Source organism: Tachypleus tridentatus, chromosome 8 (assembly GCF_004210375.1).
Source record: "Tachypleus tridentatus isolate NWPU-2018 chromosome 8, ASM421037v1, whole genome shotgun sequence".
Taxonomy (NCBI): Eukaryota; Metazoa; Arthropoda; class Merostomata; order Xiphosura; family Limulidae; genus Tachypleus; species Tachypleus tridentatus.
Window position 1 is genome coordinate 141,073,870 of NC_134832.1, and position 60,948 is coordinate 141,134,817.

The 60,948-nt window shown below is 34.6% G+C and overlaps 1 protein-coding gene across 6 annotated transcripts; it reads right to left on the reverse strand.

Annotated features, from left to right (window-relative positions):
* Positions 1-8,883: 8,883 nt before the first annotated feature.
* Positions 8,884-60,155, reverse strand: LOC143223624 (PCNA-interacting partner-like). 6 transcript variants are annotated; one of them, XM_076451795.1, is made up of 13 exons: positions 59,697-59,823; positions 51,479-51,569; positions 50,884-51,092; positions 50,419-50,682; positions 49,265-49,384; positions 40,816-41,025; positions 36,176-36,340; positions 33,883-34,037; positions 32,495-32,654; positions 31,233-31,402; positions 25,825-25,912; positions 13,558-13,670; positions 8,884-10,362 (listed from the first exon to the last, which is right to left on the reverse strand). In XM_076451795.1, exons 1-13 carry the CDS (start codon positions 59,697-59,699, stop codon positions 10,020-10,022), a joined length of 2,091 nt encoding a protein of 696 aa, XP_076307910.1. In that variant the 5' UTR covers positions 59,700-59,823; the 3' UTR covers positions 8,884-10,019. The 6 variants fall into 6 exon arrangements, with proteins under 6 accessions (XP_076307910.1, XP_076307914.1, XP_076307909.1 ...); XM_076451799.1 differs by lacking the exon at positions 51,479-51,569 and having other exon boundaries at positions 59,752-60,154; XM_076451794.1 differs by lacking the exon at positions 51,479-51,569 and having other exon boundaries at positions 59,697-60,154.
* Positions 60,156-60,948: the final 793 nt, after the last annotated feature.

Below are 60,948 nucleotides of genomic sequence, written 5' to 3' on the forward strand. Positions count from 1 at the left end.
GTTTCACCAAAATAACTTTGACTCCTATTCTAACACCTTTCAAATTTTAACTAATGTGGTTATGAAACAGAGTGAGTTAATATAATGTAAGTTACTCTCACATCTTAAAACCACAGATATTTAAATTCTATAAATAGACGTGCATCAGGGTAGTGTCACTTTTAGCGTAAATTTTCTATTAACCGAGGTCTTAAAGTAAAACGAAAGCTTGTCGCTGCAGCTTCCAAAAAGTTATTACACTTAACTGGCATTTCTTTATATAATTTCGACAGTACTTTAACTTTTATTTCAATTAGTATTTATTTTCTAAATTCAGTGGTGATGTTTGTGACTAGGTAAAGGAAGTGCAGCTGTTATATAGTGCAGTATTATTCGTAGGGCCTGGCATGGCCAAGCGCGTAAGACGTGCGACTCGTAATCCGAGGGTCGCGGGTTCGCGCCCGCGTCGCGCTAAACATGCTCGCCCTCCCAGCCGTGGGGGTGTATAATGTTACGGTCAATCCCACTATTCGTTGGTAAAAGAGTAGCCCAAGAGTTGGCGGTGGGTGGTGATGAAGCTGCCTTCCCTCTAGTCTTACACTGCAAAATTAGGGACAGCTAGCACAGATAGCCCTCGAGTAGCTTTGTGCGAAATTCCAAAACAAACAAACAAACAAACAATTATTCGTAGACTACACTGTAAATAAGGTTCTCCTTTCCATTTATGAATTTGTTTGTTTCGAATTTCGCGCAAAGCTACACGAGGACTATCTGGACTAGTCGTCCCTAATTTTACCACCGAATAGTGAAATTAACCGTCACATTATAACGCCCCCATGGCTGAAAGGACGAGCATGTTTGGAATGACGGGGACTCGAACCAGCGACTCTTAGATTACAGGCCGGGTCCTCTCTATGTATCCAGGCTTTTATGGTAGGCATATTCAGATGATTTGTTTGGCAATCTCGAAAACCTAAACAAGCTTCTTAATAACAGCATTTAATCTATTTAAAACATTCAAAAGTCACAAACGAAATACATTTTATTAAGGCTTAGTGACAAATAAAAGTGTTAGATCACTGTTTAACGAACCATCCCTGTCTCCATTAACCTAGGTTGGTCCTAAGGTGGATCGTTAGATTTATGAGTTGCAATATCGGATTCGAATCCTTGCAATCCCACAAGCTGTGACAACCAATCCCGGAGAGTTGGTGGGTGGTAGGGTTTTGTTGACTGTCTGCTCACCGTGGGTATCGAAACCCGGTTTTTACCACTATAAGTTCGCAGATATACCGCTGTGCCACTGACGGGCAATTTAACAATGAAAGGCTAGAGTGACGGCAGCTAGTCACAACTACCCACCGTCAACATTTTGGCTACTCTTTTACCAACGAATAGTGGGATTAACCATTACATTATAATGCCACCGTGGCTGACAAGATGAGCATGTTTGGTGGGATGAGAATTTGAACCCGAGTTCTTCAGATTGCGAATAAAGCGCTTTTACCATCTGGTCATGTCGGGCCTTACAGAAATGGTTTTGAATTAAACAATGATTTTAGCTACAATTATAACAGCCTTTGATAAAGGCGAGGTTTGAAATCAATAATGATACTAAATACAACAATATTGTGTAGTACAAGGATAAATGGATACCAAATTCTGCATAACAACCAAAGGTTATTTTAACTGTTCAAATCCATATAATAGTTTTATAACATAACAAAACAATTGGAAATAAATAGTTTATTCTTAAAGATACATACATAGAAACTGTCAAAATATCAAAAAATAATGAATCAACTTATTTTATATTCCACAATAAGTTTGGTTGTTGTTTTTTTAGTTTCGCACAAAGCTATAGGAGGATTATCTGCGCTAGCCGTCTCTAGTTTAGTAGTGCTAAGACTAGACGACGGCCTGGCATGGCCAAGCGCGTAAGGCGTGCGACTCGTAATCCGAGGGTCGCGGGTTCGCGCTAAAGATGCTCGCCCTCCCAGCCGTGGGGGTGTATAATGTGACGGTCAATCCCATTATTCGCTGGTAAAAGAGTAGCCCAAGAGTTGGCGGTGGGTGGTGATGACTAGCTGCCTTCCCTCTAGTCTTACACTGCTAAATTAGGGACGGCTAGCGCAGATAGCCCTCGTGTAGCTTTGTGCGAAATTCCAAAACAAACAAACAAGACTAGACTGAAGGCGGCTAGTCATCACCACCCCCTGCCAGCTCTTGGGCTACTCTTTTACCAACGAATAATTGGATTGACAATCTCATTATAACGTCCGCACAGCTGAAACGGCGAACATATTTGGTCTGAGGGGATTCGAACCCTCGACCCTCAAATTATGAGTCGAGCGCTTTAACCACCTGGCCATGCCGGGCCTCAATAAGTTTGTATAATTATATCAAAATAAATTTAGTAAATATGTTACCGATAAGATATTTTCCTATTTTGAACAGCTTATAGCACTGAGAATTCCTTGAGTTCAATTCATCACAATATTTTTTTTTATTAAAAGTGCTTCCAGTTCTTTCTAAGAATTCTGTTTAATCTGTAGTTTACAGTCGACGGCTTTTCAATTTTATAAAATCTGAGTAAAGTGTTTCTGACAATTAGGGACAAAAAATGCCTATAGGTTTTCCTGTGTAGCGTTCGGAAGACGTAATTTACGTTGCAATTTCGGCTTTTCAAAGATAATCCCATGATACAGTTCGAGGATTCGAATTACTGGTTAAGAGTTTGAAAGTTAATTAAACTTTAAATGCCTTTCCTTGTTAGTGCTGGAGTTGGAAAGCTCACTGCGAGAACCAACTTCTTTATTCTTGACATTTATTAATCTAAGGTATAAAACGTTCAGTCTCTGTGTTTATTTCCTCTCTAATCTTTATGCTTTTGTTTCCACTACATGTTAGCTTATGTAATTATCAGGATAACAAAACTGGCTTATTGTAATCTGAGCTCAGTGAAGAAATTGCTGAGAATTTTGAGCAAATTTTGACGTAAAAGTAATTATAATAAAATAAAGGATTTGTTTTAGATAATGGAACTAGAAAGAAACATCTGTCAGTCTCCAAATAATGCAGTTTAAAATTCAATATACAATTACTCTTGTTAAAAATCGTAAATGAACCAATTAGGAACAAAGTTTACATAAAAATATTATTCTTGAGCTCTAATAAAAATAAATATAGTGAACGACTGGTTGTTTGTTTTAGAGCAAAGCTACACTTGGACGCTGTGCTTTGTCCACCTCGAATAATCGAAACCCGGAGTTTAGCGTTGCAACTACGTAAACTTACCACTGTCCGAACGATAGACGATATGAACAACAAATATATTAGGAGTAATATAAAATTAAACGGTCGCAAAAACTCGGATTTTTTCGTAGAAAGACGAATTTATTTTAACTGGGCATTAGTCACAAACTGAACATGCATTAAAACACATTTTGTAAAACGTACCACGTACGTATGTGCACATATATACAGAATACCCATCAATTGCACATAATGGATCTTTTGTTTTTTCGTTCCTCTTCAATCTTAAACCATATGGAAAATCTTATCTTTTTACACTGCTTTATCCATTTAAGTATTATGGTATTAAATTAAAATGTACTTCTTTTTGCTGTCCTCACACAGGGAAACCTGATATATTCCATTGTACTCTTGAAGATGAATTTAAATTTTTGTTTTTATTTCTGCACATTTATCGAAGAGGTGTAATGAGATTGTGAAAAGCCTTATTTAGAGTAACAGCTTGCAATAAGTTTTTAATGCAATATCTCTTAAACTACACCGAATGTCTAAAAAAAATAAACAAACAAGTTATTAGTTTTGTTTCTCGGTAAACTCGAAACTTACGAAGTTAAAATCCCCGATTTCGATTCCCTCGGTGAACGCAGCGCATATATAACTCTGAGTAACTATGCACTTAACAACAACAGAATTATTAATTTATATGGTAATTATTAGTTATACATATGATGAATTTACGTTTACTGAAATATCTCTCACAGTGTTTCAACCAATGACTTAAAACTTTGCATGTAGGTTTAAGGCTCACACTCCACAAAATTTAAAATATGTTTTCTAAATAATTTTGAGAGACAACCTCCTCACCCCAAAAAACACGTGAAGAGACTTGTATATCTCAGGTTCACTAAATAATTTTTTTTGATAATTGATATTAATGGGTAACAAGATGATCAAACAATAATACAAGTTCAGATTTTATCACAGCTCAGGTGATTAGGAAGCTCGAGTCGTAATATGAAGGTCATGGGTTCGAATCCCCGTCACACCAAACATACTCGTTCTTTCAGCTGTGGAAACGTTATAATGTGAAGGTAAATCCCACTATTCGTTGATAAAAAGTAGCTCTAGTCTTACACCGCTAAATTAGAGACGGCTAACGCAGATAGCCCTAGCGTAGCTTTATACGAAAAACAGATGTTATCTTTATTCATTTTTGTTTGTAGCTGAGCACAAACTACACAGTACAGATATCGGAGCGTGGTTTCTATAGTTGTAAGTTCTCAGACATGCCGTTGTGCTATTTTACATTTTATACTGTCGTATGGGATCAAAGATGTTTTGGGAATTTCATGACTGGATCCAGAAAGTTACTTAAACCCAGCCTGAACATACAAGAAATAATTAAAATAGTACAAACAATTATCCCTTCGAAGTTTTCCTATTAATTATTTGATATATTCACCTAAACAGAGACATGCAAAGGGGGAGAGAGTAATGCTTGTCATATATATAATTCTAGCTGATTAACCCGTTCAACGCACACGACAGACCCACGAGATGGCCAAAACCAGTGTGCATATCTTTCAGAGGCCCGGCGGTTAAGGCACTCGACTCGTAATCTGAGAGTCGCTGGTTCGAATCCTCTTCACACCCCAAACATGCTTGCCCTTTCAGCCAATTAGGCGTTACAATGTAACAGTTAATCCCACTATTCGTTGATAAAAATGTAATCCAAGAATTCAGTGATGTCGAGAAAACCCACTTGTAGAGAAATATACATGTAAAAACGGCTCGTTTGGGTTGAGAAAAATTTTTACATATATAATAATCCAAGAATTGCCAGTAAGTGGTGATGACTAGTTGCCTTCCCTCTAGTCTTACACTGCTAAATTAGGAACAGCTAGCGCTGATAACCTTCGCGAATAGCTTTGCGCGAAATTCAAAAATATACAAACCAACATATCTTTCAGCATCAATCTCTCTTCTTCATTTTGTTTCTTTGGAAGTTTCATATAACTGTGTCAGTTGCTTTCCTTCTGCTTCAATTATCCTAATTGTTAATTTCTTGGTTTTATCGTACATCAGTCTACCTTTTTTCTTGCACTGTTTCTGAATATTTGTAATTTTACTCAGAATTTTAACTTCTAACTTATTTGTTGAAATAAAGCTTCTTTGTTGGACTAAGATGAAATAAAAAAAGCTAAGGTGGCTCGATGGTGAAAGCATTCCATGATTTAATTCGTGTGTTAACCAGTTTCTCAAATTCCCAACTTAATGTATAATGGCGTTCATAAAACTTTCAGTACGTCTGATAAATTATTTTTGAAAAACATTACTTAAAATCCTGCCAGACTCGACTGCAAGAGAGTCGAGCACTGTCACCACTGAGCAACTTCAATAACTGGGGCGGTACTTGAACTCCAACGCTAACAAACGTTAGTTTGAAATACCGAATTTTCACATTTTTTTCGAATATTGTTTGTTTTAAACATGATCGCTTATTTAAATAGATAACTATATATATATTCATATAAAATCCAAATCTATCTATTGGCAGAAATTTCTATTCGAAGTCTTCAAAGAAGAACCTCTGAAGACAACTGGGAGAGCTCGGAAACTACTGTCCTCCTTCGCCTCGCTCGAGATTGTGCTAGGGGCAACATTTCGAATGTTTAATTCATGGTTATAAGAATTTAAAGTGGTTTCACATTAGACAATTCGTTTTCTAACCCGAATTCTCATCTATGACAAAGACGACATCAGACAAGGTATCACGTATCTATAAATCCAATGCCTAGGACCCCACCCCCATCCAACCACAGAGCTCAAATTAAAATTCCTTAGCAAGATCCTACACGACATCTCATGCACATATGGGTTAACTGGTTAGATCAGATACACATGGACTTGAAGATAGGTGTCCATGACTTTGATCTAATGACCTGAAGACAACCAATCACCACAACCACGCACATCAATTTTATCTATCTGGAACTGAATAAAGGAATTGAAAATCACTCTCATAAAACCCCTAAGTTCAAAGTGCAGAGCGTGTTCTCGTCACTGAAACGCGATTCTTGAACGTTTAGATGCATATCATTGCGTACCTACCACAACTTTCATTTCATGTTGGGATTCCTTAACGCAGGGTTCCAGAGATTTACTTTAAGTTTGATAAGAACCTATAAATAATATTTTAAAAACAGAAGCTGTTTTGTTTAGAACAAAGCCACATCGGGCCATCTGCTGCGTCCACTGCAGAGAATCGAAACCCAGATTTTAATGTTTAAAATCCACTCTTACTATTGTCTCACCAATAGACAAAGAAATAAATGCTAAATCTCTTGTATACTCGAATGTTTCTTATGAACTTAGTAGCAATATATTACTTCCAACAGATGATTCTCTTTTTTGTTTTCTATCCACTATTGTTTGCAATCAACATCATTCGAAGTAACGTTACCTAATAGTTAGATATTATTATTCACATCACAGGTTTATGAACATTTTCATTGAATACCATCTTTATTACTTTCGTATAATCAGTTGTTTTCTTTTAACTTTTACTTTCTGGCTTATCACTTTCATTTTTTCCATTATCTTGATATTCCATTGAATACCGATAAATAGTGCATTGAATATTTCGATAATCCACGCAGTATTATTCTCTGAAATGTTGGTATTACAAATATATGTAAGGAAATGAAAATTGTAACAAATATGTTCAAGTGAGCTAGTTAGATTTAATAACGATTTGTTTCCTGAACAAAATTGCATACTCTGGTATAACAATGGCTATTCTTAGCCAATTAGCGCCATCTCATGTCTACTAGTCGAAATATATCCTTACTGTGTAATTGTTTTCCAAACTAACATTTAATTTCTTTTTCTGTTTTTCACTCTCCTTGTTGTAGTTATTGTAAGCCAGATTGTTCATTTTCGAATTGTCATTACTACATATGGAATTACGTTCGAATTAATATCCCTGAAAATCTCTATAGATTTATTTTTAACAAGCACACCCGATTGCGTGATTAGCGAGAACCGGGCAAAATTTACAACCGATAAACAATTTATTACGTTAAGCTGATACCTCATACACGGAAGATAAAATTAAACCGATTATCAGTTACGTTCAACTAATAATTGGATAAATGAGTTGTATTGAATAAATAACTACTTAGTGTGTTTGTGTTTTATTATAGCAAAGCCACATCGGGCTATCTGCTGAGCTCACCGTGGGGAATCGAATCCCTGATTTTAGCGTTGTAAATCCGGAGACATACCACTATTTAGTGACAGAGGCGTAGCCCAAGAGGGGGCTATATATATAATAAACTCTGTACAATACAGAATAAGACTTCTATAAAAATTATATTTGTTTTAATTACTTTTGTATGAAAAATTTATATCAATTTCAGTTTTTTTTAGTCATATATATATTCATATATTCAGATTAGCAAAATTTTTTTTACTGGGTACATTAAAAATTCAATGTTTAACAGGTCGAGATTGGTTAGACTTTTGATCAAGTATTTGTTCTTCATAGTGATAATTAAACAATTTGTGAAACACATCAATGGTACGCAAAGCTGTACAAAATAACTATTGTATACGAGAACAATATAAAAATTAATTCTTAGCACTTTACACAATACAATTCATGTGCTATTTTTGCACATGGTAGTGACTTGTGTCATCTATCAAAACAACAGATGTTGAAAAGAATATGTGAAACTGATCACAAAAGCACGTGTAACGCACGTTCTATTTGTAAATGAATAACAGCAGAAAGTACAAACACGTGCATTAGTTGGAATTCGTTTGATAAAAACAAAGACATGGAGTGGCTAAAAGACCTTGGAAATCAGTTGAACTTAGTAATGGAATGACATACATATGTATATATAGTGTTAAATTTTAGTGAAATTAAATAATTACATTTAAATTAAGTTAAGTAAACAAAATCATGAGGAAGGGCTGCATTAAAAACAGCAAATTTCAACCTCTGATTAATTATACTATAACCACAAATTTTTAAGCCAAAACAAAATACGCTGCAAGTTTTTAAAAAATATCCCAGGTTTTGGAGGTGGCTGTGCCTATCAGTGTATCCCCACTACAATGTGGGTCCTATTTCTTCAGTTACCTCCAAAACTTAGGATACATTTCATAATCCCACATTGTAGCTTGTACCCTAGGATCTTTTTTGTAAAAAAAACAAAAAAACAATAAATTTGGTTAATTTTAATGCATTTTCTTTTGGCTTGAAAAAATTATGGTTATAATATAATCTGTGAAATACACACAAAATAAGTAAGGGGGGATGACTGGTATACACCAATTACTTGCACAAAGTACCTATCGCAACTGATGGATCTGACCAAACTGCAATGATTAATCTATTTTTCTCAGTAAATATCTTTGCTACCTCTAAACAAAACAAATGGGTTAGAGACATTAAATTCTGAATAAGTATGGATTTTGTGAACACACTATATGTGAAAGTACATTTATGTAAACATTTAACAGCATGCATCTACAAATGTTCAAGAAAGAATTTACATTTACAACTTGAACAGTGTTCAAATTACTGACAGTTTTAATATATACTTCATCAAAATCCATTTTATAAGTAGACATAAATAATCTGAATAGCTATATTTACCATTGTTAATACATTAAAGACAGCACAGTATTGTGTCACTCAACTAATATACCAAGGTTTGTATTTAAAGTTAGCTATTTAAAATGTATATACTATTTATTTTAATACAACATTTAATGTGATTCCAATATCCATTTCTTTAATAAATTACTAAAATATACAAAATAGATAAAACAGATGGATTTGTTTTTTGAATACAATTTACTTTATAAAATATATTCAAAACCAATACCACTCACAGTTAATATTACAATAAAATTAATGATATCAAATAGTTTGTTTTCAGACACTGATGCAAAGTTATGATTGTTACCCTTGTTTACTGTCCCTAATTTCTACTAACAGACTAGAGAGAAGGCAGTCAACAGTACACAGAGCTGTGTGTGTGTGGTGGCAAAACGTAAATGACCTTTCACTTCCACAATTAGCCCAGTACTAAACAACCATTTTGAAAATACAAAATGTCATGAAGGATAAATTATTTCAAATAATCAAAAAACAAAATTTATTTTTTAGTGTCCCAGTAAAATAAAGATTTAAGTGAGAGTTTATAACCAGATATGTAAAGAAATTATCACTTCTATACTTGTCAACACTGAAAACCAATAAAGTCATGCAATCCAGAGCATCAAATATTTATGATTGAATATTATTTTGAGTAAAATAATCCATTAGTTTTTTTAAGTTTTAATGCAAACATACACATGTCAAAGTGAGAAATAATATATGCATGTGTTAAGAAATTACAACTGTAAGTATTATAAATAAAAATCAATTAGCTACAAAACAATCAGTAAGTTCATTAGTATTGTCTCTTCATGTAAAATATTTAATATTGTTAAATCTGTCATTAAAATTTGTACTTTTTATTAATCAATGTCTTTAAATTACCAATAATATAAGAACATAATTCTCAAAACACCTTTAAATAAAATTCAGGTAGTGTTTGGACAAGTTTAACACAATAATATAGCATCTTGTTGATCAAATTCCTACAAACTACAGAAAGTAAGAATTATTTATGTAAGAAAATTATCTATTAGTCTGCAATCTATACATTAATAATACAATAACATAAGTTGAATAAATACAATTGTTTTCTTATTCAGAGAAAGAATCAAGTTACTTGAAAGAACTTTGTAATTTTTCCTTGGCCTCTGATTTCTCCACCTTTAGCTAACTTGGGTACTTTATTACGGACTTTCTTTGGTGCACTATTTTTCTTATAAATGGAAGTTTTGGAGTTGGACTCATTACTCAATACATTTTTCTTTGACACCTTAGACAAAGGCTCATTTGTAATGTCTTTGAGAAACAACCTTTTTGCAGCTATTCTGGATTGTTTAGATAACAGTTTGTTCTCTTTCCCTCCTTCTTGTCTTGAAACACAAAAATTTTCATCTTTCGAAAGAACAATCACGTCACTTGTGGAAGTTTCCACTTCAGAAGATAGCATCTCTCTCCATTAAAAAACAAACAAAAAGTTATAAGACGTTAAACTTTCATACAGCTATAACATTTGGAATTTCAATTAATATTCCTCTAACAGCTGATCGTAGATACATAAATACACAAGTAAATTCAGGACATGCCAAAAACCTATACAGTCAAAATATTTTCACACTGCTTGTGACTCTGTAGGTTTTTCATATTTTTTACAGCTTATTTTGTATTCCATTTTAAGATATTTCACATCATAGTTTTGTGGTTGGTGAAACGTTCACTCACTTCGCATTAAGTTCTCATTTTCTAATACACATTTATTATTATTACTACTACGATAAACACACACATAACTAAACTGTCTGTCAAGAAGATGATGCAGGACAAAGATGCAACAGACACTACTTAAAATATGACCCAAAAAAAACCCTATCCACCAAGTTCTCCAAATCTGAATCAATGCAGCTCAACTCACTGAGGTAACAAGTAATAAAACTTAAGGTGCATTTATTCACTCAGACAAATCTTTTCGCTGTTCACTGGCAACTGTAATTAATGATTACAGCAATACTTCTAAGAAACTCTAGCCATAATATGCCACATGGCACGGAGATTAATAAAACAATTCTTAAAACACTCTTCACCATATAAAACACTCAATCTATCTTAGTGAGTATTAAATAAATACTTTAGTGTTGCACATATTAACAAATCAGTAATAAAACTGTTGTAGACTTAAAAATTTAAATAAACTAATAAGACCCCACGAAAAACTTTTAAAAAGACTTTTCACAAAATAATGGATACAAATTACTTAAGTGAAAAATAAATGAAGCTATAGTTATTGGTTAGTCCTTTAATTGTACTAACATTGTGTCTAAGACAGTTAAGAAATCTGACTGAATGTTTGTAATACATTAACATGTTAACTTGCATTTTTCATTTTACAAAATTCAATTTTTGTTGTTGTGTGTTTGACCAACCAGAAAAGAATTGAAAAGAAAGTGTTACGATTTACAACTTCATTTCACATTGAAGAAAAGTGGTGTGGTACTGTTTAAGATTTACACTGTACACTGAAAGTGGTGTGGTACTGTTTAAGATTTACACTGCATACTGAAAGTGGTGTGGTACTGTTTAAGATTTACACTGCATACTGAAAGTGGTGTGGTACTGTTTAAGATTTACACTGTACACTGAAAGTGGTGTGGTACTGTTTAAGATTTACACTGTACACTGAAAGTGGTGTGGTACTGTTTAAGACTGTTTAAGATTTACACTGTACACTGAAAGTGGTGTGGTACTGTTTAAGATACTGAAAGTGGTGTGGTACTTACACTGTACACTGAAAGTGGTGTGGTACTGTTTAAGATTTACACTGTACACTGAAAGTGGTGTGGTACTGTTTAAGATTTACACTGTACACTGAAAGTGGTGTGGTACTGTTTAAGATTTACACTGTACACTTAAAGTGGTGTGGTACTGTTTAAGATTTACACTGTATACTGAAAGTGGTGTGGTACTGTTTAAGATTTACACTGTATACTGAAAGTGGTGTGGTACTGTTTAAGATTTACACTGTACACTTAAAGTGGTGAAAGTGGTGTGGTACTGTTTAAGATTTACACTGTACACTTAAAGTGGTGTGGTACTGTTTAAGATTTACACTGTACACTTAAAGTGGTGTGGTACTGTTTAAGATTTACACTGTACACAGAAAGTGGTGTGGTACTGTTTAAGATTTACACTGCATACTGAAAGTGGTGTGGTACTGTTTAAGATTTACACTGTTTACTGAAAGTGGTGTGGTACTGTTTAAGATTTACACTGCATACTGAAAGTGGTGTGGTACTGTTTAAGATTTACACTGTATACTGAAAGTGGTGTGGTACTGTTTAAGATTTACACTGTATACTGAAAGTGGTGTGGTACTGTTTAAGATTTACATTATATACTTAACAATTATATGTTTCAATCTTAAATGCTATCTAAGAAAAGAATGGACAAATTCAAATCTCAGTCTGTTGAAGCTGTTTTGCTAGAGTAGTATTAATCCATTCTACCAAAAGGAGTCCATGTCCACTCCCCATTGAAATTAGACTAAGAGGTGAAACATACATTTCCTTTTTAAGATATGCTGACCCAATAGTTTTTATATTTACATGCAACTTCCTAAAGCTACTTCCACATCCAATTTTGTTCCATTTAATTGGGCTAGGTAGAGTTGTATTTTTTGAACTAGTATATGTAAGGGTAATCTTTTGTGTTTTTAAAGTTCTCTTTTCCACTGATTTTATTTACTCAACAGAATATATTTATTTGATTAATATAGGTTTCACATATACAAGTGTAAAATTATAGAAATCTTATTGAAAATAAAGGGGCAAATTATATGAAAGGTTTAATATTTAATATCATGTTCTTTTATAAAAAGAAAATTAGTTTCAGTCAACACTATAAAATAAGATTTCTTATCCATGATAACGATATTTCTAGAGGAGATTCTACCCTGTTTTTCATTAATGGTCTGTAAATACTTATGAATGTAAAAGCTTGAAATGATTTCCATCCATTAAAAGGTATTCATACACAGCTATCAAGTATAAATGTGTTCTTGAATATTTGTGAATATATTTAGTAAAACAGATTAGTCAAAACTAATGCACAGTTTAAATCAATACTTCATCTGCTGAACACTTCAGAGTAATAGTTTTATAATTAAAACTACATTATATGATATAATATAAAGCCCTAATTTCAACAATAATATTTGAATGCAAGTTTTGTTATTGTTTTATGAAAACACTTATTCAGTGTTCAATCCTAAAATTACTGATGAACATGGACTCCATTAATTTTTTATTCACATATTTTCCTAAATTATTGATGTGATAAATTGCTTCAAAAGTCCACTGCTTTACTACTTATAAGACATTTAATGACATGAATCAAACAAAAAAAATTTATATTGCAATCAGTTCAATTAGACATTGCCGAGCATGTATCATACAAAAAATAAATTCTTTCAGCAAACTTTTCTGGGCAGTTTTCTACATTCTGTGCTGTAACTGAGAAACAAAATAGTTCTGTAGTTTAATATGTGGGCCCTAATAGTAATAAAAGTTTTAAAGTAAGTTGATAACTTGAAGGTTAAAATAAATTGATGACTCACAACCAGTTTTTCTACAAAATATTAACATAAATCAATTTACCTCTCTGGACTGTCAGCCTGAAAAGGCAATGTTATGTCTTTTTTCTCACAATGACCCAATACATTTGTAGATTTTTCAGCCCCCTTTGGTTCAGAAAATGGAAACTGTTTTACCTGATTAAAAGTCAAAGAAGTGAAATGTGATGAAAATACAAGTGAAACACTAACGATAGAAAATATACAGATCTCAGAAAGATTTTGGTCCTGGCTTCGGGTAGCACTGACCCTTAAAGAATGGTTCTAATATTTTTAAACATTGTACATTTCAAATTTAGCCTCCTTTCTACAAAAACAACTCATTTTTGTTTTAAAATATTTAATAATTAACCTTCAGGAAGGGATTAAAAATAAGTCTAGTTGGTTTTTCATTATGTTTCCACCTCACCTTTAACCTGTTCAGTGCCGCAGACGAGATAACTCAAACAAGACAATCAATAACACAGTGCCACGGACGAGTTAATTTGTTCTCAATACTACCCGACTTCAATTCTAGATGCCAGCACCATACATGCATTTGACCTACTTACAAATTGTTTCACTTTCGATCCAAAATGGCGTCACGAAAAAGTTACAAAATGAAGAAGCATTAGAGTTGTATTTTGAACTTGGTTTGGAGTTGCTGTTGCAACTGAAATACTTGGCAGTCAACAGGTTAAAGCCAATATAAACATGAAATTTAGCACACTTGATATTACACTTTTCTATAAGTGGAATTTTTTAAACATTCAAAAATCTTTATCAATTGTCATTGAGTAATTACAACTAAAGGAGGGATTAATTAAAATTAATTGACCTCAGGTTTTTAATACTGCAGAAATGTAACGTTTTTAATTCAAGCTGTAAGAATGTATATTAAATTTCACACAATTTTATAATTCCCAAGCAAAGTTATGATGTTAAAACAGCTTATGTTATGTACTTCCTATGTATTCCTGTCATATAAATTATACATATATATGACTGAAAGTGTACTTTCAGAGATTGCAACATCATATTTTTGTTTCATGCTCAACTTGAAGGTTATGTGTTCAAGTGCGTTTCCCCAGCATGCAAAGTTCCCCAGTTTTAAGGGGCAGTGCTACCTTAAATCAAATAAATTAAAAACAAACCATCACTAGTTTAATCCTTTATAACAGTGTTACTTGAAAACACATTATTCCTAAATAATAAAAGTTAATTTCCTAAACTGAAAATGTATTTACGAAACACACCATCTACTGACACAATATAGCTATTCTCCAACCTCCAGGGTTTCTGATTTGCCCATCTAAGCAATGGACTTTTTCTCACATCCTGCTCCAGTCTTTTATACCCCACTGCCCTTGGCAATATCCTCTCCATCTGTGTCAGCATGCCCTCTCTCTTGGTACTGTATGAGTATTTCATTCAGATAATGTTATAACTTTTTCTGAGACAGACACCATCCTATTCACTAACACCAATTCTTGGGAGGAAGAATTTAAAAGGAGAAGAGTATTATTGGAAATACATTTTCAATTACAGAAAATGTTAATTTTCCAAATATACCTACCATTCACTAATACTATAGCTATAATCCCACATTGATAAGATGGAGGGACTAGTGAAGGCATTACCCATATCTGCATAAATCAAGAGTGAACCAAGATAGTAATACCCAAATGGGAGAACCACACTACATCAAGAACAGATATACTCTCCACCCAGAACACAGTTCATACATCAAGAGTGGAAACAGTATGAGTGATAATCACTATAGGCCAGCCCCAATTGGAAAGCCAAGGTTCCAAAACTTGAGGTTGGAATTAAAGGGTCTTGGTACCTATATCCCATGTTGGTGGCTAGGGCAATTGGACCACCTCAAACTGTAACCATGGAATGAAGCATTCCAAACCACTGGACTATGATGGGAAAGTAAGCAACACCAAAGTAGACAAACTTTCTCCTCAATCTGAAGAAGTCCAAAAAGCAACACCCTAAGCTCAAAATGATGGGATTGTGTATGCTTTACCAAACCTAAGGAAAAGAAATCATCCAGTCTGGAATTATGAACATTCTTTCTCACTCCACACCTAAACAGGTATGGATTATTCCACTTGCTCTGGAATTATGGAGAGGATGTTGAGCGTGTGTTCAACCAAGAGCCTAGGATGGGACCACTTTGCATTTAATTATGAGGAACTTGTGGGCTTCCTTCTACAAATAATATTTTAAACTGATATTGATCAAAAAGAAGGACCAAGCACTCTTCAACCAGATAGCTGTGTGTCAAATCTGAACAGGTATTATGAGTAGGCTCTTGCATAGGCTGGTAACATTTCTACCAACATGTAGGTAAAACATCCAGGGATCAAGGTAACAGGGCCCCTAACTTTGCCTTCTTCACAAGTGGAGGAAACTAACTCAAACATTCTCAAGGAAATGTCTCCGTTCACCATCCCAGTACCTGGAAACTGGGTGTAGAATCTGAGAGGGGGTGGGGGGTGGGAGTGATTTGCACTGAGGATTCCTGAGACACATTATTCTGGAAATAATAATAGGTGAACCAAGTTCCATAAATTTTAAAAAGTAAACTGACCTTGATTCATTCAATCCAATGATTGGCAGAGATGGACAGAATCCCCTTTAGCTGTACTCATGATTGTCCATGAATGACAGTCCAGCAAAAATTGGTAATACCATCCAGTGAGCCCCTAGGTTGTCTTATGGAACACCCCATTTCCACAGAGCATGTTGCAAGCAGTAGTAAGTATAGTTAAATCAGTTGTTTGTGCAGAACTGTATTAATAAAAGCATGCATATCTAGGCAACACTCACCATAAAGTGGGATCCAGTAAAGACAAAAAAAAAAGTATTCATCTTTCTTTATAATCTAATGAATGTGGTCAAAATAGCAACAGAGAATAGGTAAAAACTCTTAGAAGTAAACACTGCTAGATCGTGTAAATAACGTGAGAGAAGTATTTGGAGAAGTCAACATACTAGCTTGCACAATTTCCTCCAACAGAGAATATAATTGGACAGCTAGAGACAGAAATCTGATGAGATATGACTCACAGAAGTGAGTCCTGGTGTCGAGTTATTTTATGTTCTGGCCATTTTCCAATTTGAAATTGAACTAGAGAGAATGAGACTTTGAAAAGGGAACCACATTTAAAAAGGTGTAATGAATAAATATTCAACACTTAAATGAAATTAAAAAGATTAATGGCCATTAAAAAACAAAAACTTTATCAAGGTGGACAGTGTCACCATCACTAATAACACTGTCCAATGTTACAGATAAACCCTGGGAAAAAATATGTTTAAAATAGTGCTGTCGTTGAGAGTCATAACAATGGCAAGAAAGTAAAATGTAATTTACAGTGATTTGAGTGTTACACAAACTACATCTGCAACAGTTGCAGATAAAAGAAAATGATGAGTTAAAAAATCGTGACCAGTGCGTAGTCTTGTTAGAACTTCCTCCTTCTGAACCTTACGGAAGCAAGATGGCCAAAGCCCAATATAGAGTTTTATTTGAAAAAGCTTGTTGTCGCGTTGCTCACTCCAAGTGGACCGCCAGCTGGCACGGAGCTGAGCCTTGAATACAGGACCATAGTCCATGTACAGAATAGGCACAGTGGTGATAGTGCCTGAGCAAATAGATTTAGCTGCCGTGTCTGCAAGCTCGTTCCCGTGAATACCAGCATGGCCTGGTATCCAGAAAAACTGGATTGAAGTAGCTGTTAATGAGAAATGGACCAGTCAGTTTTGAATATCAGCGAGAACAGGGTGTGAGCCAACGTGTAGTGATTCCAGGGCCAGTAGAGAACTAAGTGAGTCAGTATAAATAGTGCAGTTGGAGTACTGCTCAGCTTAAATATGATCCAGGGCAAGAGATATGGCATACAGTTCAGCAGTGAACATAAAAGCTGTAAAGAGGATTCTGTGCGCAACCACCGAACCACAGCAAACCATGGCAGAGCCCACTGACTTACCTGATTTGGAACCATCTGTATAAATTGGAACAGAATGATTGTTTGAAAGATGTTCATTAAATAAAAGATAGTACTTCCAATCTGGAGCATCTGCCTTTTTCAAATGACTGAAAGAAAGGTCACATTTGGGGCTGTAATAAGTCAGGGTGGGATGGGCTGACCTGTGGATTCTGCAATGTTATCCAAGGACAGACCCAATTAATCCAATTGCACCTGGATGCAAAAACCAAACTTCTGAAAAAGTACGGCCCACCGAGGAAGGAAAACATATCCCCAGGTGGGATGCTTTGTTAAGGAACAAAGTTTCGAAGAATATTGTAAAGATAGTTGCAAACGGCAAAGGTGCAGAGAAGGTTCATGAGATTCAACGTATAAGCTTTGAACTGGAGAGGTGCAGAAAGCCCCAGTGCAGAGTCAAAGTCCTTGGTGATGAATAAGGTCCAGCATCTTTAAGGCCAAGGGTCTGGCAGAGCCATAGACCATTGATCCATAGTCGAGTTTTGATCGAATAAAAGCACAATATATCTTTAACATAGAACATCGATCCGCTCCCCAACTGGTGGTAGAGAGGACTCGGAGGATATTCAGTGTCCTTGTGCATTTGACCTGTAGCTGCTTTAAGTGTGGTATAAAGGTCAACTTATGGTCAAAGATAAGCCCCAAGAACTTGGTATCAGGGACCACTGGCAGCAAAACTTCACCGATATGAAGTTCAGGATCAGGGTGAATACCCCGTTGGCAGCAAAAGTGCATGCAAACGGTTTTAGAGAGAGAAAAATTAAAGCCGTTCACCATAGTCCACTTCAGTACATGATTGAGGGCAGTTTGTAGTTGCCGCTCAATATATCTCATGTTCGACGACTGACACGAGATATGAAAGTCTTCGACACACAGCCCATTAGCAACAGTGAGAGGGAGTTGTTCAGTGATGGCATTTATCTTTATACTGAAAAATGTGACACTCAAAACACAGCCCTGAGGGACTACAAGTTCCTGTAGAAAAAAACGGGAAATGCCGAACCCACACAAACTTGGAATCTCCTGTCCATTAAAAAATTTTAATAAACATGGGTAAATGGCCACGTAACCCATATGTATGGAGGTCTCGCAAAATGTCATACCTCCATGTTGTGTCATAAGCCTTCTCAATGTCAAAGAATATTGATACAAGATGTTGGAATTTGAGAAAGGCTTCTCTGATTGATGTTTCAAGTCAAATTAGGTGGTCTGTGGTGGAGTGCTGTCATCGGAACCCACACTGGGTGGGCGAGAGGAGGTTGTTTGATTCAAGGAACCAAACAAGAGGAGCATTAACATCCTTTCTAAGGTCTTACAGCGAAAGCTCGTCAAAGCAATTGGATGGTAGTTTGAAGGAATCTTGGAATCTTTCCCTGGCTCAGAGAAAGATAAAATAATAGCCTGGTGCCAGGACTCAGGAAAAACATTCTCCTGCCAGATCCGGTTAAAGACAATTAGAAGGACATCAAGAGAAGCAGGAGATAGATGGTGCAGCATGTCATAGTGTACATCATCAGGTCCAACAGATGTACTGCCAAACCGATGAAGGGCCATTTTCAGTTCCACCAATGTAAAGGGACAATTATAGTAAAAGAGACAGTCAGTTCAAAAGGAAAGAGGTGAATGCTCCGCCCGAGTCTTGATGGCCAAGAAGGTGGAGGAACAAGCAGAAGTGCTAGATACCCAGCAAAAGCTTTCACCTAGAGTATCAGCAATGCTCTGGACATCAGCCACCTCCTGACCATCAGAGAGTAAGATTGAGAGGGGAACAGAATTGTAGTGCCCACTGACCTTTCGAATCTTGACACATATGACCTTGGAACTGGTGGTAGAAGATATGCTAGTTGTGAACTTAATCCAAGATTCCTTCTGGCTTTGACATCTTACCCACCTAGTATGTGCACGGGCCCGTTGGAAATAGACAAGGTTCGAAAGTGCGAGATATCTACGAAAAGTATCCCAGGCCCGTTTTTGAGCCTTCCGTGCTAAGTGGCAAGCAGGATTACACCACGGACGAGGGTATTGTGGAACACGTGTCGAGGTTTTAGGAATACACTGAGCAGCTGCTTGTATAATACAGCCAGTTACCACTGCCACACAGATGTCTATTGATGACAGGATCAAGTTCTGCAAGAGCAGTGAAAGTGGACCAGTCTGCCTGATCCAGCTTCCACCGGGCACGCGGATAGGGTGGCATCGACCACGGCCAGTCTCTCTCAAAAGTATAGAGAAATGATCACTGCCTAGTGGATAATGGTCAACCCTCCATGAAAAATGGGAAAATAATGAAGGGGAGCAAACTGAGAGATCAATAGCAGTAAAGGACTGACTAGGTGCATGAAAATAAGTGGAAGAACCAGTATTAAAAAGAGAAAGGTTGTGATCAGAGAGCATACACTCTACAGAGCGACCCCTCCCATCAGTAACAGCACTTTCCCAGAGGGGATGATGTCCATTAAAGTCCCCCAGGAGTAGAAAGGGAGATGGCAACTGTTCAACAAGAGCATCAAGGTCTGATTGATCATATGTCTCTCCAGGGGACAGGTAGAGAGAACAAACAGTAATGGTTAGACCCAAGAAAACACGAATGGCTACAGCCTCCAAGGGTGCGTTGAGTGACAAAGACAGGGTGGACACAGACTGATCAACCAATAGTGCCACCCTCCATGTACTTGTCCATCACACAGCCTGTCATCTCTGTACAGAGAAAACTGCCAAATGGTGATTGTATCAGCAGGTTTTAGAAATGTTTCTTGTAAGGAAAGACATACAGGATGGTAGGAAGCAATCAGTGTTTTGATATCATCCAGATTAGAAAGTAAACCTCGACAGTTCCATTGTATCAAGGTGGCCAATTTTAATAAGGGGTAGGCGAAGTGGCTGGAGAACCCTTCTGTTTACGACCACATCTTTTTTCCTTACTGTCCTTAGTCAGAGGTCTATCAACCTCCATGGATCCTGCCCTGGGTCGACTGGGCAGGTCTTTGTTATTGGAAGGGGATTCCAGTGACTGAGAATGGGAATGAATGATTGTTTTGCATCTTGGGGTGGGAGAAAAAGATGTATAAGAAGAAATGCCTGTATTTGAAACTGAAGGATGTGGATCTTGATGTTTGTTGGAATGTAGGGAGGAACAGAGATGGGTGTGGAAGTCGATTCATCAACCTTTTTAACCATGGAGGTCAAAAGGCTTTTAATTTGTTTTAAAAACGATTCTCTTGGAGACACAGAGAGATCTGTCTGCACTCCCACTGCAACTCCACTGTAGTTGTAGAACGTAGTGTAGCAACATATGTCCGAGATGGAGTGGTGGGCAGCAATTTCTCAGCCTCAGGATAACTAATGTTATGAGTCGTTTTCAAACGCTGCACCTCTTTTTCCTCCAACCATTTTGGGCAAGAACGAAAGTAGGAAGGGTGAGAACCATTGCAGTTGACGCAATGTGGGTCCATGTCACATTCATAGGCATCGTGGTCCTTGCCACCACAACGAGCACATGTCAGGGAACCACAACATGATGTCTTTGAGTGGCTAAACCTCTGACATTGGAAACATCGGAGAGGGTTTGGAATGTATGGCCTACCCTGCAAATTAGATAACCTGCCTTGATGGTGGCAAATGCACGTGATGATGTAAATGTCAAAACGAGGGTATTTGTTAGCAGTGTAACTCCATCTTTGCAAGTGGAGATGCGCCTCACTGCAGAAACTCCTTGAGTGGAGAGATCAGCAAGAATCTCTGACTCGGGGACATTCTTCAAATCCCTCTCAACAATAACTCCTCGTGATGAATTCAAGGTAGCATGAGGGGTAACCTCAATAGGTATATCCCCAATTGCCATTGAATTTAAGAGGAGTTCACTGTGTTGGGTTGTGGATGTTTCAACTAATATGTCTCCAAATCGAAGCTTCTTTACTGACTTTGGAGAGCCAGCAAGACCCTCTAGTCCCTTCTGAATAAAAAAGGGGGACACTTGCCCTAAAGGTTTTTCTGAAAGAGAATGTAATATAAGAAAATGATGTACGTGTGTTACAGATGTTGAAGATTGCTGCTCAGAGTCTTCAAGACATGGTCGTTTACCTGTTGACTATTTTTTCACTATTTTATTTAAATTTTTTGAAGGAGGATCCATAGGAAAAAAGAAAAATTTCGGTACCCACTGACCCCACCCACGAGGGGACGCACTACAATGTCATGCAAGGACAATGCAGTAACATCAGGGTTTCGTGAGCACTATACCCAAACACCAGCATCAGGCACAATGTCCACAACACCCATTGAGAACGTCCAACACTGGTACTTGGTTGACTCTAACCCAAGTGGACCAGCCGATTGACCCAAAGGGGGCCACCCAAAGGCTGCCCGTCTACAGGAATTCAAGGCCAAAGTGGGGCATTAGGGTTGGACCCTTCAACCCCCAGGATCCTCTCCAGCCCTTCACGGGTCGCCACGCACAGCAAACACGTGGGTGTATGTTTAGATCCCAGAGAAGGTAACCAGACGGAACAGAACCTTCCCTGGGAGGTCCCCTCACCACATACAGGAATCTACACCGAGAGGGGAGGGTAATGTGGGACAAAAAATTATAAATGATTTGAGAAGGCTGGATACCGCAGGGGTTCGAAGATCTTATGATGTTTAGAAAAACAAAGTAGACAATAAAACTGCCTTATATAAAACAACAGTAGAAGATGCTAAACCTTCATCAAAAAGTAGAGTGAAAAAAACAAGAAATGGTGGACACTTTTGCATGAAGAGGATTCAATTTCCACATGAGACACCACTGGTAATAAGTATGTCATTTATACTAATAAACAGCCATTGTGGGTCCAAGAATAGATAAAGACAAATATAAGATGACTTTAGACATTAAACCCCAATGGAGAAGTTTGAATTTAAGAATGTCTCTATGTAGAATGTCAGATGGAGGTTGCCTCAACAGAGATGGCCAAGGTAGAAATGGTAGAGGTGGGCACTCCTAAAGATACTGAAGAAGGGGAAACATGGTTGAATTGCCCAAGCTATAGTTACTAATAATACCTAACAAGTAGTGGTTTAAATCATAGCTAGAACTATGGGCAACAGACAAATTGGGGGAAAAGGAATAGTGGTGTAATCCAATCCAATCCTGACTTAATGCACTGATAGTCAAAGTATGATGAGGAGATACTGGGGATCAAAACGTCTCAAATTGAGAGTTCCAAGGTGTGAGAAATGTGTCAATCATAGAGTTCCAAAGTGTAAGCAAATACACCAGAAAATCTTGAGATGAAGCATACATTCAGTCAGGCCAAGACAAGTGAACTGCCATTAAATTAATCACCCCAAGAACATGGCAAGCCAGAAGGCTGATATAATGGGTATAAGCCCAGTAGAGAATATCCAAAGTTTGAACACAAAGTTCCATAAAACATGTGCCCATGATGGGAAATGCAAGAGAACAATGTTAAATCCTGGAATTCCTCACCATCAATATATCTACTCTGCTCCTGAAGTGAGACATCTGTGAAAAGGTGCATCTCAAGGTGAGAGGGCAGTACAGGAACACCTATTGTGGCATTGTTCTGTCTGATCACCACTTGAGATCTAAGATGTTGTTCCTGATGATCAGAGTGACTGGATGATCCAGTGGAGTGCACTTCACAGTGCCCATTGTTTGTTTTTTGTTGTTTTTTTAGAATTTTGCACAAAGCTACGTGAGGGCTATCTATGTTAGCCGTCCCTAATTTAGCAGTGTAAGACTAGAGGGAAGGCAGCTAGTCATCACCATCCATGCCAACTCTTGGGCTACTCTTTTACCAACAAATAGTGGGATTGACCGTCACATTATAACACCCCAACAGCTGAAAGGGTGAGAACGTTTGGTGCGATGGGGATGTGAACCTGTGACCCTCAGATTACGAGTCGCACGCCTTAGCACGCTTGGCCATGCCGGGCCTTCATAGTGCCCATTAAAGGGATTGCCTGTGAGCTTGTCTCAAATGAATCAATAGAAGAAGGAGACACGAATAAGAGCCTGAGGACCTGCTTCATAGCCTGGAGCTGAGAGTTTGCTGCACCCAGCTTAAAAATTTGTTGAAAAAGATACCCAGATAGACAATATATTGAGTTGGTAAGAGAATGGACAACATAGCTTTCATAAGAAAACCAGCTTGGTGGCTTCTGAAACAAGAAAGTGGGTGTGTTGTTTTGCCAACCAATGAGATGGTGCTATAATTAGCCAGTCATTCATATAATGGTGAGTGCACAGGTCCAAAGCATGAAGATAAGAGAAAGCTTTTACCACTTTGCAGAAAAATATGGTGCAGATGCTACACAAAAGGAGAGCAGTACTTAGTTCTTGTGCACAAAATGTAGATATCTGGAGAATGACTTTGCTATGGGAATGTGAAGGTAGGCATTGGTGACAACAAAGTTGATCATCCATAAACCTGGTGAAAAATTCCAATGTAGATTGATAAAGGATTTCATTGTAAATCTGGAAGGATCTAAGGATTGGTTGAGATGTGATAGATTGATGATTGGCCACCAGTCTCATCTTTATGGGCACAACAAAAGAAATAAAATCCCACAAGAACAGAATTGACTCTCTCTACATCCCCCCTTGATTTGTAACTCCAGACTGCTTTGAAATGAAGATTCACACTCAGTGGATCAGTTGGAAGTGGAAATACCACAGATTGGGAGGATAATAGAAGGAGAAGTGAACTAAATTAAAATACCTTTTGTCAGAACCAGAATAACCCACAAATCTGTGGTAAAAGAATTCCAGGTGGACAGAAAATAATGTAACCTCACTCCTACAGACTTCCACCTGCATAGAGTAGTCAACAATGCCATTGACAACATTTAGTCAGAGTGGAAGAGCCACAAAGATAAGGATAAGACCTTTTTTAAACACCAACAGATCAAGAAGCAGAAATCATGGGTTGGGACACACCACAAGTAGTCATGCTTTGACTACCAGCAGAAGCCAAAAAAGCCAAGAGTCCAATGATGACAAGAAAGAATATATATGAGTGACATTAATTCAAGGTTCCAATGCCAATTGAACATACACAAAAATCAAGAGATGAAGAAAAAGAACCTCCCATAAATCACAGAGTGCTACATAGGCATCTCAACTCAGTAAATCCTAACACAACCTAGGAAACCAAAGAAAGAACAAGAGCCAATAAACACACAGAGAAAAGTCAAGAAATAACTCAAGTCATCATCAAACTGCTGTGAGGAACAATATTTGGAGGGAAGATAAATATATATCAAAACAGTAGTAAGGATCAAATGAATTTGAGAAAATTGTGATCTGTTCAAAGTGATCACATGATCCAGTATGGAATGCCTAAAGTTCAAAATGGGATCAAATCATTCAAAATACAAATATATTTCTCTTTGGCAATGGGAAGCCAAAGCATGCTATTTTAACAAACCTGGGAGACAAGGATAGCCATTCTGTTACATAACTCAGCAGCAAATCTCGTTGCATGAACAGAAATACCTAATGAAGGAGGAAAAATTAAAAATTAAATTTTTATCCTCATCCCTTTCCAGCATCAAAGAGGGAGTAGATTCATAGGTGATTGGATAAAGCTCAAACATTTGTCAAACCCATTTGACTAACTTAAGAAAAGGAGCAGTTGATGGCTAATCCAAGTTGACTTCTTAAAAAGCCAATGAAATAAACAAAAATGTCAAAAAAAAATATCCAAGTTCTCTCCAGATGGTTCTGTATCATTAACACAATCACTTCAGAACCCCAGAAGAAAATGTCTCCATTTCATGACAAATCATATCACAAACAGCCTCAACTGAAAGTACATCCCCATCGATGTTTGAGAGAGATTATACGTTACAAAGTGGAACAGAGAAGGACTGAACAGCTTCTGTGCTGGAAACTAACTTATGAATACATGCTTATAAAATGCAAGTCTCAATTTTTAAAAATAATTAATATGAAATATCATTTATAACAAAGCCACTAGGTGAAGCTAAAACTGTATCCAAGTATGTTAGTCAGGGCAGCAAGTTTGTAAAGAAGACCTTACTTAAATGTTTTGAGAACAAGTAATAACATTATCTGAATGAGATGCTTACATACAGTATCATATATCAGAACAGTGGGTGCATTGACTTAGGTGGAGAGAATATTCACAGACATTTGAGTAGGATATATAAAAACTGGAGCAAGCGAGAAAAAATCCAATGCTTAGACAGGAAAAGCTGAAATCTTGGAGATCAAAAAATAATTATAGTGTCAGCAGATGGTATGTTTTGAAAGTTGTAGCATATACCACAAATTTCTTTAATTGGCTCTTTTCAGTTTGGCGTATTCTCAGAGGCTTCACATCTTCGGTACTCTCTGCCAAGTCTTCAGGAGATCTAAAAACAGAGGCAAATTCAAATAAATTAATTTTTGTAGAGGTAATCAATGTAAACAAAGTAAGTTTCTCTGTATCAAAGATGAGAGTTACGTGGTGATTGAGGCAAAAAAGACTAAGTACATGATGACGAGAAACCTCAAGATGGATTCTGGAATAAGACGAAATACCAAAGAAAAAAGTCAAGCAAAATTTTAGTTTGATTTTATTGCTATTGTTTTATATTACATCCTTTTTTTCTGGGCCTAGCTTTTCCATGACGTGATTTTTTACATTTACCATAAAGATGTCATCATTGTCAATATAAACTGAAATCATTGTTACAGGTTCAAGAACCTTTAACCAAAATAAATTTCTATACTGAGAAAAATGAAACAAGTTTAAGTTCTTATAACTACAACTAAGGAGAGGAAATGATTTACAGAAATATTTTTGAAAAGTTATTTGTTTAGGTGGGCCTAGAAAACAGTTTTAGTTAGGCCAACCATGAAGTTTGTTTTCAATGGCAGTTGCAATTATCAATAATCCTTAATTATCAATTTGACAAAGTGCCCAAAACACTCTCCAACAGTGTCCTGAAATAAAAATTAAAGCTCGCTTCCACATACCTTACATTACAACCAATAAAAACCACCTTTACATTAATTTGTAAATAAACTATATTTTTAATAATTTTTATTTTATAACATCTACAATGTGTGTGTGTGTGTGTGTGTGTGTGTGTATAAACCTGTGTGTTTTATATATTGCAAAAATACAAAATTGAATTGCACTGATTTCTTATGTAATATTAATCAGTGAAACACTTTCTGAAAACTTCATGAATCAAACTTCCCAATGGTTTATTACAGTCTTTCTTTGGCACATTATAAACTGAGTTTACCATCAGCAGTAGATATTAAATTAAAATGACTTAAGTGCACAAATACAGTTCATTACAACTAACAGTAATGGTGTCCTACAGATGTTTGTCCATTCTAATAATTACTAAACGTAGCATTCATGCCTCGTTTAAAAACAAATTCAAAAAAATGTTTGTTGTTTTTTGTTCTGGGAAGTTCTGCACAGTAAGAATGTTCAGATTGTGTTCTTTAATCATACACAACTCATTGTAACAAAATGATTCAATGTACAGAACTCCAAATTTACCAACAAACTGTCATTTTTATATATTTAGAGTGTTACTTTTATTAAAAAATACAAGATTTTTTAAGAACTCCCATTTCTCAATACTACATTTATATATTACTTTAATAGAGGTATGATCAAATCTTCATGTACAGTCCTAGTGAATGTTGTGTTATTGTTGTGAGAACTTTTATTTAAAATTATGTTATATTAAAGTAATCATTGTTGCAAATACCTTAGTTATTTTTCTAACTGTCTGAATTCTGAATAACCAAAGTGCAAACGTTTTTATGGATTTCTGTGGTGCCATTCAACAGAAGGTGCCCAATTTTGGGTTACTGACATAGATACTGGTGTATACATTACACATGTTATATTAAGATTACACAATGCTACACAACAGTGAATACTGTTAAATTTAAGATGCATATCAACCTATATACACAGAAATAGGCAAATATCTGGAATAAAAATGTTTTCTTCCAGAATGAAATGCAGTCAACATTCTCTGCATAGTTAAAGCATAAGAAACCTACTGACCAATACTGATTTACTTATTATTTTCATAGATTTGAAGTACCAAACATATTTTACAAACATGAGGATTATAAACAAAGCACAAGCGACTGTTTGTCCATCTTTTCCTGAGCCTTGTCCATCAGTAAGTTAAAATAACCCAATACTAAACCTATATGGGAAAAATGTTGAACATGCACTACTGTACATGTTGTATTAATTACACTAGGATACCCTTTTGTTCAAACCACTAACTGAAAATTAGAACTAGAACATGAAACTATACACTAATTATCAAAATAAAATTAACCTGTTAACCATCCGTAGTAGATAGCTAGCAGGGTACATCATATTAAGATTCAGTTATTTTAATTCCTAACACCAAGTTATGTTATGAATAATCAGATTCATTTCCAATATTATACTTCTCACTAATTTCAAATACACACAATGTCCAAAAAGTCTGAAATCATAAGTGATTTGCTTAACATTAGATATATGCCTGATTATGGCATTGTTAAAGCATGAAAAGGTTGAGTTAATCTTGCTGTTAACCCAAGTTTACGTTAAATTACAAGAACAGCATGTCAAACACATTTTGTAAAATTTATTGAAGTGTCTACGGTTCCAATTTTTTTGGACACCCTGTAGAAGAACAGAAGACATTGTTTTCAAGTACATCCCTTTAAGCCTCCAAGTTTTCCCAATTTTTCATCTACTCCTGGTATTTGTTTGTTCTTTTCTAATACTTTAATGCCATTTGATTTTATGAGAAAGTTCAATTTTAGTTTTCTTTTCAGCTTGTTTTGCAAGTTAATGTACTTCCCTTAGCAGCACTCCTACACTTGACACCAGCTTCTGTTTGCTTGTTTCAAGCCAGATAGTTCCCTCGAAAACCCTTCCTTCTCAAATTACTTTCAATAGCAACATTTATCTTCTTCTCAGTCAAATATAACTAACACCTCCTCCTGGCACCTCAACGTGCATCTAGAATCCCTTTTGTTATAGATTTATCAGTCAGTTCATATTGTCTTATATCTTTCTGTATAAATTAAGCCTTTACTCACTAAAACTCTTAGTCAAAATGTCTTTGTTGGTTGGGAACTTCCCTTTCTATTGTTCACTGACCATGGGATAAGAGAGCAATAGCATTCTGATAACACTCTAAAGTTCCTTGAAGGACTCCTTTTTGGCCCATGATGCCATAATAAAAATGACTTAGCATTTTCTGTGAAGAGTTTTATAGACATCTGAAAAAGTCTGATATTTGTCTTAGTCACAGTTTATACTGTAGGAGTAAATCATCTCACCTGCCAGCTGATAACCCATCTACACTGAAGACATTTCTTCTAGATCAAATCAAATTTTGCAACTTTCTTTTTTGATGTTTAATTATAAACCTTGGTTCCAAATAATTTATTGCTTTTAAAAAGAATATTTCACGACATATTTTCAGCAATTTCTCAGTCAAATTTTGTAGAAAAGAAATACTCTTTCCAAAATTTCAATAGCTATAATTGGCTAGCTTAATTATCTGTCTCTGTTTGGTACACGAGTTACTTAGCTAAAAATCAAAATTCTAATTTGTTTAGAGACACTATATTATCTTTGTTCTCAACCTTCACTTTTGCAAGCTGGACCACACTCTTAGCAGAATCAAGCACTGACTTCTTTATGAATTATTAAAAAAAACTATTCAGAGAATACTCTAAAGTTCCTCATAAACAAACATCATCATTGACTTGGAATGTTTGTAAAATTTCGGTAGTTGACGCAGAGTATTTCAATTATGCTAGCATCAAAGTATCTTGTGTGCACTCTGCAATATTAGCAAATTATAAGCTACTTAATCTTGGCTAGTTTCTGGGTTTGCTTCATATACTTCTTGACATTCACACAAATGCAATCCTTTCAGTTAGACACATCCACTAGTGCTACAAAACTTCAAATAAGATTATGTATTTCTACATTAGCAGCTAGGTAATTTTCTCTTCTTGCAGGAGAATCAGAAAAACAATCATACTGTCCAATTTCCACCTAGTCTTACTAGCTCCATACTTGACAATTCCATGTACAACATACTGTTCACAGCATCCTCAAAATAATAAACACTGGAATTTCAGGGTCAGGTTCCTGTTAATCCTTCACTGTTGGTACCTTGGTCCATCCATTGAAACTTAAAGTTTTCTAACATTTAGGTCTAAAAGTCCTACCTTAAAATCTCCAAGCAAGTATTAAATATGCAACTAAAATGTCTGCTTACAACTCTGTTCTTTTCTCTGTCCCAGAAGAGCAGCAAAGACTTCATTTCCTCTTTCGGTAAAATTGTAATCAGTGAATCCAAGAGATACAACAAAACTGTCCCTAGCTCTTCAGGTTTTGCTCATTAAATCTTCTTTGAAATAAATGCCAAATCAAAAAATAAATCATATAAAATCACTTTGTTTTAGCACAAAATAAATATTTGCACCACAGGGCTGTTATGGATCATATTTATAAACATCTGGTTAGTCTCAGAACTTCAGCTACACGAGTAATGTCTTAGAACAATTTTTAATACCCACAAAATTTATGTCACTTAACATAAAATTTGATTGCTATGGCTTTTATGCAGGTGTTAGTGGTACAACTAAACTTTCTCAACCTCCATCTCACTTTGATTAGTTAGTGGCTTTGACTTTTCAAAAAAACAGTTGAAGGGCAAATTTCTTTTCCTAGCACTTAACTGTGCATTGGGCTTATGTTGTTGTCCTTTTCTCCATATTTCCTTGTTCAAAATTGCTCCCACATAAAATGTACCACATACTTAGGCCTTAAGCTAGCCTTTCCTAATAATAAGGAAAAACTGACTCACTCAGCCAGTTTATATTAAACTTTGTTTGCTACTCACTGTGTTAGTATTATATCATGTACAAAATCAATAGCTATCATTCTGAATGCTCATTACTCAGAAAAGAAAAATTAATTTTTTAAATAATTCAATTTCATGGTACATGAGCATCTGTTCCAAACCACAAATAAGAAGTTAAGCTAGCAGGAGTTTAGTAGAAAAAATGATGAATTCAACTTCTACAAAGCATGATTGATATTAGAAATTAAAATTATACACAATGTCTACGTTTGGTGTATCAAGCAATATACCCACTAGCATTCAACTCCAGTTACCCAAAAAGAAATTAGGTCAGGAGGCAAGAGATGTGAATCAATTTTAGTCTCTTCTTAATGTACTTGTTTTAAATTGTTGTATTAAGATAAATCATTGAAGATAGTAAGTGTTGACAGGCAAATAAGAATGAAGCCACAGGTAAAGATTACTGTCTTAGCCACATGTTTTAAAGCATATTCCAAAAAACAATGATGGAGTTTTAAATTCCTCAACTTTTCCTTTTTATGCTAAAATTTCAAATTTCCCTGACCCATGGGAATCCTGTCTTTATTATCAATATTACCAAATAAAGCATGTTCCAAGATGGTAGTCAAAGCTAACATTACATTTCCTTTATTTCTAACTTGACCAAATGCATGTTTCCAGATGGTACCTGTAGTTACGATTTACTTATCTCTACAAGATATTAAGAAATAATGATAAATAGAATGGGGAACTACAGAACTATTCAAATGACTGTTTCAGATAATTAAACTTGAAACACTGTTTGTAAAATAACTACTTATTTGACCTGAAATATGCAAACACACTGGGAACAGTCAGTGGGGTCCTCTGCTGGTCAGAGCCACTAAAGATGGTCATTGGATCAAGGTGAATAGTTGATGTATTAACACAGTCTATCAGTTCTCTCAACACTATAAATGTCATCTGCCCTAGCATTGTGGTTGTACCAATTCCTTGCTGAAAGCAAAACCAAATGCACAACAAAGTATTTAACAAAATGCAAAACAAATTTAGTCAGTATTGTTAATCTTGTTAAACGGATAACAATAGAAAAAATATTGGTCATCTTATCATGATAATAATACAAAAAGGAATAGAAAACCACAAACATATCTTTCCAAAGAGCTTATCTTACTTGCAGATCATTGAACAGAGCTAAATGAATGGATAATCAAATTCACAAAACATACAAGAGAATTATCTAGCAAGTTTGTTCTTAACTGCTTGTGTATGCATTTCCATATAGCAAAACCACAAGGCTATCTGCTGTGTCACACCAAGGGAAACTGAACCCTTGTTTTTAGCATTATAAATCCAAAGACTTGCCACAGTCCCACCAGGGGACCTTAACTGCTTGAAAAAAACTAAAAATAGTTTTATAGATTTTTTTGTTTACTATTCCAAAATATATAATGGAAGTCAACAAGATAATTTTACTAAAACTTGTAGAATGACAAGTCATTAATTCTACAACTATAAGCTTAAAAACCATAAAATTAGTTAAATTTCTATTGGAAACCACAAATTAAGGAACCTTACAATATCATAATGTGCAAAGTTGACCTCAGACAGTATCAAAGGATTAGACATACTTCTTTACCTAAATAAATGTTTTGTTTTATTTGCTACCCGAGGTTTTCATTTATTCAGACTTCATTTTACAATTTTGTTTACAGCACTTGAAATATTGTTCAGTCAAAAAGACCACTGACAAAGAGAAAATTTTCAATAACATTTAACTGGTACAAGTTGTTTCTCTATAGAATTTAGGTTAAATATTTCATAATTCAATTTTTCTTTCTTTCAAGTGGAACACAAAGGTTCTGGAATCTCTGGGAAGGTAACGTTTTCTTAAGATTTAGTTTCCAGTAAAACAATAAAAATAGGAATGTATGCACAGATATCAATTATAATAAAATGTATCAAATTTAAAAATGCATGCATACAACATTTGTATACATAAAATGTACAATACATACTTCAAATTCTATAAACAGATGGGAACGTATGTATAGTCACATTTTTAATAAAAAAATACACGAGACTTACTTCCAGACTTAACAAGCTGTTTCTTTGTTTTCTAAGAAAATCAGCTGTTAGTACAAGCAGTTTTTTAGAAACAGTCTCAATGCTGTTTGCATTGATGTCAGGTACAGCAAGTTTTGACAACTTGTTCTTAAGAACATTAAGAATTCTTCTGACAGCTGACCTGTCAAAAGACAAACATAAAAATATAGAGCAAACTAGTCATGAATAGCATTGTTCATGGAATACAACACATTCTACACATTGAAGATACACCATCCTGTGAAGCTAGAATGTTTCTGAAAATGAGAAAATTGGGATTGCCAAGTCCAAACCATTTTTTTTTTAAATATTCCCCAAGCTATATAAATTAAAGTTCATACCATATATCTATCTTGTAAAAATAATTAAAATAAGAAATATTTATAACATGTTATTAACTACATAAGAATGTAGTTGAATATTGTGGCAAATATGGTTAAGGAAAATACAGTTTTCAAGTCACTGATTCCTACATCAAGTTTTAAAATACCTTATTTAGCTATCTACAAGATGTCTACAGTCACATGTTCAGAAAGGTTTGGAATATTTTTGTACAAGTAAAACAGTTCCTAAAAACTAGTCTCCTATCAGACTTACAATATTAAAACAGTGAGTTTCAATTCCCATAAGTAGACAAAGTGCAGGTGACCCACTGTCTAACTTTACAAGAAGACATCAACAACTAAATATTCTTAACATTTCCAATAAAAAAATTAACTAATAAATAGTCCTATAAATAACAAAGATTACCAATAAAACAGTCAGACTAAAAATGTTTCTAAGTTAAATATTATCAAAACTATGTAATTCATCACATTACAATAACTGTTTTAAAAACTCCAACATTACTATTTCAAAATGCTAAACACACTAGTGTATCTGTATATAATTATTCAAATTAACCTGAAAGAAACATGCAAACCCAAATTACCATTAGTTACATATTACTACTCAGAGTTGCTCAGCACATGAGCTAACATTAAACTAATTTGATCACCTCTAATATGTTGTTTTCATAAGTCAAAAACTTAAATTTTTAAACTAAAGGTAAACAGTAAAACTTCTAATTTCAATCACCTACATCATATCACTACTTCTTGTATTTTGCTCTTGAATATAACAAGTCAATAAAGGTCACCATTTTTATCTTATAGTCCAATTTTAATGGGAGGTTTCTTCACTGTTACAAATTTATTTAACATAATTTCATATGTAATTAACTCAGTTCTCATTTCAAGTTGTTAAAAAAAAAGTAGAAAATAATTCATACTTAGAAACTAGAATACTTTCATTTCTAAAGCTAAAAGAAGCAATAATATTTCACAACTTCCCTATATCAGGCATATATCCAACAGCAAGTTTTAACTCACTCAGTAGAGAAATCTTCCTCCATTATTGTCTGTAATGAATTTAAGACGTCCACAAAAATTCCAAGACCTTTACTGTAAGGACGCAAGGAACAATTCAAAGAAGGTGCATAACTTTTACCACCAAGACGAAGCTTCAGCACATACGAGAGAGCTGTCTGAAATATGACCATTTATAGCACTTGGAAATTATGCACGATTCTTACAGAAGAAAAATAAAAAATGTACCAGTTTCACTTCAAACGTTATGTATCACTTGAATAAATCATTGTTCACTCACTTACGACTTGTTTCTTCAATCTTATATTACTACCTACACAACCTTAGGTACCACCACAGTCTTGTTATTAACTCATTGTTTATTAATGTGATAGAAGATCACAATGTGTGTTATAAAACCTTTCAGGTTGGAAGCATAACAATAAAAATAACAGTAATAAAGTCTGAGTTTATTTAATAACCATAAGGTTAAAACAGCTATACAGATATAACTATAAAAATCCTTACATGAAGTTATTAAATTGAAGACACTGAACTTGCTTTGTCACATGCTCTGATCCCTTAATTGGCTAAGCGCTAAGAAACTGGAACATCCTTAACAAATTACATGAAAGAGATTTAAATGTTCTTTAAGTTACTACAGTAGAAAGCAGTTGGAACATTTTAGTGTATGGAGGGAAAAGCTAGGTTAGGGTTAAAATAAATTTGCATTTCAATTTTTCATGATATTTATATTTATATACATACCATATACATTTCATCTACTCCTTTAAAAACTTGTTACAATATGCATGATTGTCACATTACATTATATGGTATTGGACAAAGCCAGCCTACGTTCACTATGTGGTACAATGACTGGTTTTTGTAACTAACACTAAAACGTTTGGTCAACTTATTTTCATGGTGAGACTAGAAATACTGGAATTAATGAATAACAAATTGTAAAATGAAACAGTTTTATGAATAACTAATTTAATTTTATCCTAAAGCCTTTCTGCAATATGTTTTGGGTGCATAACCCATTTAACTGAATATGTATTGGGTCGGTCCAATGGAGAAGTATTGTCTATAATTCTGAATTTACAAATTGTACCTCCATGAAGTGTGGTCAACAGTACAAGTCTCTTGTACACATAAAAAGTACATATGTTACTAAAGTTGTTGCTTTTTTTGTGTGAAATGTCCAAAGTCAGACTAACTGAGACTCTGACAAGTCAGACTGAAGGTAAAGTTTATCTGAAGAATAAAAACATTTGCTTATTGTACAATTTACAAGTTATGTCAACATAACCACTAAATAACATCCTAAATGTATATCTACAGTTTTTCCATTATCCCTGTACATTGTATCTGGTATTTTCTTTACTCTTAACACAAACATTTACAAAATCATCCATGTAAGATATCATGTTGATGACCACAACACCAAAGTCATCATACAATGTTGAATAGCACTCTGTAAAAGGTCACGAACACTTTGAACAATAAACTTATTTTAAGGATTAATGGTTATAAATTTGAACCAAATCATTCAGTGGAAGAGAAAATTAGCATGCAATTAAACGAGGAACAAAATGTAACAGAAGCTGCCGAGTTGAGCAAGAGGTTTGAGTGTGAACAATGTGCACAGCTGGACTGTTGAAGAAAATGTACACTGCACAGGACCTGACTTACAAAATATCAAATTTGGAAAGTCAGGACTGCATCACAGAACAAAGAAGTTTTGATAATTGTGACATCAGATTATATCCCACAATTCTTCAAGCTGTTTACACACACGTAACTTGTACTTACCTTAGGAGTTCATGTAATCTACTGCCTAACTTTATGATGATTGCTAAAAATATGTTTGAAGTAAACAGCTACATTCAAGAATAAATACTTCAGTGGTGAAAAGTCATGACGTTTTTCCAACCAGAACACTGAATACCTTTCTTTTCATTATGTATAAATTTAATCATTACTGACAGATTCTGCCAATTTGTTCCTGAAATGGATCACTTAATATCATAAAATACTCCATTATTGCTTTCAACCAGTGAAGGCTTACAACATGGCAGTACTTACATACATAGCAAAGTTGTCTATATGAATTTAAATGGATTTTTTTTTCTAATTTCTGATTTTTATAACATTTACACAGAAAAGAAAAACTCCATTTGATGAAAGCAGCTAGTTTTCCTTTAGCAACTGATACAATTCAATTACTTTGAAACCTTTATATGATAATGTTTCAGATTCAATAGATAGTAATCTACATGTAGCCGAGGTTCTAAGCATGTATGAGGCTTACCTGGCACATTGGCATCCCAGTCTCAATTGACCTGTGTTTCAAGTGAGTAAAGGCAGTGTGACTGAGACCAACCAATGGTGAAGTAATAGCCATCACTAGAGCTAGTTCATCACGACTGTTCACCAAAAGTCTGATGAATGCAGTCATTACTTGTTCTACGTACTCCTAGCGAGAAGAAAAGTTAAAAACATGAATAAAGTTGAACTATAAACATTCTGCACATTAGTAAAATATAATTTGAACTTAAATCACTTAAAATTAAAACTTTCACTAGAGGACCAAGTGCATTGCATCTAATACACAAGCACCAAAGTACCAATAAGGGTAGCTGTGCTACAGCTTTTGATAATGTATGTTTTTCTTCAGGAAATTTTTATAAATTATCAGTAAATATTAAAAGGCTTTCACTCATACAAAATAACAGTTTCTTTTTACATTAGGTATTAAGATTTTTTAAATTAAAGATTTGTTCATATTTATTTGGAATGTTGACTATCCAACATGCAAAATAATTTTAATTTTAAAAATTAAAAAAATACTTTCCTTTATTCAAAAATTATCTAAATAACTATAAATAAAAAGTTCATATTTTACTTGTTATTTTCTCTTCCATAACTCTATACAAGTTCAGTCAATTTGACTGACCTTGTAACCACCATAAAAAATTAGGAAATAAATTTAAATTTGGCCTTTTTGTTCCAGAACAACTAAATTTTAACAGGAAAACACAAATATTTATTCTACTTAGCTTAAATTTCATAACAGTATACACATCTATTTATATTCATTAATTATTTTCTTTTCTTTTATTGGCCATTTAACTATCTAATTTATAACCCCATTACTCAAATTGTAAGTTATGCAGTGTATGTGCATCTCATCTTACAGTATCAAATAGCATAAAAACTATTCTTTACAAAGTGCAAATGTTTTACTCTTCCTAGGCTTAGTAGTAGCATACTAGTATTTTATAAAATGCAGCAATATTTCAGTTACACTACATGTGTACACATATCACTACCATTTATAAATACATTCTTAAATTTGTGTTTTTTTAAAGCATTGAAAAGTAAATAAAAATTATATAGAAAACAATTATCTTTACTCCTTTTAAAGTTTTTGAAGTTGTTCATTGTGCTTGTTAAGCCTTATTGATTTTTTTAAAGTTTTATATATGCATTTTAAAATACTTAAAATTTGTAAATTATTATACCAATGCCACAAAATTCCACTGTAGTTTATCAGGGCTTCCTAACTGAGCTGTATTTGGGTCTAAAAAAACCTCATTTTTGATCAACATATAACTGTTATCACTATTCTTCAAACTCTCCAATGGCTGTAACAGCTTTACCAGCATAAGTACTTTAGGAGATTAACAGAATAACATAGTTCAAAATGAGTGCTTTCACTAGTTATTATAAACATGTACTTACAAGGAGTGGTCACAGATTAACAAGCATTTATCAAATGAGAAAAATGTGAGCAAAGCTACTGTGGTGGATTCACTAAATATGATATTTCAGCAAACAGAAAAGGTAGGAGGTTCTTGTTTTATATTCTAGTTTGTCAATATTTGTTATTTGAGATTCTAATTCTTTTAAAAACCGTAGAATGTATATTATATGATGCCAACAATATAATTTTAATAGTTGCTTTCTATCTAAAAAGTTAAATAATGTGTTACTAAAAATTGGATTACAAACTGCAATTTGATACCAAATTTATGGACATACATTTGGAAAATAGTGGTTTAATAAAGTTTTAAATCTAAGACCATAAAACATGATGACAAGTCTGATGACCCATATGCGTTTAAAGTGTTGTTGTTAAAAATATATATTACCTCTCTCACTATGGTTTGGTGGATTTGATCTCAATCTTGACCCTAAATTGACCTTCAGAGTATCAATACCATACCTTCTAATGTTTTGTGTATCTTAAAATGTTGACTACTCTGAATAAAAAGTGATTTTCATGTGAAGATTCAAAATGCTTTTCTTGATCTGAGAGTTCTCAAACTTTATATGTGTAATCTCTAAAACTTCCTAAATACATTTCAATTTTTTTTCTTTTGTTAAAACATCTTATTTTATCTGTTAATTTTGCTACTCTAAATCCATACAAGATTTGTTAATTTGACCAAATGGTTACATTTCTCGTCCCATTAGCAAAACATCTGTAAAAAGATGGAGATCCAAATAAAAGGAAACGAAACACCTTTTGAGGTACTAATTCTGTTGAACCACCAAAAGAAATTAGTGTACAGGGAAGGAGGAAGATAAATAAGAGAGGTAAGAGATTTCATTGAGTCCATTCCAAATGAAGCATGTAAGCAAAACCCAAGGAGATGAAGGATTCCATAGATGCCCAAGTCCACAAAAAACTCCCACAGAGAGAGAGAAGGAGAGGATAAAGCAATGGAAACCATTTACTCTATGTTAAAAGTGGAGAAATCTATGCCTTGCTTAGATTAGAGCTGATAAACACACCCAAATAAACCAGATATTTATTAAGTGTGAAATAAAACCTCTCCAGCTTGACCAACTAACCAAGGCAAACTACCTCCAAAAGGAGGAGAACAATATGGCTGTGGGATGCCTGTTGAGATGGAGCTAAAATAAAGCCAGTCATTTATGTATTGGTAAAATTACAATCTAAATCCATAAATGTGACAAGCAAAGATATGTACTACTCGCAAAAAAAAATAAATACAGGACTCCAAAGACTTTAAACCATGCTAAACAGGCCACTATTATCCACAAACCTATGTGACAGACACCACCGAGACTGAAGGTGCCAAAGCCTATGAATGATGGAAGAATGGGGGATCAAGAGGATAGGTAGCAGAAGCATGGGAGGATAAAGAAGAATGTTAGCATGCAAGTCCAGATAATCACGAACTCCAATAAAGTGCTTTGGTGAAAGAAACTGATGAGTCTTCAAGACAGGAGTGAGCTAAATGCACTTGAGTAAGAAAGGCACCAAACTCCAACAACAGATCAACCAAGTATAAAGTGATAAGATCAAGGAAGATAAGCACGTCAAATAAATAAATGAAAAAGTATCTGACAACCCCATCCCCTCAAGAAAATGATTTCTTGGAAAATCTTGGAATATTTCATTGGAAAAGAGATGAATGGAAGAAATATAACAAAAAAGTGAAGTGAGTGAAAGACAAAAGATGGAAAAATTAACAGAATATAGAGGACCTGACCCTACGTCTTAAGAAGAGACAACAAAGTTAAGGAAACCAATAAAGGGGATGCAGCTTGATATTTAGTTCAGGCTTATGTGGCAACAAGACAAGGAGGGAAAAACATGCAAAAAGCAAAGATGAGATAAAAATTATCCAATATGGACTTAAATATCTTGAGAGGAAAACAAAAAAGAAAGTCAGAAGCAGAGAATAAATCTGAAAGTGAATGAGAAGAATCATACAAGAGAAAGTATACATCAGAAACCTTGTCTCAAACTTACAAAAAAAGGCCTAAGTGGATCTGTAATGTGGGTAGAATAATTGGCAAAGGTAGGCAGGAGGAAAAAGTATCAAAATACAGTTTATTCCACATGGGAAACACAGAGAAGTTGTATCACATTTAGAAGGTCCAGGCCATGTGAAAAACTACATCTCTATAATAACCATCACTTCCTCAACAGACAGATAAACCAGACACCATCTTACTTGTTAGCATACCATGAACAACATATGAAAATATAAAAGTAAACACAAAACCTGCAGTTGCAAAATTGTTGGAAAACAAAAATCCAAACTTAGTATTGTCATAACAGTTTGCGTTTTTGTAGATTCTTCTACAACAAAACCTATATTTCAAAAATTCACGAATGAAAAAACACAGTCTTTTAATCAGTATAGAGGAAGTCAGTTGCATTCCTATTCGCAGAGGAATGTCATACGTTCATTTGCATGCAACAATGCAGATATATCACGTAAAAACATGCAATTTTAGTTTGAAACCTCAAGGCTGGAGGAAAGTAAAAAGGTTTGCATATAGAGGGCAGCACCAAGTGGAAAAGATATGTAGGGTAATTATGTGTAGTTCAACAAATTATTGTAATAATCTACCCATGTTTGTTAGTTAGATACCAAGTCATGAATTTTCATGTTTGCACATTTAAATAAGGCCTACATGAGTGAGGTTATCATAACTAATAGCAACACTAGTCCTTCCATAGATCTAAGCTCTAACAATTATTCAAAGCCTGCATTAACATTCTTTTAAAGCTAGTTGGTAATATATTTTTAAACTGAAGAACATACTTTATTAGTAAAACTTTTTTTTTACATTTTATTTATCTAAATCAAACTACTAAATTAAAAAATTATTATGTATGTTTCTTTTTATAGCCCTTTTAAATATAGTTTATATTAAAACTTTGAAATGATACACTTAGGGGCTACTTGATATTTCGATGAAATTACATTTTTTTGCAATATACTACTTTAGATTTTATATTTTAACATTTTGGTTATAAATTCATCACTTGCCTTAGGACATTTTGTCATGTAAGTTAATTCTGCACAGTTATAAATGACTATTATTTGTAATTGCACAAGAAACTTTGAAAACATTACAACTAACATTAAACATTACACTTAAAACACATCCAAAAGGTCAAACCTCATGTGCTGAAGGCAATCCTTGGTTACTAACAGAAGAGAAACCATTGAACAAAACTGATGATAAGCATTCCTCTTCAATCAGTTCCACCATAATCCCAACTTTTTCGTCATTTAAAACACTACCATCTTGAAGACTAGTATCGAGAGGAGTTTCCAGAATAACGTGATATATATCTTTGTCTTTACAAAGGAGATTTACCAGATTTCTCTGTTGCAAGATAAAACATAACATCTAGCAAGTGACAAGCAGAAATACAACTTAAACAAAATAATTTTCTCACTGACTAAAACACAATATTGAATTTTCTAGTTTATAAAAAGATAAACATTGTATCATTAACAGTTGCAATTCTCTAATCATATTCTTCTCAGTCAATTTAACATTATTTAATAATTTATCTAATTAAGATGAAGCTGAAATACACAACAAGAGTCTGGAATGTGGCCACAGACAAACAAACTGGAATGTCTCTTGTGATTCTTTCTACTGAGGACAACTGTACACTGACAAAGTTTTCCTGTATAAACACTACAAAATTTATTGTTTACCATAATATATATATGATCTTTTTAAAAACAGGTTCTTTTAAATGTTATTTCACCACATTTACAGATGAATGTATATTTCTTTAAAGTGAGAATCAGGAACTTATAAGGTTATGTAATAACATAAATAGATTGGAGTGGAAGGTTTTCAAACTGGAAACCATAGGAAAGTGTCTGAGAGACTACACCAAACACATAATACTTTGTACCTGAAGATAATTTTACTGTTGAAACCATGAATGCAATAAGTAAAATATTTGTGAAACATACAACTATCCATTTCTCTCAATTCTGTAATTATTGAATCTTACCAAGTAGTAATGGCTTCAAGTATTAATTATACTCAATATCTATAGATTCAATGGGTGGGCCATGGTCACAATAAAGAATGTTCTGGGTGGGAGGAACCTTCTGCTGGGAGTTTGGGAACTGCTCAGTCACATAACCTGCTATTTATTTCTCAAATTATCATTAAAACTTTTATAACCAAAAATGATGTTGCAAACAATTAAATGTTTTTCTACATGCAACTGAATTCTATTGTTGTTTATTCAAACATTTTGTATTACAATTACCTGTCTTGTAAGTGATTTTGAGAGAGAGCATTGAATGCACTCAAAATCATTTGGTTAAAACATTTTTAGGTAAAAATCTAAAATGATTTGGTGAAAAAAAAAAATTTATGTAAACAGTAGCACTGTTCAGTGTCACAAAATCTGATGTAAGTATTAGCATCATTTGGTTTGTTTTGAATTTTGCACAAAGCTACACTAGGGCTATCTGTGCTAGCTGTCCCTAATTTAGCAGTGTATGACTAGAGGAAAGGCAGCTAGTCAACACCACCCCCTGCCAACTTTTGGGCTACTCTTTTACCAACGAATAGTGGGATTGACCATTACATTATAATACCCCCAAGGCTGAAAGGTCAAGCATGTCTGGTGTGACAGGGATCCAAACCCATGATCCTTGGATCACAAATCGAGTGTCTTAACCAACTGGCCATGCCAGGACAGCATCAGTTGGTGAAGTCTAATCATATCAGTTTTTGATTCAGATTTAAATATATATTTCAAAGTATGTGAAATATTTTGGAATCTTATAGTCCTTTCTGTAAGTAAATCCAAAATCCAATATCAGAGAAGTAGTCTGACTGTGTAGCTTAAAAACTGCATACTTAAGCTGTCTGGGAAATTGAAATATTTTGTATACGTATCTAGTAAGTCAGTTATTCATATCAATGCACAGACCCTTTCTTCACTATCTTCAAGAAACTTGAACTGAAAAAAAAATTATGAAGCGTATTTCTCAACAGAAACAATAACATTATTAGGTTTCAGTGTATTATATTACAATAATAAAACAAGGTAAATGTTGTGCACAAATAAATTTACATTTGTTTAATGCTGTAGGATTAACTATAACAATAATTAAACATTCCAGGACCATCAAGGAATTGGAGTTTGACCAATTAGCTCATGCATTGCAAGGAAAGTTGGTCAAAGGGTTTCAAGCATGGCTCTTCCTGCTTTTGAACTACTGACCAAAGAAAAATAACTATTCAGGAACACTAGTACTGCCACGACTTCTATGTTGGAGAAACAAGTAGAAAAATGGAAACCAGATTCAAAGGACATAAAAAGTCACCTTCACACGTTTTCGAACACTGCAAGTCAAATAAACACTACATAACCATAGAAAACACTCAAATACTAAACAAATAAACAAATGCAAAATTAAAGAAGCCTTACTTATACAACAACTTAAACCCAAAATAAACCAATATAAAGAAACGCCTTTATACCTATATTAAATATAATAAAATAAAATTATATATTCAAATATCTAACACTGCCCTCTATATTCCAACACTCAGTTACACAACCTCTTCCAAACATTTGGTCAGCTTCCAGTCAGTTACCTCTTTCTTTGTGAACCTGACGATGACCAAAGAAGGTCGAAACATTGTTTGTTCTTCTACGTGAAATATTTTCTCAACCCAAACAAGCCGTTTTTGCATACATATTTCTCTACTTACAAATTGTTTCACTTTATTTGTTGCTTATTTCCTTTGTTTCAAAATTACTCAATTTTGCTGAATAAGAAACCCAACATAGCAGCTGCCATAGCAACTAAAATACTTGGCAGTCAACAGGTTAAACTGAAACAAATGTAAGCCCTAAACTTCCAATCAATAAAGTATAGCTTTACCAGTTTTAGACAATCACCATCTCTCAGCCTCATTTTACATGGTTTGATGCAACTTTCTATAATTCAGCTTTGAGAGGTAATAGGCTAGTAATCTGAACATCTTTATAAGCCATTATGATTTCTATGCCATACCATTAGTATAAAAAAAATAGTAAAGATATGACCAAGGCATACATAAATGTGCTAAGGTCAAAAACAGCAATGAACTTCAAACAAGTCTAAACAATGTGACCCAAGAGAGAAGTAGTACTCTTTATAATTTCAGACAATATACGAGATCAAAATACCCACTTAGTCTGTTTGCTAAACATTCAGTGAGTGATTTGAAATGTCAATACGTCAGTAAAGATGAAACCCAGAAAGCAAAAGGAATACTTATTGTTGTAGATTTAATTAAAATATCAAAAGAGAGAACCTGTTTCTTGGGAAAAAAGGCAGCCAATCAGGCTGCTAATGGACATTCTACCCTGAATATCATGGTATTCCTGCTAGAAGTAGAAATGGGATCTGCTAAAGCAAATGAAATTGAGAAAACCTAACATCATGATTAGTTTGGTGTTTATTGGTGCAAAAACAATAGGCCACCTGCATCAAACAACCAGAATAAAAACAAAAGTAAAATCGTTTTACGATGGAAAAATTAATCAAGGTAAAACTAAAGAAACTTAAAAAAGCTGATAAAAAACTTTTAAAAAATGAAAGAGGTCAATGGCCCTTAAAATTAAATATACAAGTAAGGTGGACATTGTTACCATTGCCAATGATACTGTCTGGTGTTAAAGGTAAACCCATGGAAAAGACATATCTAAAATGACACCTTCCTAATGACAAAACAGCAAAACAGTAAACTGTGAGCTATTGTGACTTGAGTGTCACAAAACAACACACTGGTGTATCAGTCCGAGATAAAAGAAATTGAGGAGTTACAAAAACTAGGAGCAATGCATAGCCTAGCCAGGACAACTTCCTCCTGATCCTAATGGAAATAAGATGGCCAAGAAACAACAGACGATTTGGTCTGTAAAAGGTTGTTATCACATTGCTCACTCCAAGTCACCTGCCAACTGGCACAAAGCCAAGCCTTGAATACAAGACCATAGTCCATATATGGAACAGGCACGAAAGCAATATCAACAGAGTAGATGACATTACTGCAGTCTCAGCAAGCTTGTTGCTGAAAATACAGACACAACCTGGTAACCAGAAAAAATGGATAGAAACAGAAGATAAAGAAAAATGGGCCAGTCGGTTTTGAAAATCAACTGGAACAAGGTAAGAACTAACATGAGGTGATTCCAGGGTCAGTAGAGAACTAAGAGAATCAGTATAAATAGTACAATTGAAGCTACGTGGTTAAAAGGAAAGAGCAATGGCATACAACTTTACAGTGAACATAGAAACTGTACACAGAATCCTGAGAGCAACCACCAAACCACAACACACCATGGAGGATCTCACAGAGTCATCCGATTTTAAACCATCCTTATAAACTTGAATAGAAGAATGGTTCAAAAGATGTTTGGCAAAAACAAAACAGTACTTCCAGTTGAAAGTATCTGCCTTCCTCAGATGACTCAATGAAAGGTCACAGGTGGAGATGTTAATTAGCCATGGTGGGATGGATTGACCAGTGGAGACAGCAACATCATCCAAGAACAAACCCAATTAGGCCAGATGTGCCTGGACACAAAAGCCAAAAGAAAGAACAGCAGACCATCTATTCCGAAAGAGCATAGCCCACTGAGAAAGGAAGACACAACCCCAGGTGGGATGCTATGGTAAGGACCACAGTTTTAAAGCATACTGTGAAGAATGTTGCAAGCAACAGAAATGAAGAGATTTGTGAGAATCATCATATAAACTCTAGACTGGAAAAGTGTGGAAAGCCCCTGTGCAGAGCCAAAGCCCTAAATGGTGAACTCCCAACATCTTCAAGGCCAAGGTTCTGGCAGAACAATAGATCAGAGACCCATGGTCTAGTTTATAACAAATGAGAGCATGATAATTCTTTAGCACAGAACATGGATCTGCTACCCAAGATGTGGAAGAGAAGACAGAGGATGCTCAGTACCCTTGTACACTTAACATGTAGCTGCTTGATGTGTAAAATGAAAGTTAGCTTACAGTTAAAGATAAGCCCCAAGAACCTGAGACAGAGCAAAAAATCAGGGTGAATACATTGTTAGCAGGAAAAGTGCATACAAACAGTTTTAGAGGGAAAAAAAGGAAAAACTGTTTGCTGTGGTACACTTCAACAAACGATTAAGGGCAGTCTCAAGCTGCCACTCAATAAACCTCATGCTCGATGACCGAGCATGGAAGTCATTGATACAGAACCTGTTTGCAACAGTAAGAGGAAGTTGTGCAGTAATAGCATTAGCCTTCACACTGAAAAGTATGACACTCAAGACACAGTCCTGAGGGAGTCCAAGTTCCTGAGGAAAAGAACATGAAAATACTGAGTCTATATGGACTAGGAATCACCGATCCATTACAAATTTCTGTATAAAAGTGGGAAAATTGTTATGCAACCCACATGAGTGAAGGTCTCGCAAAATGCCACACCTCCAACTAGTGTTCTAAGCCTTCTCAAGGTCAAATAATACAGAAACAAGATGTTTGAGAAAGGCTTCCCCGATTGATCTTTCAAGCCAAATCAGGTTATCCAAGGTGAAGTGCTGTCGTTGGAAACCCAGACTGAGTGGGTAAGAGGAGGTTGTTTGATTTGAGGAACCATACAAGATGTGCATTAACCATCCTCTCTAAGACCTTACAGACAGCTTGTAAAAGCAACTGAACAGTAGTTCCTTCTCAGGCTGAGATAAAGGGAGGACAATAGCTCAGCACCAAACATCAGAAAAACATTCTCCTGCCAGATCCTTATAAAAACAACCAGAAGAATATCAACAGAGGCAGAAAGAAGATGGTACAGCATCTCATAATGAATATCATCAGATCCAACTGATGTACTACTAAACTGATGAAAAGCAAGCTTCAATTCCACCAGTGTAAATGGGCAATTATAGTCATAGAAATAATCAGTCCAAAAGGAAAGAGCGTGTGTGTTTCCTTATAGCAAAACCACATCGGGCTATCTGCCAAGTCCACCAAGGGGTATCAAGCCCCTGTTCTTGGTGTTGTAAATCCGTAGACTTACTGCTGTACCAGTGGGAGACAAGAAAGTGGCAATCACTCTGCCAGAAACTTGATAGTCAAAAAGATGTGGGACAAAACAGAAGTTTTAGATACACACAAAAAGCTTTCACCAAAAATATCAGCAATGTTCCAGATATTAGCAACTTCCTGACCACAGAAAGCAAGAATGAAAATGGAAAGGAAATATACTGCTAACTTTCTAAATCTTGTCCCATATGATTTTGGAACTTATGATAGAAGAGATGCTAGTTGAGAACTTAATCCAAGATTCCTTCTGGCTTTGATGTCTTACCTGCCAAACATGGACACAGGCCCACTGAAAATAAATGCAGTTTGATGGTGTGGAATACCCACGAAAGATAACACAGGCTTGTTCTCGAGCCTTGCTTGCCATTTGGGAGACAAGACTCCACCATGAGTGAGAATACTATGGAAAAGGTGTCTACATTATAGGAATAGCTTGAGGAGCTGCCTGGGCAATACAGTCAGTCACTAGTGCCATGCAGTCATCTATCAATGGCATACAGACAACAGTGGGATCAATTTTTGAGAGAGTAATGAAAGAGGACCAGTTGGCCTGGTCCAGGTTCCTCCAAGGCACACAGTTCAAGTGGCATCAACTGCAGCCAGTCTCCCTCAAGCATCCAGGTCTGATTGATCATAGGCCTCTCCATAAGACAGATAGAAAAAACAAACACTGATGTTACAACCCAAGAAAATAAGGATGGCTATGGCCTCCAAGGGTGTATCAGGTGGAAAAGATAGGGTGAGAACATGCTGGTTGACCAGCAGTGCCACTCCTCCATATACTTGTCCATCACACAATCTGTCATCCTGGTACAAAGAAAACTGCCAAAAGGTAACTGTATCAACAAGTCTCAAAAACATTTCCTGTGAGAAAAAACACACAGGATGATAGGAATCAATAAAAGCCTTAATGCCATCCTGATTAGAATGGAAACCTTGATAGTTCCACTGTATCAAAGTAGCCATTTTTCTTGGTTAGGTGAAGGAAAATTGGGCAAAAAAGCCCTTCTCTTTTCAATCATGCCATTTTTCTTTAGTAGAAGGAAGTCTATCAAACTTCATAAATCCTGCAATGGATCAAGTGGGCAGGTCTCTTTTGGTAGACATGGATTTCAGCAACCAAGGGCATCAATGAAAAATCTTTCTGCAGCATGGGGGCTGCAGATGGACCCAAGCAGATGCAAGAAATGGGAGCCAAAGAAAATGGATCCTAGAAGCCACAGGAAAGAATGATGAAAATAGATATAGGAGTAGAACTTAACTCATCAATGTTTTTGACCATGGAGCGCAAATAACTTGACATGGTTGGAGAACTACTCTGTCGAAGGCATGGAAAGATCTGTCTGTACTCCCACTGTAGCAGTGGAATGAAGTGCAGCAGTATATGTCCAAGATAGAGTGGGGGATAGTAACTTCCTAGTCTCAGGGTAAGAAATATTGTTCACAATTTTTAGATATTGGACCTCTTTATCCTCCATCCACTTATAGCAAAAATGAAAGTAAGAGGAGTGGAAACCACTACAGTTAACACAGTGAAGTTCCAGTTCACACTTGTAGGTTTCATGGTCTTTGGAACAACAATTAGGACATGTCAAAGAATCACAAGACATTTGAATGGCTGAACCCCCTGACACTAGAAACATTGGAGAGAGTTAGGAATATATGGCCACACCTTACAGTTCAAGTAACCTGACTTGATAGTGTCAGGTGGATGTGGCAATATAAACATCAATATCAAGGAAGAGAAAATCTCTCCAGTTGTGACACAGAGAAATCGGCCTGATTTAAATAAAGTTTCAAAAGAAATCCAATTACAAGTTTTTCCAACAAACAGAGAGAGTAATGCAGGAATATCCAATTAAAAATAAGGAAGGTTTGAATAAAATTACTGACACAAAGAGAACTAAATTCTGTTACTTAAAAGAGTGGCAAATACTTTAGATGTTTCCAAACAAACTCAAAGCTAATAATCAGAGAACAATCAACACAATTTAAAAAAAACACCAGCAACATTACTCTCTAAATACAATGTATGGGCTGCTACTTTTATGCTTTCATCATACACGTAAGCCTGATAAGGAAATACAAGAAGCTCCAAGCAAAGAAAAACAAACGTTTATAACAATAAACAAACCACACTACATCTAGTGCCAATGAAGCCTTTTGTCCACTACCAGTGCTCTTCAGGATGGCTGGGATTGAAAAACAAAGTATTGATGAGGCTGCTTATTAGCAAGCTGCTTGACAAAAACTGTTATAGTATGAGCCGAATTAAAATGGTGAAATTAGTGAAATTTCATCAGTTTTCCTTGTATTGCAACACAGAATTAAGGTAAGGATGTGTTGACACCATCTATTATTAACTTCTGCTCATAATTCAAAAGAACTGATAAACCAACTAGCTAATATTCTTGATATTGGAACCAGTCAAGCAACCACAGCATGAACAAAAGATTTTATTAATAAAACTTCCAAGTAAAGTAAAGAAGATTGTATAATGATATACTAACCACACTACATCTGCTATATCCAGTACCAGTGAAGTCTTTCACCAAACATAGGAGTTCAAAAGACAGATAAAAGACATCATAGATGTAAACAGGATGATAATAAAACGAAAATGAACAAGCCTGTAATCATTAAGAAATCAAACATATAGACTTACATTTAAGACCAGAGTAACATACAGCAAAAAATAACCATACAACATACACAAAAAAACTCACTACAAGAGATTAGACTTTGCTCTCCTATATTGTTTATTTCATCTGAATAAAATTTTAAATTTATCTAACTCCTAGCTTGGAACATGCTAAATCTGTTGAGTAATGTGCCAAATCCAGGCTAGAGTGTCGTTATCTGCCACAGGTTCAGTCAAGAAAGTTATCATGATTCAAGGACTAGTTGCATTCTATCCTACTTTACCTTTATAACTATAATATGAATCAGATATTCCTATTTTTTGATTGATCAGCTAAAAAAAAAAGAACTTTAGGAAAACACTTTTGGTTGTCTCAGACAGATTCTTTTCTATCATTGAGTTGGGCAGAGTTGAGTGTCCGAGAGAGCCAAGATCACTAGTAAAATTCTTGATCCTTTTTCTACCACTTTTGTTTCTTACTTATCTTCTATGTTTATCTAAACCAATTTATCAGTGAAAGCTAATTTTTTTGTTTTATTTATTTAAAAATAATTAATTCTCTGAACTTAACTTTATTTCCACTTTCCAACACTATCCCTTATTCACTGAAACAACTTCTTTGTTTCTTCGTTTTCAGAAATTAGGCTATTTTTATTCCACACTTCACCACCATGTCTTTTCTTTAATCAACACAATTATCTTTCTACATATTAAATCCTCAAACACTGATGGTTTTTTGCAAAGATCAAGTAACTGTGAACTAGGTTTATTGTTAAATTACCTCACACGAAAATCAAAGCCAAGAATCTTTCTGAAAGGTACAGCAGATGGATTAAAATCTTAGAAAGATTGTTTCCTCAAATACAGTTAAAGTAATATATTTGAGAAGTAAAATATAAGTTAAAAAATGTTAATACAATCCTACCATTATAAAATATTTATAATACTCCTGAGTATGTAACAGATTGCCAGCCAACAACAGTATCACTGCAAATGTAAAATAAAATAAAAGACCCATCTTACTTCAGGTTTATTGTTTGGTCTACCACACAACAAAAAACTGCATTTCTTGACAAAATGAGCCAAGTCCTGATTTCCAACCATACTTTTCTCCAGAATGTTTGACATTTTCCACAGATCAATAAGGTTACCAAGTTTTAAAAAGTCCATATAGGCTTGAAGTGTTTTATCAACCACTGCACCCTCTCCATCTTCACAGTACAGCTTCACGTAACTGTTGTGAGCAAAAATTACTTCACTGGCCATCACACCATACTCTCCTTTATCCTGTTAAAACAAATAACTGATACAAACACTTATTTTATGAGATAAAGATGAATATTAACATAAAAATATAATTATATGCTACAAAGAAAGTTGCAACCAACATATTTATAACTAATGTGCCAAATATATCAATAAAAAACAAAAGTTATTTCATACTTACCAAAAGAATATAAACACAAATACCTTTTACTATCAAGATACCTTTTTATTTAGTCCAGCTATACTTAGCTGTAAAGCTAAGAGGTGGTCCTTCTCACTTAAAAAAGTAGTGTGCCCATTTTCAAACAGGTTATACTGACGACAGAGATGCACACAAAACCTTACAAGTGAAATGTTACTGTGATAATTGCTCTCGAACTCCACTGTTTCGATACTGTTACCACATGATCCACAACTAATGACACAAAAGTCTGTAATGTAAAAAGAAGAAACTGTTTAAATAAGTGCTAATTACATTTTCATGTTTTATTCAAACAAACAAAAACATAAAAATATTATTCTTAACATCTCTAAACTATTTTGCAAAGTTACATACATGTAACTGAGTGCCATCAGTGTAAGCCCCGTTATGTATACTACTTTGTGATAATATTTAAAGATATATAATTACTTTCTTATTTGAGTAACATGTTTGACAAATAAACATGTACAGACGGCAAACGAACCTGACATTCTTAAACAATACCAACGCACAGACAGTAAACAGGCCTGAGATTCTTAAACATGCCAACACAAAGATGGCAAACAGACCTAAGATTCTGAAACAAATATGCAACCACATAACAACAGAACAAACCTGAGAATCTTAAAGTAGACTTCCACTGCCCACAAAGACAATATCCATGCTGAAACTGAGCAGACAATGTTCTCCAGAAGATTTTATAAACCTAAGAACAACAATACATAAAGCAACAGCACAGTTTGCCATGACGTGCTCTAGGCCTCAGCACAAGTTGAATGTCATAAATGTCTTATCTTTACAAACAGATGCAATCATTAAATTAACTTTAGTCCAGTCCATCAAAACAGAGTTTATCAGGTAAATAATCATGTTATTAAAAGGATTTTGGGTAATACTTCTATCTATTATATTTATTTAGACTAATTAACATGTTTACCTAATTTTATTCATATAATCCATTACAATGACATATTTACTTCCAAATGAGCACATTCCAACAGTTGAAATGATTATCTTATGTACTAATCTGTTCCATAACAACACACCTAGTCAATGTGACTGATATATTTAACATGAATGTTGTTGTTTTTCAAATTAACCCATTTACTGAAGCTGGGAAACACACCCCAGCCACAGTGAAAGGGTTAAACTTGCTAATTCCACTTTGCTAAGGGCGAAAAACATAAGGTGACTAAATCAAGATGTAGTATGAAAACAGATCACTTTGCATGATGTTAAATGTTTTTAAAGCTACAGAAAGCCCAAGTTTTCAAAACAATATCTCACAATATTTCCTCAGATTTTATTGACAACCTCTATAGTTACAATGCAGAATACATGTAGCAACATTTTCCAATAGTGAAATAGAAGAAGTCTTAATTTTACAAAGGACTTGAACTAGGAACTAATGAAAGTATCTTGACTATGTTGTGATGTAAATTCATATTTGCTTTAAAAAATTTAGTTACACATACATAAAAACTCACTGAAACAAATCCATAATATTATAATAGTCATAAATAAATTTCTTGATATCAATAAATAAAAACTCTAAATACTTATCATAAACGTACAAAACAGATTGTGTTTTATGTACAGTGATGCAAAAAAACTGATGTACAAAGCAGATTATACTTCCTGTTCAGTGACAAAAAATGACGTACGAGAATAACCGTGCTCTCTGAGTGAAAAACTGATGTATGAAATATGAAACTCCCAGACACACACACACACACACATCACTTTCCTTGATAATTACTTCTGTACTTATGTTTTTATTTTCTCCACAATATTTTTCTGTTCTTATGGTACTTTTGATTGCACTATTTTCTTGTCCTCATTATTCATTCTGCAACACAGAAGTAACAGTAAACTTACCTTATAATGTCCCTTAACTGGACCATGGTCCACTGAATTAAACCAAATCCTATTTTCAAGTTAAAATATTATTACACTCAAGTTCCTTCATTTTCAGACATAGTTAATGGAGAGAAAGGAGTTAACATTTCCCTTACCAAAAAGGTGTTTCAACAAGATACTCACTTCTCCACAGAAGAGACAGCTATTACCTTATGGAACTGCTCAAAATTTTTATCCATGCATCAAGCCAATTAATGTAACTCCTACATCTACACATAATAGTGTGTACTGTATCAATTTTGATGCAATCAACATTAGATTATAGCCCCCTACCAATATGAGAAACATCTTCCTTGTGTAATACTTCCTTTGAGCATGATGTTTTAACCAAAAATGTAATAGAATGTTCTGTAGTGCTTTTTCCATTCAGAGCTAAAGAATTGTGTTGCACTTACCACTGTGATTCTTAGGTAGATATTCAAATTATTGACATAGGACTTTCACAGAAATGCTTTGGAGAGCTTGATCTTAATGGTCATCCAAGATGACTGGAAACATCCTTGGGCGACCAACTCAAACTCCTATATCGTCTGACAGATTAGTGCTCTATAGCAGACCCGGTTTGGTTCACACACCTTTCTGGTGCTCTTCACTACACAACTTATCTCTCCCATCTTCTTCTAATTGAGTGAAAGAACCCAGTACAAAGCTACTGGAGATGTTGAGATGAAAAGTTGCCTTTGAGGTTAGTATAATACCATGAGTAAGAGACTGAATAGCTGTATTCCTCAAATGGAAGTAGGAATAGGATGTTTATCTGAAAGTATAGTATATGCCACCCCTAAACAAAGAACAAAACTATACATGACAGAGAGAACCAGCCAGACAGGTTTTATATTCTCCTTGAGATGCAGGTCTGGGATGATTCATCCATGCATCTGCTCATTCTGGTGGGTATTTCTCACATTATTATTATTATACAGCTTGACTTATTGCCTTAGCCAGACAGCACTTATATACTCTGCTGTACTGGCCATTTAAACAGCCTTTATATTCCACTCACTCCTGAGACACCTTAGTACTATGTAGAAAGTTCTTTAGCCACTACCTTTTGCACTAACATCTACTTTACAGAAAGAATACCTGTTTCCCAAGATGGATATAATCTCCCACTCCAAGAGGATGACATAATGAGTTTTCTCCTTTCTGCCATTATATTCTCATAAAAACAACAACTCATTTTTAATACCTTTATCTTGAATACCAATCTATTTCAGGTACATATACTCACCTAATTAAGGAATCACTAACTGTTCCTTTGTCTCTTATGCTTCATCAGGAATGCACTTTTGGTATATACAATGTACCTATGAGAGTACTGCATTTGGAAAACTTGTTGCCCTCTTATTAGTGAAAAACCACAATCTAATGTCAATGGCATCACAGACTGGTACAGTACACATTACACATAGAGGTTGGAATTTCATTTAAAGGTTTGGTGCACATGTAAAATATTCTAGGCAATGACACAAGATAATAGCTGACTGTTCTAGAATGGTAAATGTCATTTCTTGATGTAGTCTGTGCAAGATGTCAAAACACAACTTTTATTAACAATTTTGTAATTCTCATAATGATTGGCAGTCATTACAACAATCTAAAAAATTCTGATTATAATGTATAATCAATTTTGAACTAGCTTATTTATCATTCATAGCTTTTCTTAAATTGTCTATAAAGCATTTCTGATAAATGTTGTGTTTGGTTTTCACAGCTGTTGACTTAACATGATAATCAAACTGAAAACTGATAAATATATTTTGCTTTGCTTTGTGGCAATTTAAGTGCACTTTACGAAGAGAAAAATTTTAAAAGAATTATGAAATTAGTTAATTAGCTGTTGCCTTTTTAAAATAGTGATTTAGTTTTTGCCAATACAAAATGCTCAAACCCAGTTTTGAAAGCTACATCATAGAACCCCTTGATAGATCTACTACTAAATCCTGCTAAGGGCCATTTGATTCCATCTGAAGCAAGAAGTTAAAGGGTTACCTCAAGAAGTAACTTGCAAAGCTTGTAGAAATATAGAAAATTCAGTTTTAAACACATTTTTCTGGTACTATGGAACCATAACTGCATTATATTATCCTTCCAGCAATTCACAATGAAGTAAAAGTTTAAATTTGTAATACTGTCAGAAAAATGTGAAATACATTTTAATTTTAGTCCATTTATAACATCTGTTCTATGCCAGTGTTGCTGCTTTGAATATTAATTCTTGTTCAATGTTGAGTATGTTCTGGTTTACAATAAGCACTGTAGTTTATATGTAAACCTGTCACTTGTAACATTGCTAACATTCAAACACTCAGTCTTGTACAACGATGGATGTGTTTGGGTAAGTAACAAATCACATTTTTCACTGTGTACTTATTGTTCTCAATCATACTTGAAGCTACTATTGTTCAAAATCTTTTAAAGAAGTATGCTTACCTTGGGTCACAGCCCAACAATAACCAAAACATTAAGTAACACCATAGTATGCAGTGTATAAAAAATTGGTATTACTTACAAGAGCCTTTAACCCTTTCATGACCAGTCAAGATTCAAAGGTCACATCACCACATTTGTTAACTTGCATAGCAATCTTTTAATCAGTCTACCTAATTTTGTGGAGATACACATATTGTATCAAAAGATAGTGCAAATACCCAAGACATGCAAATGTGTAGATGAACTGGTGTACATTACACAGGGCCTATTGAAAAAGGGTTAATAGAATCTTGAACAAGTAATAAAGATAGATTCTAAGTAATACATTTCCTTTTTAGCTGCTAAACAAGTTTACACAATTGCTAAATAGTCTTTGTTGAAACAATGTAGGCAACGAATGGCTGGAAATTTCCTGTTATAAAAACAATTTAACTGAAGAACTTCTATTACTTTATACAATTTTTCCTTCCTTCTAATGAAAAGCAAGTACTTTTTTGAGCCTGTACATCCTGAAAACTAGAGGTGTATTTAATTCTACTGTTTTGCATGTTTTGATGCCTGGAAAGAAATACAACTTTACCACATTACTCTTGTACCTGTAGAAACTAATTTTACTGACACTGCTTCACAGCTGCAACAAACTACAGAGTTTTTCTTCTTCAAAAGAATTGAGACACTACTCACCACTAATTCACTATACTAATAAACAGTAAAATAAAAATATTCACACTTTCCTGCCCATTAAACTGATACAGTTTTTTAATACAGCTGTGCCTACAAACTGAGTGGATGTGGTATTTTTCCTTCATAGCTCCACTATCATAAAGAACTGTACTTCCCAAACTGTGTGTCATAGAATTTTTGCAATTATGAATAATTATTATTTAGTAATGTAAATTTATTGTCAATTTAATACATTTTAAAATTCAGCTTATTTTCTCCTCGATACACAGAATAATGGTAATTTCCACCTATCTTAGTCATGGAGGTGCCACTAAGCCTGCCATACTGTCTTATTTGCATGTGCTGCAAAACATTTAGAACATTAAACACACGTCATGAGCTGAAGAAATTTGGGAAGCACATTTACATGATAGGTGTGTATGATTTAACTTCCAGTTACTGTTTCAGTCTTAAGAACCAGAACACGTGTGAAAGACAGTTGAAAGAGGATGAAGATTTCCAGTAGATACCATTCAACATAAAATTGATCATTACCTAATAACTTAATAAACCAATATTCACATCTTAGTGTTTCCTATAAAACAGCTGTCAATGCAAATAACCTAAATATTAGGTTATCCGATATGACTCGTTAGCCATGAATCTGCAGGTTTGCTGGTTAATTTGTGTTTATTATTTATACAATTCTTGTTCTGATGTTAACCAGTGAAGTTGCTTCATGTACTGTGTTAAACATCTGGCTGGTTTACATTTTCAAGTCTTAAGTTATACTGCAATTACCAAACATTTACCTTAATTTTCTCTTCAATTCTTACTGTGTAAACAATAAGTTTTGTGTATAGTATACTTATGTTTTATACTTTTTCATGCCTTTCAACTTATTATCAACATCAATTAAACCCATGACAAATTCTAACTATACATTACATAATCATATTCTAATCAAGAACACCACAAATGTTTTTATTTTAGACCTAAACTAATAGTACTGGTTAAAAATTATCACTGGGTCAAGTAGGCAGGTCTCGATCTGTGGACAAAGATTCCAGTGATTGAGGGTGTGAACAAATAATCATTTTGCATCTCAGTGCTGCAGAAGAAGATGGACCAAGGAAAATGCCTGAACTCAAAGCCAGAGGAAGTGGACTCAGGCAGTCACTGGAAGAAGTGGTAGGGACAGAGACAGAAGTAGACATAGATTCATGATCTCTTTAAACCATGGAGCATAAAAGACTCTTAAGACCTTTTGCAAATGACTCTGCTGGAGGCATGGAGAGATCTGTCTGCATTCTCACTGTGGTAGTGGAACAGAATGCAGCAACATATATCTGAGATGGAATTGGGAACAGTAACTTCTGTATCTCTGGGTAGAGATATATTTATAGTCTTCAAGCATTGAACCTCTTTCTCCTCCACTCACTTTGGGTAAGAAATAGAGTAAACAGAGTGGTGAACCACTACAGTTAACATGGAGTATTTCCTGTTCATACTCATAGGTGTTTTGGTCATTGCCACCACAACAAGCACATGTTGAAGAACCATGACATGATGTCCATAAGTGACTGAACCATTGACACTGGAAACATCTGAGAGTGTTAGGAATGTATAGCCACAACTTAAAGTTCAGATAACCTGCTTTGACTGTTGCAGGAGGACACAGTGATGTAAACATCAATATCAGAACATTAGTAGGCACCATAATTCCATCTTTGTGAGTGGAGAGTCAGTGCACCACAGAAATGCCTTGACTGGAGAAACCAGGGCAAATCTCCAACTCATGAATGTTCTTTAAATTCCTCTCAACTGTAACTCCTCTGGAAGAATTCACAGTTGCATGGGTAGTAGCCTCAATGGGCACATATATCCCCAATGGCCTTTGATTTCAAGAGAAGTTTGGTATGTTGTGGTGAAGATGATTCCACCAAAATGTCTCCAGAGTGCAACTTCTTTACTGTCTTGGGGAACCAGCAAGCCCCTCTAATCCCTTTTGAATAAAAAAAAGGAGACATCTGCCCTCTAGATTTCTCAAATAAGAAAGGCATAATTAGAAACTGAGGTACAGAATCTGACTGTGATAGTGACTGTACAAGTTACTGTTCATGTGGTCGTTTTCCAATTATCTGTTTTTTTTTTCATTTTTATTTATTTTTCATGAATGGGAGTATCCATAATAAAGGCAATACATTCAGTGCCCAATGACCCCACCTACCATGGAGCTCTATGAGTGGATGTACTACAATGCCAAACAATGATACTGCAGCAATGTCAGGGTTTTGTTAGCAGTACACCTGAACACCAGCATCAGACACAATGTCCATAACACCAGTTGAGAACATTCAATGCTGGTACTCGGTTGACTTTAGCCCAAGTGGGCCAGCCAATTGATCCTAGGAAGGTTGGCATCCCAAGGCTGCCCGTCTACAGGAATTCAAGGCCTAAGTGGTATGTTAGGGTTGGACCCCTCAGCCACCAGGATCCTCTCCTCCACTTCACAGGTTGCCACACATGGCAAACACATGGGCAGGTATTTAAATCCAAGAAGAGGTAAACTAAATGTAGAGAACCTTTTCTGGGAAGTCCTCTCACCAAGCATTGAAAGCCATCTCAAGGGTTCAAAGGCTGGAGCAATAAAAATTGGCACATATAAAGATGAAATCTTTGTTCATAGCCTTTGAGATATGCAAAAATGTATATGATAGTTAACACTTGTAATAGTGGTTTCAAAAATACTTCTTGCCAGAGCAGGCAAGAATATTTTGAAACCACTAACTATTATGTTAGAAGTTCTAACATAAGCCAAAGTTGGCTAGTAAAAGCATAAAAAAAGAAGAGAAAGTATATTATTTGAATATGGGATGTACATCTGTATAATTTTTTTAACACAACTTACCAAACAGACTAGCTTGTCTGACATACTGATCTCTCTAAAGTATGGTTGATGCTATGCAAAGATAAAATATAGCAAAAAAGCACAAAGAAACTAGAGGCTTTCCTCTTATTAATACCCTGGACAATATCTGTAAACTTCACTATCACCTTCCACCCTTCCTTTATCAAGAGAAAACAATAAATCTTTACCTATCTTTATAAATCTCCCATCCCTGGAATCATCCTAATAATTTTCCTCTGAATCATTTCCAGTGAGTCAATATCCTTTACTAGATAACAAAATTCATACTAATCTTACTCCCAAGTTTATGTCAACGTTTTTTTTTCTAAATAAAGCAACTTTTCAAAACCCAAAACCTACTTAATAAAGTCTTGAAGTTCATTGCATACAAAGGTTGCAAATATTGTAAACAATGTAAGCCTTAATTAAAGCAAGAAAAAAATTATCACCCTTCTACTGCCCTTTAACATTAACAATTAGATAAGATGTAGTTACGTACCTAATCTTACCTGTTACTAACAGTAAATTGTTAGTGTTGACTAATATTTAGCAATAAATAAATAAGGATCTTGTTCAATTTTTTGTTTGATTACTAGCACTGTTAAATAATAAATAATAATAACAGTACTAGTCTTAGTCCTATACACAGCTTTTCTCAGTTCTTTACTGCTAGTGCTAGCGTTGTAAAAAGAACGTAAATAACGATTGTATTAGGTTTCGCAGTTAATTATCGTCATAAATTACTCATATATTATTATTATCAATATTATTACTATAAGTTTATTACTAACTCTATTAGTAACAGTAACAGTACAAGTACATATATTGAAATAACATAAAATAGGATAAACTATTTCAATTCAATTTCAAATTAACTTTAGCTATAATGTGTTAAAAATACAATACCATTATCAATGTCACTTTTTGATTTCGACAAAATTAAGGAAGCATGTTGAATTACATCTTGTAATCTTTTCGGTTCATATTCAGGCCACACAAAACACGTCGAAGACTGAGAAATACGACTTTCTGAATCAATATCAAACATTACAATAAATTTAACTAAGTTTTCCTCTAATCCTGAATAGTCATATACGCATCACCCATTTACTGTAAATCACCTAAATTTACAATAGTTTCAGCTTTCTCCAAATAAATCTATCCTAGATACAACATAAACCCGGCTCAGAATTTAAATTAAAACTACTTTTTATGTTTAAAGTGCCATCTACAATCTATCAATAAAAAGGAACGTTATTCTTTATTAAAATATTACTGGTAGCACACTATTTGTTTGTAATTAAGCACAAAACTACACAAAGGGCTATCTTTATGCCACTTATTACGGGTATCAAAATCCGCTTTCCAGCGTTATAAGTCCGCAAAAATTCCGCTGTGCCACTGAGGGCAGTAGCATACAGAATTTTTTGATTAAATAAAAAATTTTGTTGATTTCTTTTATATATTAGTTTGTTTTTTGTTGTTGTTAGTATAATCAAGCAAGATGAAAATGCTTTAAAAATCTTTCAAAATATTTTTCTAGGTAATAATATTTTTCTAAATAAGTAAAAATATAAGTGAAAATAGATATAAATAAAAAATCCCAGTTTACAAGAATATGAAGAAGCTCATAGAAAACGCCTAAGAAGGATTATAAAAATTTAACAAGGTGCTACATAAAACGCTTATTAAAATTATTTGTATGGGTTTTGTAGATAGTAAAAGTGGCTGATTCAAAGAAAAGTGAGAGTTTGTGTGTGTTTTTATAATATAGCCACATGAACCTATCTGTTGACTCTACTTACCGCTATACCAGCGGGTGACGAAAACTGAGAGTTATTGCGAAATGAAGTTCAGTCAGATTGGACACATGTTACAAGTGGAGTATCACATGACTTATGGCTTTGTTGCTTTTGTTCTTTTAGGTTTACATCAGTGACGTAGATGAAGGAACGGTTAATAAGTTACTTAAATTTGTCGGTGATAATAAGGTCTTAAATATTGCTGGCTGTGAGGAGAATGTTGCTACTATACAAAAGAAGTTAAATTATTTCGAAAGTTGAACTTATGAATGACAAGTTATTTCAATTGTAAGAAAAACAATGTAATGCGTAAAAAATATCATAATATAAATTGTGAGTATAATTAAATCCTTTGC

Coding starts and splice junctions, on each gene's coding strand:
- LOC143223624 (XM_076451794.1), bottom strand. CDS start 59,838: ATGTTTGATATTGATTCAGAAAGTCGTATTTCTCAGTCTTCGACGTGT. Junction 13,671..25,824: donor GCCAATTAAAGAAATTTGTG/GTATATGCTACA, acceptor ACTTTTAATCAG/GTAAAACAGTTTCCATTTTC. Junction 10,363..13,557: donor CAGGCTGACAGTCCAGAGAG/GTAAATTGATTT, acceptor TTTTTAATGGAG/AGAGATGCTATCTTCTGAAG.